Consider the following 72,089-nt stretch of genomic DNA (forward strand, 5'->3'; position numbering starts at 1 on the left):
GAAGTTCCTAACGTGTGTTTGAGTTACACCCGTTTGTAGGTATACTTGAAACCTCGTTCACAGGAATATAGGATGCGTATCGTTTTGACACAATTTTCATTCTCTTCTTAACTCGATCAATCCCCTTTCATCCACTAAGAACAGAAAAAACAGAAATTATATTAAAAAAACGATGTTCGCAAGCCCGCATTGCCAGGCTTGTGGGAAAGATGATTTCTACTTAGGGGGTTCACTATATGTAAATCCTCCATATAACATGCGTTCAAGGCCTAATTTATAAACCCACCTGTCATGTGTTAAATACAACGTATGAATAAAACACACCTTTTTCTAGTTCAATCTGTGTTTGTCCCCTTTGATTGGTACCCTGCTGTGTATGTTAAAAATGTACGAAAAACAATCCTTTCAATGGACTCACATGCATACATATTTGTGAGTGACCCCCTCCAGGATTTCTATTTGCTGCTGGACCAAAAGGTCGGACGTTCAAAACAAACCAATTTGTCTCTGCATAGATCATGGTTGTCCACCTATCGATATACAATGTCACCCTTCATACAAAACGAAAAAGATCCTAGACTCATAAACTGGCCATTAATACAATACAATATGCAAGTATTCGGTAATTTGTCTCAGCTGGACGGAGACCATATATATACACAAGACTCTGAGCCCAAGCTACCACAGTCTCTGCTGGTTGACATAATAAAGAAAATGCCAAAAATACAATACACAAAACGTACTGCCTGATGGGCGATGATTTTTCTTAGCATTTGCCATTCAAAATGAAGCAAATAGCACTCTCACGATCATCATCGTGCAGCAAGAAAAGGACTCTTTGAGTTAACTCAGAGAGTGCTTTCCTTGTTAACTCAGAGGTCCTTTCCTTGTGATAACAAAGAAAAGGACTCTCTTTGTTGCTGGGTGGAATGATTTAGCTGTTAATTCCATTGCTTTGCTCAGAGGCAGTCACAAAACTTTCAGACAAAACTGTCTGGGAAGCCACAATTTCAGTGTCACTACCCCTCAAAAAGTCATTGTTTTGTATAGCTTGAGAATCGCCAGCTCGAGGAGTCGTGGCAAGAGGCGTGTTACCACCTACGGCACTTTCCCCTAGTTGGCGCGATCCATTGAGGGACTGGCAATGAGGGCAGTAGTACGCAATGTATTGAAAGTCTTCTTTCCTTGCAAGACCTGAAAATGCAACATAAACACTATAAATGATGGTGATGCCGAGAGTACAGATTATACAGACAGACTATTTACACAGAGTATATAGGACTTGCAGCTCTATGTCTAACATCCAAGCTCATTTTGACTATGAAATGCCATATTCTTGACTGTTAGGCCAAGGCTTCTCTTTTACAATGTGGCAACTTGACTGTATAGCAGAGTGCTCTTACCATGGCACCTTATTGTGACGTAAAACCTTGGGGGGGTGCACCTTAGGAAATTTCTAGTGTAAAACATGTGTTCAAAAGGAGGGATATTTTAATTCATAGAAATTATTTACTTTTTAATAATTTTTCTTTACAGAAGGGGTTTTTAATCGAAGATTAGGAAAAAAAATCTGTAAGTCAAACACGAAAAAGGGGTCATTTTATTGCCTCAAAAGTACAGGGGTTTTTTTAATATCATTTGAATGCACGTGATATAGATGGTTTCTGATAAGTGCACCCCATGAGCGTAAACAAGCACCTATCCATTATAAGCAAGATAAAGGTTAGATAAATTTGTTTACCATTATGCATGTGGCAGGTTTTGCAAATCAAGGCGTAACATTGAGTAGGATCCTCTCCAACAAGCATGGCAGCAAGGCGAGCTAGCCAGCCTCCACCACCCCCACTACCATTCATCCTGCCTGTAGTTTGCTCCAACTCCATAATTTGTTCACCAGAATCGCCTCTTCTTAACCCACTCTCGTTAACTGCTGAGCCTGGAGGTAAAAAGGATTGCCCAGTGCTTGGTGAGGGCTGATGCTTAGTGCGTCGTCTCAACCCAGTTGCATCAAGGGGATCTGCACTTTGTCTGCGTCCCTCAAAGGAACCACGTCTACTCTCTTCAATGATGTTCGATTGCTCCAATGCTAAAGCCAGGCCTGCATCAGCTCCCAGCTTTGATGCCAGCACCCGGGCTGCTGCTTCTTTGGCTGCTGGATCCGAATCATATTTCTAGTTTTATTGAGCATACAAAAAGACTTTATCAAACTTCTAGACGTACTGAATGTTATTTTAGAAACATTGATCATCGATTAGGTCCTCACAATTTCAAAAAGTGAGAAACCTTCCAAAACATCTAAAATGTGAAAGTGAAGGTAACAGAGTAGGAAATGAAAAGTCTGAAGACAATGGAAAGTCAAAAGACTTTTTGCTCTATATATATGAAGAAGGGGCCTCCCTTGCATGCAATGTGTGTGTACACTTTCTTCCCTTTCCTTTCCCTAGCACTTTCTTCTTCTTAAGAGTTTCCATTATCTTTACTTTTCCCTTGAACTTTCCTTATCCTTAAGGGTCTCCTTCAGCATTGAGTATGAAAAAAAATCAAATTGGAATCCATTTAGGAGTAGTATTTTTCCTAAGCAGACTGCCACAGACCTTAATACAACCTTTGTCACTGAACACTAATACGGTACGATATTATAGCTCAAGATACACAGCCCAAGACACCATGTACTGTTGTATTACTACGATATGGTTTCATGTATGCTCTCGGGAAACTATTATGCTTAAGCATGAGAGAAATTCTTAATAAATTAAACAAAAGAGTGCCTTACATGAATCAGCTGTTGAGTAAGATAATAATTTGTTCTCTCCTTCAGCTCATCTATTTTGGCTTTCCTTTCATTACGAAGCCTGTCAAGTAATTTTTGATCCTTTCGCTCACCTGCATGAGCAAATCATTATTTTCTCACAAACAAGCAGGTTTTTGATAGCCCAATCTAGGAAATGCCTACTAAACACTGCAGTTCTGATGTCAAAAATTCTTTGTCAGGAAAGAACGCAGCTCTTTCAGGAACAACTTTACACTTGATATTGAAGAAAGGAGAAGATGGGAAGGGGAAAGTAAAGATGGAAGAATCTTGTCTTTTACTGGAAAGAGAAGCAGGAGAGGTAAATCCAAGAGATAGCAGTCAATCTCGAATCATATAGTTCAAATGTTACATTAGGATCATTGCATGTTGATCATTATTGCTCACTATGGATATAGCAGTGAAGATCAGAATACGTACGCATCCTGTAGTAGCTTGAGCAACTGGAGTACACTAAAGAAGCAAGAGCTGGAAAAGCAAAAACTGGTAAAACTCTAAGTGCCCTTGTTTGCCATGACAATTCAGGTGCTCTGGTCATAATCACTGCAATCCCCAACAGCAAAAGCTGCACAAGGCAAATAATTATAAAACACTGCATACACTTCAAAAGGTCAAACAATGACACACTCCGCTATCCAGTCCGTAACGTTAATTGACACAAACGGCTGAAAACTCAAAGCTCAAAGTGAATGCAAAGGAATAATTTAGTATATGATGCTCAGCAGCATTAGTGCCCTCTATTAACCAAGCTCCTGGACTTTGGCGGCGTTCAAAACAGGTAGAATTCAGGATCGGGGCAAGCGTCAGGTGGAACATGCTGCCTAGGAACGCTTCAAACAATTTTCCTGCAAGATTAGGCTGTTGTAATATTTCCCAGGTTACTGCAAAGGACACCTGAGCTCTCCCATAAAAGCAGCAAACCAAATCCTCTTGTGCCACAACCACCCTAACATTTGGACTAATGCATCATGGGACACAAACCCTCCACAAGCTGGGGGATTAACCCAAAAGCCCCGTGACATATATATATATATATATATATATATATATATATATATATATATATATATATATATATATACATATACATATAAATTTGTGGAACTTCTCAATATACCCCACATAAAAAAAGATCCCAATTTACCCTTGTATCATTTTGGGAAGGATATGCCCCAACTTTTGCATAGTCTAATCTTTATGACAATGGAGATCTATCTTTAAGTGTCTCAAACAAAACTACTCACCAATGACCTCACAAATAGAAATGATTAAAAATCTTTCAGCAAAAAGGGACTGTTGTCTTCTGCAAATATCTCCATCAAATCAAATTGTTGCCATTACTTACCTCAAGAACAACTGAATAAATGATAAGTCCCCTGGCAAGCCTTCGCCAAGTTTGAGATCGGCGCTTGAGGCGAGTGTGAGCTGCTGCCTCCTCTTTCGAAAGATGTTGAAGCCGCTTCTCAAAATCTTCATTGCTGCTGGTGTGAAAAAGAAATCCCAAGATGGAAAAACCGCTCCAAAATTTTCCAAGCAAGCTCCTCTTTGCCTCCTGCTGACTCTGTCTAGATGTTCCTACTGAATCAGGTTTTCCACTTTTGCTTGTCTCGTCTTCAGTACTGCTTGCAGCAGGTCCTGCAGCAGAACTCTTGCTGGACTCGTCTTCTGAACTACTTGAGGCCATACTTGGGTACTCCTGCTTGAAGGGATTACAAAACCTTGAAACCCTTCTCTCTCTCTCTCTCTCTCTTTTGTTAGCCTCTCTCTCTCTCTCTCTCTCTCTCTCATCACGCCATCTCTCTCTCTCTTTACCATGCTTTCGTTTAGGGTTTGTTGCTGTATTTTAGGGTTCGCGACTGTTTTTTTTTTTGTTTTTTTTTTTTTTTTTTTTTTGTTTTTTTTTTTTTTGGGGTTGTTGGACAGATCTGCGTTTTAGGGTTTGCTGCATTTTCTGCACTTTAGAAACATCAATCCTCTCTTCTCTCTCTCTCTCTCTCTCTCTCTCTCTCTCATGTCATCCCCAACCTCACCTATGGCAACAAGCAAACTCAAATATATGCTTCACTCCAAACGAATTTCCATCATTGAATTGGAAATGAAAGCATGGAGAAAAGAGATGGAAGATTGGAGGAACGCGAAGACCGTTTTCCTCCGAGAAAATGAAGAAAAGGAGAAGAGGTGGAAGGACGAGAAGGATCATCTTCTCAACAAGATCGCCACGTTGGAGAATAGCATTTTGGACCTCCACAAAGAAGTGTTGGAAACACGGTCAAAAAATGGGCTTGAAGAGGGGGAATTTCAGCCCTCTTTGAGGGAAGAAATTGACAACATCAATGAGGAGAAGAAGTCATGGGCCGCGGTCATATCCGAAACGCAAAAGAAAGTAGAGGAGGCCGAAAAATGGATTGAGGTTGCCAAGAAAGGGAAAGGTAAGGAAGCTCCTTGTACACCCACTCTTATCAACATGACCCTCGAAGAGGAACAAAGAAGGAGGGTGCGGGCTCTACATGTGAGGGTAACCGGCCTCAAGGACATAAACAATGTGGAAAAAGAGGTCACAAGCCTCACATCAATGATGGGGGTGGAGAAGCCTTCACACACAAAGGCATGGAGAGTGGGCAAGAAGAGTGAGGGCCCCGGAGAATCTTCAAAGGAAAGAGCTCTCATACTACGCTTCCCTTCATTGGAAGAGAAGAAGGAATTCTTGAGGAAGAGACCTACTCTCAAGAAGACAGGTATTTTCTTAGGCGATGACCTCACTCTCTCACAACTTGCGCATATGAGAGAAGTAATGCCCGAGATTCAAGCGGCAAGGGAGAAGGGGAAGATGGCCTTTTACAGAGATGGTCGGGTGGTGATTGTAGAGCGGCGCTCTACATGACGGTGCGAGACCTATGGGACCACATTGAGGATGGCGACTTGGAATTGTAATGGGTCTATGAGGTTGGATGTTGGTGCCTTTGAGGACAGTTTCAGAGACAAGGACATTGTTTTCTTTTCAGAGACTCACCAGGCCCCTGGCCAACTGTTGCCACCTGTGGTGGGATACAAATGGGAGACAGCCCACAGAACAGTCACGAGATCTGAGCATGGGAGTAGAGGTTCAGGAGGAGTAGCGGTGTTGTTTAGGGAGGAGCTACAGCCACTACTACATATTGTACGAAGAGATGATCAGGCTAGATACATGTGGGTGAGGCTGAGAGCTGACACAGGTCGATTTCTATATATTGCTATATGTTACTTCCCCCCCAGTACGTCAGTATATGCTGTATCCAGAGGGCAGTCGCCTTTCTCAATTCTAGATGATGATATATGGGAGTTTTCTAGGGATGGTGATATCATCCTCCTAGGAGACTTCAATGCTCGAACGGGCAACTGTCAGACAGTCTTCTACGACACCTCAGATGAGATGCTTAGAGAGTTGGATGTGGGTGAGCTGGGGTTTGACAGATGCTCACATGACAGAGAGCAGACTGAGTATGGGAGATACCTCACGGAGATGACGACTACACATGGGCTAGCCATACTTAATGGCTTACAGCGGTTTCCTGGAGCAGCAGGCTTCACATGCTTTCCACACACACATGGGGCCAGTACAGTGGACTATGTTATGACACAGCCGAGCTTTATTCCTTGTATTCAGGATTTCACGGTGGGAGCCAGACCAGTGGGCGTAGCAGTGGATCATGCTCTCTTGACACTGTCCGTATCTTTTCAGTTTAGTACAGCCCAGAAATCAGGAGGCAGGTCACACACCCGTTATACATTTACACCAGAGACTGACTCGGTTTATACAGAGGCGATCTGGGATCGTCTATGCACAGTTGCTCCAGGCCTCTCAGTAGAGGAGTGCACTACTTTATTGACTGAGACACTACATGATGCAGCATCAGAGGCATACCCACACACTCAACCGGATCGGAGGCGACATTCTGGGAGCATGCCCCAGAATAGTTGGTATGATGAGGAGTGCAGAGAGATGAGAGCCCAGCTTCAGAGGGATCTTCATTTAGGAGTCATCACCTACAGACAGTCGCGGATTGCTTTCCGGCGTCTTGTGCGAAAGAAGAAACGAGCTTACCTGGCCCAGATGGAGCGAGACTTGTATCAGTTGTTCTTGAGTAGAGACTCAGGCGAGGCATGGCGACTCTTCCATGAGCACTCCCCTCCCCCAGTGATTACTTCTCCTGATGTGTGGGGCCAGTATGCGACATCGTTATATACGGTTCCTGGGCAGGATCCCCTTCCAGATCCTACAGAGCCATGTCCACCTACGAGCACCTTCTTTACCACTGAGATGGTAAAGAGAGCCATTGACAGGATGAGGACCAGGAGGGCTTACGATCATGACGGTCTAGTAGCGGAGCACTTTATACATGCTAGGGATATGCTGATGGAGGTTCTTGCAGTGTTGTTCAATCGTGCCATGTGTGAGGGATTACCTGAGACTTGGAGGTTGTCTACTATTGTGCCTATATTCAAGGCAGGTGATCCTACAGAGCCTGGAAATTACCGCACTATTATGGTTGGACACACACTGGCACGATTGTATGCATCCATTATTGAGCAGCAGTTGAGTAACTGGGCAGAGGGTGAGGGTGTACGGGCAAAGGGACAGGCAGGTTTCAGGAGGGGTTTCTCCACTCTTGACCATATTCTGACACTCAGAGCTATCATTGAGGAGGGCAGGTCACATGGGAGACGGATTTATTGTAGCTTTGTGGATTTCCGCAAAGCATTTGACATGGTACCAAGAGCTCGACTGATGCGCAGACTGCAGGAGATGGGGGTGCCCACAGTGTTGATTTGGGGGATTATGGCTTTATACAGATCAGTGATGGGACATGTACGCACCCCAGAGGGGATATCTGACTTAGTTCACTCCACTATCGGGGTGAAACAGGGTTGCCCATTGTCTCCTACTCTATTTGGTATGTATGTTGATGAGGTGTCTGATTACATTGACAGAGAGGGTGATAGAGGTGCCCAGCTGGCAGGGACGTGGATCCCATTGTTGTTATATGCTGATGATATTGTCTTGATCTCTGACTCACCAGAGGGTATGCAGCGACAGTTGGATGCATTACACAGTTTTGCAGAGGATAGTGGATTGTCTGTAAACCTTGGTAAAACCAAGGTCATGGTGTTTAACACCACACCGCAGTGGATCAGGAGATCGGCACCGACCTTCACGTATGGTCAAGAGATTGTGGAGTATACAGATGCATACACTTACCTTGGGATAGTCTTCACTGGGCCGAGGTTTTCTTTGGGGAGAGCAGCAAAGACTAGACTGACCAGAGCTTATGCGGCCTTGGGAGGCTTGGAGAGGATGTGTTCGCAGGTTCAGTTCCAGGAACCTCGGACAAAGTTATGGCTCTTTGATACTTTAGTAGCCTCAGCTATGATGTATGGGGTACAGGTATGGGGACCTTCTGTAGGCCAGGATGGTTGGAGAGGTATGGAGAGGCCCTTGGTATCTATGATCTCCCGATTGATTAGAGCCAAGGCCTCCGTACCTCACGCGATCATTCGAGCAGAGCTAGCTGCCCCCCCCATGGAGATTGAGGCGCTTACCAGATCAGTGTCCTTTGTGCACAGCCTATGGGATACTACTAGAGACAGATATGCTAGATTGGCCCTTGAGTCTTCCAGACAGTTAGCTCTACAGGGGGACACTTCATGCTGGTATGCACAGATGACTTCATGGTTTCAGACGCATGGCTTCACCATGGACAGGTTGCCCCCTTTCCAGTATTCTCTTCAGGCACCCTCGCTGTCTCTTACACGGGTGGAGATCACTAGACTCATTCGTCAGGACCTGATCCAGCTCGACACCAGGAGGACATGGATAGAGCCGCCTCAGGAGTTGAGCACAAAGATGGCTTTCTATAGAGAGCATCTTCTCCACCTCACAGGAGATGGGTTTGTGATTCGACCCAGCTACATGGACACACATATGTCTCATGGTTTGCGTTGTGCCATTGGTCAGATACGCACATCCTCACATCAGCTCGAGATTGAGACTGGTAGATTCAGAGGGATACCAGCAGACAGCAGGATATGCCGATTATGCCAGAGAGAGCCAGAGACAGAGTTGCACTACATATGTCATTGCACAGTGTTCTATGAGATACGGGGGCGTTTCCACTGCTTATTCAGAGAGGGTTTTGGTCCTCTATCTAGGGTCATGAGTTATGAGGATCAGAGATGTCTTGGACTATATCTACTTGAGTTACACAGGTATAGAGACACTTTACTGGGGAGAGCTAGAGAGAGGCAGTCCCAGAGACACATTACAGATTTCTTTTCACTAGATATGGGACAGCCAGAGGAGCAGCCACCACTGCAGAGCTCGTCCCACACTCATTCGACCACTACTGGCACTCTCATCGACCGAGCATTGGAGCTACAGAGATACAGACGACCGCGACTGAGGAGAGGAGCTACACAGCATCGACGGAGACTACAACAGAAGATTCGAGCCATACTCTCTCGACATCCAGAGTGCAGATGAGGATGGATCCTCACCATTTCTTCCATCTTTGTTTCACACACTGTTACATCCAGTTTACCGGGTACCTATTGTATAAGCTGCTACACCCACGTAGTTTTAGATTGTAGTAGTAGTAGTAGTATTTTGTTCCACTTCTAGTTCTTTTCTAGTTCTTTTGTACCCAGACATGGTATTAGATTCACTATTTTGTAACTGATTGGTCTCATAGGTCATTTTGGCCTTTTGAAGACGTTAATATAACATTTCATTTCATTTCATTTCTCTCTCTCTCTCTCTCTCTCTCTCTCTCTCTCTCTCTCTCTCTCTCTCTCTCTCTCTCTCTCTCTCTCTCTCTCTCTCTCTCTCTCTCTCTCTCTCTCTCTCTATCTAAATACACACACACAAACACACACACACAAGAAACATGGGAAGATATACAATGAGATCATGGGGGGAAAATCTCAGATCAAACCAAAGCATACATACAAGGATAAAGATACTCTAATCAGGTGGTGAAATGATGTAGCTATCTGGATTGCGATCAAGTCTACATAAATCTGCCAACAGCTCTGTCCACCTAAGGCGATGTAGCGAAAACCACAAAGATCAGTGTTGTGTATCTCACTGATATACAGCATCTGTAGTGAAAACCTCCTGTAGCATCTCAGAAAAGCGAAGGCGAAAGATCGAACAAAAACACAGAGATAACCGCAATCTACACACTTGGCAACACTTCAACAATTCAAAAACACTCAAGTAAAAGAGAGAGAAGATGGGCAGAGTTCCAAGCCAAGACGTATTGGCCCCAAAGATTGACGCCCCTTTCGGTATTTTTTTATTATTAATATCGCAAGGTACAACTCCAGAGGGTCCAACTCTCTGTGAGACTCTACGTCCAGATGCACTCTGAGAAGTGGCCCTCAAGGCACTTATAAAGCGTACAAGGAATGCGAAAAGCAGAGCCCCAAAACTCTGCGTCCAGATGCTCTCTGAGCAGTGGCCCTCTAGGCACTTATTAAGCGTACAAGGGATGCGAAAAGCAGAGCCCCAAAAGCATAAGTTCTAAAAGCATTTAAACTCAAAAGCAATTGCTCCAAAAAGCTAGCGCTAAAAACTCTCAATTTCAGCCAGCGCAATTTGCGAAAATCCGTCCAGGCTGCCACGTCATCACTAGTGGGGCAAATTGCGAAAATTCCGTACAACAATGCCATGTCAACATGTCAGCGTGATTTACAAAAATCAGCTTCAAAGTTCAAGCTTTTGACTTTAGGGTTTTAGGCCCCTCAGCCAATGCTACATAAGGTGGGAGTGCCACGTTGCGGACTTGTCACATACCCCTCTCTTATAGAAGAGTAATCATCCTCGATTACACCTGCAAAACAGCTATAGGACGAAAACCTTCTTCAGTAGATACTGACTCTATGTACTCATGTACTAGAGTCCACAAGAACATACATCAAAGATCATGCCCTCTCTTAAAGAAGAGTAATCATCCTCGATTACACCTGCAAAACAACTATAGGACGAAAACCTTCTTCAGTAGATACTGACTCTATGTACTCATGTACTAGAGTCCACAAGAACATACATTCAAAGATCATGCAGTTCACAAATCACACACTTCGTTCACATTGAAAATAGTGTTTTCAATCATTTCAATCTAGTCATCTCGTGCGTCCAATAGTTTTAATGCACCTAGATCCATGTGTAGCTATCTCATCCCTCCAGAACTTTTGATGCGCTCACCACAGTATCCAATCATCTCATTCATATGAGAATCTCATTCGATCATTCAACATTCCTCATGCATCATCATCATTCATTCAAAACAAAATTCATGATTCTTATCTTGAATCGAAAAGTTATGGCAATCATTTGTAAACCGCTATCGCTCCCAATTGCTTTCAAATGCAAATTTGTCACCTTGTCATCCTCGATTTCACCTGTAAAACAGGTAAAATTTCAAGCAACAGGTTCACCTCGTTGCAAAAGAGTGGATGTCCACCTCCATGCTTCCAAATGCTTGCAGGTGAGTGTTCCTCGCTCCTATTACCTGTTATCTGTACACACATAACAAGATCTTCCAAAAACATTGATTTCACACAGGTTGACTCCTAAAAACCCTAATTTTTCAAAAGTATCGAAATTGAAATCTGTTAACATCAATGCGTAGGCTCATGGAGAGGATCAACTTTTCCTTCTATCGCATATCCATATTCTCAACCGTTGAAGAAATTTTTTTAAGGTCTCTGCAACACTGAAAAGCAGAAAAAAGCATGGTTTTTGAGCTTTTTAGGGCAAAAGAAACTCCGTTTTCTTCTTCTCCTCCTCCTCTCGTCCTTTCTTCTTCATCCAACTCCATAGCTTCCATCTGTAGTTTGACGTAGGATCGGTTTTCTCTTGAAAAAGGGGAAAGAATAGATAATTCCTGTAGAATCTCTCTGTTCTCCGTCAATTTTGTCGGGAATCGCACGGAAACACACAGATAACCCCAATCCACACTCTTGGCAACACTAGCAATTCAAAAACACTTCAATAAAAGAGAAAGAAGACGACATGGTGCGACGCAATTCCAAGCCAAGACGTATTGGCCCCAAAGACTAGCGCCCCTTTCAGTATTTCTTTATTATTAATGTCGCAAGGTACAACTCCCAAGGGTCCAACTCTCTCCGAGACTCTACGTCTAGATGCTCTCTGAGAAGTGGCCCTCTAGGCACTTATAAAGAGTACAAGCGATGCCAAAAGCAGAGCCCCAAAAGCATTTAAACTCAAAAGCAACTGCTCCAAAAAGCTAGCGTTAAAAACTCTCAATTTCAGCCAGCGCAATTTGCAGAAATCCATACAAGCTGCCACATCATCACCAACAGCACAAATTGCAGTGCCACGTCAACAGGTTGGCATGATTTACGAAAATCAGTTCCAGAGTTCAAGCTCTTGACTTTAGGGTTTTAGGCCCCTCGGTCAATGCTCCATAAGGTGGTAGTGCCATGTTACGACTTGTCATATGAAACCCCTAGGCCGTGTCTCCAAAATCATCCGCATCCACATTTGTTGCCGTTGTATCCCAAAAAAGGATGCAAATTTATAACACAGCCATATTGTAAGAGAGGCAAGAGGACCCACTCGTCGTCCATCTCAAATGCGAATGGGAGATACCAAGATGCACATCTATTTGATCAAACCAACTTCCGTATGGTCTCTGTCATAAACAACATCCCTTGTCCAAAAGGAGTCCTCATGTGAAACCTACACTCTGAACCTGATCATAAGAGCTCTCTCTAGACCAAGGAGAATGTGACATGTTCCTCACAACTGTATGGATTTCCGCGTTTTAGGTTGAGGCCAAGGGGCGCTAGATTTTGGAGACTATTGCTTTGGGGCTCATTGCTTTTCATGTAAATGCTTTTGGACATGCCAAGGGCCTTTATAAGTGTGCCCAGGGCCTCACTCTTGGCAGATTATCTTGGGAGCATCGCCAGTGATGTTAGACTTACACCACTCTGATGCTTCACAGATCTAGGGCATGCATGTACGGCTAGTGTACCTCCTGGCTAGCCACCCTTTGCATACGCCCAATTTGTCTAGGAGCCCTCATACTTCATTTATTTCTTGTTGGGTCGTGGAGGATTTTTCCAGGCTTTGCCCTACCTCCCCTTGGGCACCTATTTGTAAGGCCAGGGAGGTACCCACTTCCACACTATCTGATCATTGTGTATTGGGTCTTCTGCTTATGGTAGTCATGGGGGGCTGATCGCCCCCTCTTCGCCATATCTTGCGTTTGTGGTCTACTGTCTCCTCTCTCTGTCCCCTCTCTCACACTTCCGCACACGTGCACTCTCACACGGTATCAATCGCCAGCGTTGAGGCGCTTGGCTCTGGTTAACTTTCGGGGTGCTTGCCCTCATGGCAAGCAGCTCCCCGCCACCTCAACAGAGGCCCTCACGTTACATTTTCAAGCCCTCCCCCCGCCACCTCAGCAAGCCTTTTTAGGCGCCCCCACTTTTCTCTCAACTGCATCGGATACCCTCGGCCTGGATTTTCAACGCCCTAGAGCCTTGGAGCCTTGCAATTAATTCCATTCGTCTTCATTATCCCCCTCTCATAGACTAATTATTCAAGGCATATCTCACACACACACATACACACACACACACATCCACACACACTAAAAGCAAGCAAACGAGGCAAGGGTTTGGAAATGAAGTTTTTTTTAAAAACTTTCATTTGTAAAACTTCTTCCTCTCTCTCTCTCTCTCTCTCTCTCTCTCTCTCTCACTCACACACACACACACACACACACACACACACCTTTGATGATGCTGCCATGTTCCTCTCTATCTCTCACACACATCCACACCTCTCCATGTATTTGTATATGAATTCCCATGCTTACATATCCTAATGAAGCTTGATATAGTTTGCTCATGCCCCATTTGATTTGGCTCGAGGAGATTGAATTAAGATCGAAATTATCTAACCACAATGCAAAATGTGCAAGTTCCATCGCCCAGTGCCTTTAATGCTAGTGTTTTGCATTGGACACTTATGCATGACGAGCGATCAAAATATAAGGTCATGCGCCAAGCAATTATCCTATGGTCACTTGTTGACGACTTTGTTCAAGGTGAGGGCAAGATCAAAGGCTATGACACGGTCTTCAACAAATACACGCACCATCGTCGCCATCCTGATAAAATCAAGAGGTTGCTCAATGATGCGTGGATTGAAACCTAAGTGTGTTATGGTTATCAAAATTTTATTGTAGTCAAGTTGTAATCAAGCTTGGGATGTTCTAAACAAGTGATCTGAGTATGCAATGCCTTGATGTGTCCATCCATCATAGAGGAATGAATTTGCAAGGGCTTGATTACAACTTGACTACAATAAACTTTTGATAACCATAACACAGTTACACTATGTTTTCAATCAACGCATCACTCTCTTGATTTTATCAGGATGGCGACGATGGTGCGTGTATTTGTTGAAGACCGTGTCATAGCCTTCGATCTTGCCCTCACCTTGAACAAAGTCGTCAACACGTGACCATGGGATAATTGCTTGGCGCATGACCTTATATTTTGATTGCTCGTCATGCATAAGCGTCCAATGCAAAATACTAGCATTAAAGGCAACGGGCGACGGAACTTGCACATTTTGCATTGTGGTTATGACATGCAAATAATGTCTCAATAGCAATCTTTCGTGCTATGTTAAGAATGTCGAGAATGGAGAGGAAATCATCTCTCGTTGTGGGATGGTGGGGATCTGATGTGATCAAAGTATGCAATGCCTTGATGTGTCCATCCATCACTTGCGAGGGAGTAAACCCTCGTCGAAGAAGATTACACACCCATAGCTTCTTCTACTTAGAGACCCAAGGAGAAGATAACACTTCGGAACATGACATACCAAATCCTCTTTATCACTGTGATGGGGATTAATGTATGATATCACACCAAGGCTATGGTCGCGATGTAGACGGCTGATGGTGAAATGGCATTGACATCCTCGTTTGGTGAGTCCTTTGTTGCGTCGTCTCCTCGTTTTTTTGCTTGTGCCGATGTTGCGGTTTCATGCTTTGCAATAGAAGGTTCCGTGTGCGATCGTTCATCGAGAGGACCATAGGCACACTATCCTCGTTTTTGATGCGCATCACAATGGCGTACCTATAGCTTGGATATTGTCATCTAGCGCTACACTAGAGGTGACGAGCTTGTGGCTTTCCAAGTTTAGAAATGGAATGTTAGATTACCACAAGTGTTGGGAGCCTGCCGCTTTCATGTTAGATGATGCAGAGACAGAAATAAGTGCTATTAGGTATGAAAGTGAGAATATTTGCAAACAATCTTTTTTTATATGATGCCAAAAAAGTTTTGGTATTACGACAGGGAGGTTTTCAATGTTCCAATCTACTTATGCTTGTGGCGTGTGCGACGATGTTGGTTCAAGCACCTTGTTAGGAAGGTACAAAGGTGGCCAACAAGGGCTTCGATGTTCCGTACCTTGGGGCTCATCATACACATGCGAGGACCCTCCAGCACGACAGAGATGGAAGCACGAGAACGTGCGCAAGAAATGGTAGATTCATTCCTCCAAGATTTCCAAAAGGAAGAGGCCTTCATCAATTACTTCAAAACATGTTGGCTTCCAAAAATTGGTACATACACAATCTTATGTACAGTAAATAGCTTTTATTTGTGTATTTATCTTACGCGCCATGTTGGTTTTGCCTGCAGACATGTGGGTGCATCTAGGACACTCCCACACTCAGGACGGGATACAAATGGGGCAATTGAGACCTATCATGGTGTATTGAAGACCAAATTTCTAGGAAGTTCAAAGAAGATGGTTGGACGTAGAATCGATTGGCTGGTTCACAAGCTGACCTCCGCTACTCTGCCTTTTTATTGGTACGTACAAATGACGAAAGACTAGGGGTTTGTGCGCAATAATGCAATTGAGAGTATTGTAGAGAATTCTTATGAAAGAGCGATGAAAATTCCTGACAGCCATGTCTCCATAATTTCTATGGAGGAGGATTCACATGTACTTCTGCAAAATGGCTCAAACCCACAAGTGGTGCATATTGTATACAATCCTAACAGTGTTTGGGCTTGTTGCACATGTGCTTGGTCAAAGGAGGGAAATATATGTAAGCATCAAATAAAAGTGATGCTTATGTTAGGTGTTTCAACTGCTACTTTGAAGGATGTGTGCTTAAAGTTATGGTGATATCCATGCAAGGCCTTCACTGCCAATTAAAGCCATGGAGAGATGTGTTTCCATAGAAGATGTACATCAAGTTGACCCAAACTTTGAGGGTGGGAGTCTTCATGAGAATGAGGAAAAGAAAGATAACAATAAAGGCTTGAAGGATCTTCATAATCTCCTTCAAGAGCTTGTGTCAACCGTCAGTGACAATAGTGAGTTGATTGGGGAAGCGTGTGCACTCGTCAAGCAAGCCATTGGAAAACTACATGCTTTGAAAGCTACAAGCGAGGATGCCTATCAACATGCTTCTACATTTGTGGCCACTAAAGATGCATTCGGCAACACTTTGAAGAGAGCAAAGCCTTTCATAGAAAAGAGATTAGGGAGGAGGAAATTGACCCAAGGCAACAACGAGAATGTAGTGAACTTATTCATACTCCCCACACGCAAAAGGAAAAGCTCAATGCAACAAAAGTTGGATAAGCATGCAGAGAAACAAGATGGGAATTCAAGTTCATCGGGTATGGATGCCTAGCTAGCTCCAATCATGTAGATTGAAACTCATGTAATGAAGATTGAAACCGGCCCGTAGGGCGGTAGACGTTAGCTTTCACCCGATTCTTTAACACTTGACTATACGACGCAAAGCAATGACTTAAAAGGAACCTGTAATTGGGAATGGGATTACACTTCAAAACAAAAGCACGGCCAGGAAGCTAGAATGCTCCCAAGCAGACAGCGACACCTGTAGGCCCCAAAGGTTGGCGCCCCTTTCGGCATTTCTTTATTCTTTAACAGAGCGAATAAAACTTGTGATTTCCTACGAGCTGTCCCGCACAATCTGGGCTGAATTCCATCTGTTCTGGCCCGATGCTTTATTCTTTACCAAAGGGAATAAAACCTGTGATTTCCTACAAGCTGTCCCACACAATCTGGGCTGAATTCCATCTGTTCTGGCCCGATTTTGGCAACATAACTGTACTAGGACGCTTCGCAATCAATATCCCCACGCAATAGATGACTTTCCCGACGCGTTCGGTCACTTTGCAAAACCTGGCGAGAATCTGCAGCATGATGAATTCTCTGTTTTCTGCCCCGAAAATGCGCCAAATCACCTCTACAGCGGTCCCTTCGCGCCCCCGAACCTCCTAGGCATATTAGAGACCGTTTAGGGCCGAAACCCTAACCTGCAAAAATACACAATAGGCTGTGATTGCCTGTTTCTGGCTCTGTTTCGCATGTTGGTCGCATCCGTAGCAAGTCCTCGAGCTCCCGCACCTGTAGGGCTACTTGCCCTTTGAATCGGACGAGATTTCGCACGTGAAACCTCTCCGAATTCACCTATACCTGTGGGGGATTAGCCACTAGCTAATCCAGTACCTGTGCAAGAGGCTCTTGCCTCAGCAATCGCACATGAACCCACACAATGTACATTGGTCAAATGAGAAGCCCACTTGAGGGGCATAACATAACTGCTCGTAGGGGAGAGAGAGAGAGCAGTTAGCTCTTGCACTTGTTGCGATCCGCCTCCCTGCTGAAAAATGCGCCGCCTTTCTCTTGTAGGCTCGCCCCGGCTCTCCCAGAGTGGCAGAAATGCTCACAGAGTGACACCTCGCCCAGTTTCCGACTTTGGCCAACTTGGCTAAAAATACCTCAACTGGTGCGTCAGTTGACTTGGCGGCAGAGCAATAAAATGTTCCCCTTGTCATTCCAGAGCTAATGACGCGAACACATTTTCAGGTCCAAAATAACAGTTCCCTAAATTTTAGGAGATGCTTCCATGACACTCACACTGGTCATCTGACCATCAATCACCACTGGAACCACATCGAAAGATGCAATGTCGGCCAGCTATCAGGTGATTTACACTCGTAGCCCCACCGTGGCTAACCTTAGTCCAATTGCCCAACTTCAGTGCTCACTGGCCGTCCGGCCTAGACTCTCACTGTCCGCCTCACACCATGCAACTCGGGCATTGGCATTTCTAGAGGGGTGCTTTAAAACAAGTCAAATAAATTCCCCCAAAAAGAAATCAACAAGTAAAGTTGCCACAGACTCGTGACATACCCCCCTCTTGAAATTGCGAACATCCTCGTTTGCATGAATATCAATCCATTGGTGTGTGCAGCACTTCATGGACACCGTGTCACGACTGTCAACCTTTTCGTGTGTACACACCTGGTCGACATGGTACGAAACATACATGCTCGTAGTTAACACTCTTGTGCAATCAACACTTGTTAACTCATGTATGGTCTACCTGTGAGACTGTTTCATTGACATAGTGGATAGCTTTCACACTGTGCCACTGGTTTTAATAGAGTCCCTAACTTTTAGTACACTTCGAATGCTTTCAAGCATAATAAACCAGCAGTGTACAAATGCGTCAACATGTACTCATTAGAAGCAATTGTTGTACTCTTGACAACTGACAAGACATACTTACTTCTATAGCACTAAACAGATTTTTGGACAAAACTTTTATTCCCCAAGGGCAATTGCCAAGCAGGGTACACTTCTATTGCACTAAATCCATAGATACATGAGAAGTGCTAGCTCCTAGATCACCCCCCTCTAGCGCAGGTCTCTTTCCTTTTGACCTTTGCTCTTCTTGAGTTGGAGAATATGTAGGTGGTAAACCAAAGGCTTTAAGGTATAGCTGCAATACATTTGGTGACTCTAACAGTTCGCTCTCTTCCATCCACTTTGCATCCAAGGTGGATAGTTCTTGAACTTCACCCAATATCACCTTATAACCTTGCCTTTGACTTTTCTTTCCTTGTGTGCCATGATCTGTTCTAGGACCAAAATTTCATCAAGCTCTTCAACTTCTAGCTGCTCTTCAACTGGCATATCCTCTCGCACATCACCAATAAATGGTCTGAGAAGACTCACCTGAAAAGCATTGTAAATCTTCCAATTCTCAGGCAATTTCAGCCTATACCTGACGTCACTGATCTTCTTTGTTACTTGAAAAGGCCCATAGTAACGCATACTAAGCTTTGTAAAGAGACTTTCTTTACCTTTTCGCTTCTTTAAGCATGCCTTTTCAAACCGCAACAGTACCCAATCACCAAGTGAAAACAGCAATTCACGACGGTGGAGATCAACAGCTTTCTTTTGCTTTGCCTGTGTCCTTTCAAGGACATGCTTTATCTTCTGGTACATTTCATCCATATTCTGTACATATTGATCTGCCTGAAAGATCTTTTCCTTGGTATGCAAAATGGGAGGAACTTTCAGATTACCTTCGACAATTTCAAAAGGTGCTTTGCCTGTTGAAGTATGCATTGTATTATTGTACGCATATTCAACCAACGGCAAATACTGCTCCCACTTCGCCTTGTGCTCTGACACATAACACTTGAGCAGATCCAAGACAGTAGAATTTGCCTCTTCTGACTGCCCATCTGTCTCTGGATGAAACGAGGATGAGAACTTAAGCGTAGTGCCCATATTCTCAAATATGCCTCTCCAAAATAGACTTGTCATCCGTGGGTCACGGTCACTAACAATCGATTGTGGCATACCATGGTACTTACAGATATTGTACATAAAGAGATGTGCCATCTGATCTGGTTTTATCTTCTTCCTAACAGGAATGAAATGAGCTTGCTTGCTGAATCTGCAAATAATGGTCCAAATTCCATCATTCCCTGTCTGTGTTCGTGGAAGATCAAAGATAAAATCCATAGCTATGCTTTCCCATGGTTTATCTGGAATCGGCAATGGCTGTAACAGTCCTGGTGCCTTTTGCCTGTCAAACCTGACCTTTTGGCAAATCACGCATGCTCGCACAAAGGCATCCACATCTCTCCTCAAGGTAGGCCAATAAAAGAATGTCTCGACCGCTTTCACTGTAGCATCTATACCACGATGCCCTGCATACGGTGGGACGTGACTCTCTACCATGACCTTATGTCGCAATGGCCTAGTGACACAGAGTCTGGCATGCATCATCATAAAACCATCTCTGAGGAGGTAGTGCTCATGAAATTGTCCTTCCTGTAACTGTTTGAAGATCCTTGCAAAATCTTCGTCACTCGCATACTGTTCCTTCATGTCATCAAGCTCATGATGATAGGAATTGACACAGCTGAAATTTGTGGATTTCTTGATAACGCATCAACCACAACATTCTTCTTATCTTCCACATGCACAATCTGGAAGTGAAACATGGAGAGAATGTTTGCCCATCGCATATGCTTTTCCAATAGCTTTGACTGTGTCAAAAAGTATCGCAAGGTTTGATGATCCGTTTGGACAACAAAATCAGCACCTAGCAGATAGTGTTTCCAACTTAAGAGGGCATGAATCACAACCAGTAACTCCTTTTCATAGACGTGCATGGTCATCTTTGGCCCTTGCAAAATCCTGCCCTCATAGGCTACTACCCTGCCATCTTGCATCGGCACTGCACCAATGCTACTGCCACAAGCATCACACTGGACCACAAATGACTTCCTGAGGTCAGGCAAAACAATGACTGGATCTGAAGTCATCTGTTTCTTTAAGAGGTTAAAGGCTGAAATCTCTTTTTGGGTCCATCTCAAAGTGACCTCTCTTCTTATGCAAAGCATGTAAAGGTCAAGCAATCTCTGCAAAATTGCGAATGAATCTTCTGTAATAAGAACGTAGCCCTAAGAAGCTAAGGACATCGTGCACAGTCCTTAAAGCTGGCCATGTCTTCATTGCTTCCACCTTTGCAGGATCCATTCGGACACCATCCTTTTGTCACAAAGTGATGATGTGGCGGACAGCAGAAACCCTAATTTTCGGAAATCGCGGAAGTTTTTTTTTTTTTTTTTTTAATTTGGAAATGATGAGCAACGCAAATTTTGCTTAAGACTCTCTAAGAGAGAGAGAGAACTGATGCTTTTTATTTTAAAAGCTTTTGGGGCTCTGCTTTTGGGCATCCCTTGTATCTTTAAATAAGTGGTGAGGGCTTGACTTCTCAGAGCATCTGGACGCAAAGTCTGAGAGTGAAACCCTAACCGCTCTCTTGTACTTTGATGATTGATTAATACAAAAAGAAATACCGAAAGGGGCGCCAGTCTTTGGGGCCAATATCTCTAGGCACGGAACTCCGCCGGGCCAGTGCAAATCTATTGTGATCTGTGAATTGTTTTGAAGTGGTTATTTGGTGTTGTCGTGGTTGATTCTTGACTTAGAGTGTCCAAGTCTGTTACAGTGGTATCAGAGCACGGCCGATTTCTCTTCTACAGGAAATCCGATCCCCGAATTTTTTTTTTCCCGCGGCACCTATGGCTTCAGGCAATGATCAGTCGACTCCCTCTGCATTCGGAGTTGCGGGCTGGGATCACAACGAAGATTCAGACAGAGAGTATGGCCCGCCTCGGCCTACTCAGGCGGAGCAAAGAGAGATGGAGCGTCGTCAATTGATTGGCGATGCAACAAAGATGATGCTCAATTTTGCCAAGGACCCAAAGATGGCAAAATATATGAACCAGACCTCTTTGGAAGAGGTACAGATGGAGTGGCAGAGAACCACAACACCACTCCCGAAACCCGCTCTCAAGAAACCTTCTGCCTCCAAGAAATATACGGAGAAGGAACTGGAGAACGTGGTTGATGCACGGATTGCTCAGCTTTTCGACGTGCAAAAGAAAGGCAAAAAGCACGGCAAAAAGCAGAAGAAAGGCACTGACTTCCCGGGATATTTGGGTTGTCGGTCGACATTTGACAAGGCAAAGAAATTGAAGAAGCGCGTCAAGTTTGAAGACCTACCCAGTTCTTCTTCTTCTTCTTCTGACAGTTCTTCTAGCTCTTCAGACTCGAGCGAAGAAGACAGGAAAAGCAAAAAGCGAAGCAAGAAACAACACTTCGGAAAGGGCAAGAAAAAGGCAAGGAAGTCTAAGTCTCGCACAGAGACTGACAGTTCTACTGAGGACTCGTCTACAAACAGCTCAGATTTCGATGACGGAAACTTTTATGCGAACAAGAAGAAATTTTTTTTACAAAGCTAACCAGTATGACTTTCTCGAAGATAAAAGCAAGAAAGTCCGAGAGTTTAAGGAAGGTGGCCACTCGATCAAGTTTGATACTTTTTCAGGATACTCAAATGCTTCGAAGGCTTTGTCTTTTATACAGCAGTTTGACATCGCTTTCGCGGGAGGACGCTATTCAGAGCACTCCAAGATTCGGAGAGCTGCCTCTTACTTTAAGGGGAATGCTCGTACTTGGTGGTCCACGCTTCTTTTAAACAAGACTGCGCCAGTTAAATGGCTGAAATTTAAGAAGCTTTTTATTTCTTCTTGGTTGACGCAAGAATATGAACGAGATGTACGAGCTACTTGGAACCATCTTCGGATGACCAAGAAAGATACAATCAATGCTTATTGTGAAAGATTCTGGAGCTCTTTTCTACCCGCCTCTTCATTCAAGAACTCGTTCAGAGAACAGATTGAGCGGTTTACCTCGGGTCTACCTACAGAGATCCGAGATCACTGCTTGGAACAGAAGTCAACTTCTACTCAAGAGTTGATGAGTCATGCGAAGCAGGGCTTTGCCATTCACTCTGGCAGTCTGACCTACCCCACAAATGAGGCCATGACACAACGAGCCGAACAGACTTCTGGGAATGAAAGTAGAAAGAAAAAGAGCAACCCAGAGAAAAATGATGCACGACCCAAGCTTACTCCTGAGGAGAGAGCTCGCTTCATCCGAGAGGGGGTGATACTCCCTTCGGGAAGGCTACTTGATGAAAAAGACCATGTTGTGCGTTACACAGCCGTTGAGGGATAAGGTTATGACTGAATGCCACTGTCCACCTTTTACGGGTCACCGTGGCATTGCTACCACCATGAAGGGGGTAGAGAGATACTTCTTTGAGCCGAGACTCAAAAAGGATGTGGAAGAGTTTGTGCGCAGTTGCTTGGTATGCCAGAAGGTCAAGTTTGACAGGCATAAGGCACAGAGATTGTTACAACCTTTTACCATACCCACCCACCCCTGGGAAAGTATTGCAATGGATTTCATTTTTTATCTCCCAAGAACACAGAATGATCACGATGATTTTCCGATTACATGGCACGTCTGAGACGATTGTCTCCGACAGAGACCCCAGATTTATGACTTTGTTTTGGAAGGCAATTTGGGAGAACATTGACACGCGGTTGTAGTTCTCGTCAGCGTTCCACTTGCAAACTGACGGGCAATCTGAGATTGCCAATTCAGTGATTTTAGATTTATTGAAGTCTTGTATCTCGGATCAGAAGACTCAATGGGAAAAGAACCTATCTTTGGTGGAATTTTCCTACAGTAACACGATACACTCTTCGACGGGGAAGACGCCATGTGAGATTGTTGAAAGTGTTGCGAAGGTTCCATCCTTCCTGAGCACGAAAGATTAGATATTGGAAGCGGATGAATATTCGCGAGATTTGGATATGGCTTTTGCCAAGGTTCGCGAGACTTTGCAAGAGTCTCAAGAACGACAGAAAAAGGCAGCGGATCGCCATCGTCGCAACTTGAAATTGAAGGAGGATGATTGGGTGCTCTTACTTTTGAGAAGGCACGCCTACGAAAGAAAAAGGGAAAGGAGAGGCTTTTTCCAAAGCTTAGTATGTGATACTACGGACCTTTCCAGATTACTGAAAAGATAAATGATGTCTCCTTCCGATTGAAACTGCCAGATACTTGGAGGATTCACAATGCATTGCATGTGAATCTCTTGAAACCTGTTAAGGGTGATGTGCCTGATGATGGGGAGCCTGATGAGCAACCCGAAGTGGAAGAAAACGAGGAGATCCTTGTTCCTGAACAGATTTTGGCACATAACGATACGAAGAAAGGTAAAGTCCGAAAGCGGTTCTTGGTTAAGTTCAAGAACTTTCCTGCATTTGATGCGAAGTGGATGGAGGAGGAGGACCTAGCAGATACTCCTCGGATTGTGAAACTTTACCTCGATGTTTTGGTTTAGCATAGTCTACTCCAAACGGAACCCAGAATTCAGCTTGGCCAGAGATCTGGTGCAGTGGGATGCACGAGTGGGAAGTCACTCCGCTCCTTTGTCAACAGATGCCTCGATTTTGATACTAAAGTCACTGATGTCTCTTTGAGCTTCAGGGATACTGAGAGCTGACAGTATTCTGCTGGATGACTTTATGAAATGGAATTCCTGATAACGATACTGATTTATTCTTGACTTCTTTTGAGTGCAGGAACTGATAGACGAAATGACTGCAGCATTTTGGTCTGATTGATCTCGAATAGACGTGGTTGCAATAGGGGTTAGTCAATCGGACATCGATGAGGTCTCGATTGGACCTAGATGTGATTGCTAGCTACATTGCCGATAAATCATGGTCTAAGATCCGAATGAATGTTGAATGTCATGTGATATCCTGTGATGTCGTGTGATGTGACTGTCGATTTTGTACATGTGCTAGATGTGTGTTCCTAGTACGTAGGTACTAACAGTCGGTGTCTGCTAAGACGGTTTATGGCTTTTGTCGGTTTTGCAGGCGTAATCGCGGTCGATTACAATGCTTTCAAGAGGGGGGTATGTCACAAAGTGATGACGTGGCGGACAACAGAAACCCTAAAATTCCTGCAACCCGTAATTTCTGCCAGAAACCCTTCCGGAAATCGCGGAAGCTTTTATAAATAAATAAATTTAAAAAAATTGGAAATGATGAGCGACGCGAATTTTGCTTCTTTTTATTAAAAAAAGAGAAAAGACTCTTTAAGAGAGAGAGAACTGATGCTTTTTATTTTAAAAGCTTTTGGGGCTCTGCTTTTGGGCATCCCTTGTATCTTTGAATAAGTGGTGAGGGCTTGACTTCTCAGAGCATCTGGACGCAGAGTCTGAGAGTGAAACCCTAACCGCTCTCTTGTACTTTGATGATTGATTAATACAAAAAGAAATACCGAAAGGGGCGCCAGTCTTTGGGGCCAATATCTCTAGGCACGGAACTCCACCGGGCCAGTGCAAATCTATTGTGATCTGTGAATTGTTTTGAAGTGGTTATTTGGTGCTGTCGTGGTTGATTCTTGACTTGGAGTGTCCAAGTCTGTTACACCTTTGACACAATGTATCCAAGGAAGTGGATCTCTTCCAAGAAGAACTCGCTTTTCTTGCCATTGATGAGCAATCTATTCCTGCGCAACTCTTCGAACACAATGGTCAAGTGATGCATATGCTCCTCGTCATTCTTCGAGTAGACTATATTTGTCATCAAGGAATGTGCCAACAAAGTTCTGATATGGACGGAAGATCCTATCCATCATCCTATTGAACGTAGCAGGGGCATTCGTAAGACCAAATGGCATCACTAAGAACTCATAGAGACCAAATGTCGTTCTAAACGCAGTCTTGTGCACATCCTCAGGCCTGATTTTAAAGTACCCACTCTTAAGGTCGATCCTGCTGAAAATCGCCGCACCCTCTAGGCAGTCAAGAATATCATCAATCCTTGGAATAGTAAACCTATTCTTGATGGTATTCTTATTCAACGCACGGTAGTCAATACACATGCGCCACGAGCCATCCTTTTTCTGTACTAAGAGCATTGGAGAGCGATAGGGTGACAAGCTAAGCTGAATCAGCCCTTTCTCTAAGAGCTCGTCCACTTCTAAGAGCTCCTCCACTTGGCTCATAATCTCTTTCCACTGCGCCTCACTAACCCAATACGGTGGCCTATTTGGTGGGCTACAACCTGGCACCAAATCAATCGCATGATCCTCGGGCCTCTCCGGTGGTAGTTGAGACGGTAATGAATCAAAAAAACAGCCATTAAACTTTTGCAAAAATGCTAACCTATCTTTATCTAACACAAATAAATTTGATTGGCAACTATCTGAAACATCACGTGCAAAAACCAAGTACGCAGAAAGATGATTCTTTATTACAGAAGTGATAGCAGAAGCAGATACAATAGGGATTGACTCTCCTTTTAGCTTTACATCCAAGATGTGAGTTTTGCCCCTATGCTGTCAAGTGATCTTTTTGTTGCAGGCATCCAAGACTCCATGCACTCGGAACATCCACGGGATCCCCAACAAGACATCACATCCTTCCAGTGGCATGATGTAGAACTCTTCTGTGTCCACATACGACTGAATATGCAGACGCAGTTTTCCATTGATGGGAGTGATGCATTCTGAGTGGCCAGGACATGCCAATCCTGCCTCTGCGGTGTACCCCATCTCTTCAGCTCTAATACCCAGCTTCATAGCTAATTCTGGCGTGATAAAGTTCGCTTTGGCACCTGGATCAAAGAAGATGAGTACCATCTGGTCTCTAACTTTACCCCACGCTCTGCATAACTCACTGGCATCTGTACTAGGCCTGTCGCCCAACATGTCTGGCACTAAACCTGCCGAGGGCATAGGCTTCTTTCCTTTCCTATCCTCTTTGTCATCTAAGTCAGCTAGCCTTTTCTTTGTGGACAGTTGGTTGCAAAATGACCAGTTTGCTCGCATATAAAGCACTTGTTTTTAGCCATCAAGACCTTCTTTTCCTCGGGCGTCTTACGCATAAGAGGCTTCCTTTTCTGCTTCTTTGCCTGCGCTCTAGAAGTCTCGCATGAACCTTTGCCTTTATTGAACCTCGCTGGCCCCTTGGACGCTGCAAGAGCCGCTTTCGTTAAGGGCTGCTTTGCTGAATTTTTCTCTTGCTGCCCTCCTTTCTCGTTGCTCGGAAACCCGCTGTCTTCTCCTTTCAACAAGAACTTCCATAAGCTGAGTCACGGTAGCCACTCTGTTCTTCGTACAGTAATCGCGAAGCCCTTTAGGCAGCTCACAACAATACTTCTCTATTTGCTCTGTCAATGGCACAAATCTGTAGGAGGTTACCGAGAGTAACGCTTTACAAGACCTATTGTACTCCAACAAGCTCTTGCATGTAGCTGAAGTAAGCTGGTGCCGATCTGTCATGACGTCGCCTTCAAATTCATCTGACAGCCAAGCAGATGCAAACATTTGCTTGAAGTAAACCCAAGTGGCGGGTGCCTGTCCTTGCATTAACAATGTCGTCCACCATGTAAGCCCATTTTCCTTTAGGAAAGTGGCATCTTTTCTTACTTTAGAGGCCTCCGTAAAATTCCCTCCTGCATAAGTTGTATCAAATTGTTGGAGGAAAGTAAGAGCCTTTGCTTTATCCTCGAAGCCACTAAAGGTGTTGAACTTCATAGCTGCACCTCCTTTGTATGGTTTTGGCTTCTCTATTGGCCCCAAATTGTCATAGGGAAGTGTCTGCAGCATGGGCACTGTAGTAGGGACCATCTGTGCCCCTTGGTCATTGAGATTCTGCATCAAAGGTGCCATATCTGGCTGCTGTCTAGAAAAACCAGCCATGCCAAAATTGACCTGTGGCACCCCAAATTGGCCCTGATTACTCTGAAAGCCTTGCTGCATGCCAATGTTACCATACATGGGGTTTGGCGTCATGCCATGCATACCCCCAAACATTGTTCCAGGCATGTACTGCTGGTTTCCAAGCGCATAACCAGCCATACTTTGGAACACGGATCCACCCCCGAAATACCCAGGATGTACCGTGGGTGGTGGAAAAAACCTGATGCATTGCTTGGAGACTGGTTCCCTGTCCATTAAATGCAACATTTTGACCCTGAAAGGTGGCGGGGAACTGGCAAAACCTGTGGAGTAGGGATCGGAGATCCTCGCCACCTGTTCATGGACAGGAGGGACCTGTCTAGGAGCCTGACGTGACTCCGCAACATGTGAATGCTCCCTATCCTGCTCAGTCGCATGGGGGATCTGGGCTTGAGCCTCAATGGGCTCCGTACGCTGAGGGTATTCCCTTGCCTGCTGTGACTTTAATGGTGCTTGCAGATAATCCATAAACCTGGGATTCTGCACCAACTGAGTGAAGACATTCATAGCAGCACTAATTGTGTCCTGAACGCATCCTCTTCAAAGTGCCCAGTCATGAACCCTTGAACCTGTTCTCGCTGTGCATTCACACGAACAATAGGCGTAGACAGTGGCGGTCGTGAACTCTCGCCAACTTCATGCTGTAAAGGAATAGCCTGTCTACCCTGGGAAGAGGAACCCTCTTCTCTAGCATCGTCTGTCCTGTCAACCATAGTGTAATTCCAAGTTCATGCGCTTTGTGTCTTCGCCGCAAACCAACCAAGGCTCACTTCTTGAGGAAAAAGTGATCTTGTCCCGGCGATGGAACCATGAAACTGGCCCGTAGGGCGGTAGATGTTAGCTTTCTCCCGATTCTTTAACCCTTGACTATACGACACAAAGCAATGACTTAAAAGGAACCTGTAAAACTGGGAATGGGATTACACTTCAAAACAAAAGCACGGCCAGGAAGCTAGAATGCTCCCAAGCAGACGGCGATACCTGTAGGCCCCAAAGGTTGGCGCCCCTTTCCGTATTTCTTTATTCTTTAACAGAGGGAATAAAACCTGTGATTTCCTACAAGCTGTCCCGCACAATCTGGGCTGAATTCCATCTATTCTTGCCCGATTTCGACAACATAACTGTACTAGGATGCTTCACAGTCAGTATCCCCACGCAATAGATGACTTTCCCGACGCATACGGTCACTTTGCAAAACCTGGCGAGAATCTGCAGCACGCTGAATTCTCTGTTTTCTGCCCCGAAAATGCGCCAGATCACCTCTACGGCGGTCCCTTCGCGTCCCTGAACCTCCTGGGGGTATTAGAGACCGTTTAGGGCCGAAACCCTAAACCTGCAAAAATACACAACAAGCTGTAATTCCCTGTTTCGGGCTCCATTTCGCATGCCGGTAGCATCCGTAGCAAGTCCTCGAGCTCCCGCACTACTTGCCCTTTGAATCGGACGAGATTTCGCACATGAAACATCTCCAAATTCACCTGTACCTGCAAGGGATTAGCCACTAGCTAATCCAGTACCTGTGCAAGAGGCTCTTGCCTCGACAATCACGCATGAACCCACACAACTGTACATTGGTCAAATGAGAAGCCCACTTAAAGGGGCATAACATAACTGCTCGTAGGGGAGAGAGAGAGAGCAGTGCGTAGCGTGCAGAGCATCACTCCTGGCACCGCACTGTACACAAGAGGGAAAGGAAGCACTCCATAGCTCTTGCACCTGTTGCAATCTGCCTCCCTGCTGAAAAATGCGCCCCCTTTCTCTTGTAGGCTCACCCCAGCTCTCCCAAAGTGGCAGAAACGCTCTCAGAGTGACACCTCGCCCAATTTCCGACTTTGGCCAACTTGGCTAAAAATATCTCAATTGGTGCGTCTGTTGACTTGGCAACAGAGCAATAAAATGTTCCCCTTGTCATTCCATAGCTAATGACGGGAACACATTTTCAGGTCCAAAATAGCAGTTCCCTAAATTTTAGGAGATGCTTCTTCCATGGCACTCACACTAGTCGTTTGACCATCAATCACCACTGGAACGACATTGAAAGATGCAATGTCGGCCAGCTATCAGGTGATTTACACTCGTAGCCCCACCATGGCTAACCTTAGTCCAATTTCCCAACTCAGTGTAACCAAAGGTTTCTCGACGTGTACCTTACGGTGTCCTCCTCTACTCAAGAACAACTGATACAAGTCTCGCTCCATCTGGGCCAAGTAAGCTCGTTTCTTCCGTCGCACAAGGCGTCGGGAAGCAATTCGAGATTGTTTGTAAGTGATGACTCTCAAAAGAAGATCCCTCTGAAGCTGGGCTCTCATCTCTCTGCACTCCTCATCATACCAACTATCTTGGGGCATGCTCCCAAATTATCGCCTCTGACTCGACTGAGTGTGTGGGTATGCCTCTGATGTTGCACCATGCAATGTCTCAGTCAGTAAAGTGGTGCACTCCTACACTGAGAGGCCAGGACCAGTTGTGCATAGACGGCTATAGATCTCCTCTGTATATACTGAGTCAGTCTCTGTTCCAGGAAATCGTTGTAAGCCATTAAGTATGGCTAACCCATGTGCAGTCGTCATCTCCGTGAGATATCTCCCATACTCCGTTTGCTCTCTGTCATGTGAGCATCTGTCAAGCCCCAACTCACCCACATCCAGCTCTCTAAGCATTTCATCTGAAGTGTCGTAGAAGACTCTCTGAGAGTTGCCCGTTCCGGCATTGAAGTCCCCTAGGAGGATGATATCACCATCCCTAGAAAACTCCCATATATCATCATCTAGTATAGAGAAAGGCGATTGTCCTCTGGATGCAGCATATACTGACGTACTGGGGGGGGAAGTAACATATGGCAATGTATAGAAATCGGCCTGTGTCAGCTCTTAGCCTCACCCACATGTATCTGGCATGATCATCTCTCCGTACAATATGTAGTAGAGGTTGTAACTCCTCCCTAAATAGCATTGCTACTCCTCCTGAACCTCTACTCCCATGCTCAGATCTTGCGACTGTCCTGTGGGCTGTCTCCCATCTGTATCCCACCACATGTGGCATAAGCTGTCCAGGGGCCTGATGCGTCTCTGAGAAGAAAACAATGTCCCTATCTCTGAAACTGTCCTCAAAGGCACCAACATTCAACCTCATAGATCCATTACAATTCCAAGTAGCCATCTTCAATGTGGTCCCATAGGTCTCACACCGTCATGTAGAGCGCCGCTCTACAATCACCACCCGACCATCTCTGTAAAAGGCCATCTTTTCCCTTCTCCCTTGCCGTCGTAATCTCTGGCATTGCCTCTCTCATATGCGCAAGCTGTGAGAGAGTGAGATCATCACCGAGAAAAATATTTGTCTTCTTGAGAGTAGGCCTCTTTCTCAAGAATTCCTCCTCCTCTTCCAAGGAGGGGAAGCGTAGTATGAGAGCTCTCCCTTTTGAAGATTCTCCCGGGCCATCACTCTTCTTGCCCACTCTCCATGCTTTTGTGTGTGAAAGGCTTGTCCACCCCCATCATGGATGTGAGGCTTGTGACCTCTTTTTCCACATTGTTTATGTCCTTGAGGCTGGTTACCCTCACATGTAGAGCCCGCATCCTCCTTTGTTCCTCTTCGAGGTTCATGTTAATAAGAGTGGGTGTACGAGGAGCTTCCTTACCTTTCCCTTTCTTGGCAACCTCGATCCATTTTTCGGCCTCCTCTACTTTCTTTTGTGTTGCGGAGATGACCGCAGCCCATGACTTCTTCTCCTCACCGTCCTTGATAACCCGTATTTCTTCTCTCATGATATTCAATTCTTCCATCATGGATGGCTGAATTTCGCCTTCTTCGAGCTGCCCACTTTTTGCTTGTAGATTTCGGATGATGGAATCTTGGATGACCACTTTCTCCTCGAGCGAAGCGATCGCCGATCCTCCTACACATGCCATCTCTTTCTTCGGTCCATCTTTGAAGAATAGTGCTCCTCTCCTTCCTCCACTCTTCAACTTCGTTCCTCCATTCTCTCATTTCCTTTTGTATTGTCGACATCCTTTTCCCTGTCCGCATGGAAGAGGCTTTGTGGGCGGCCGGCGAGGGATGCGTCTTCTTACACGTGGGGGAAGTCGTTGGCACTTCTTCGACGCTTCCCATGATTGAGTGTGAGAGAGAGAGAGAGTCTAAAACAGCAAGAAACGTTTGTGAAACCTTAAAAAACAGCAAAACACAGATTTGAAACCCTAAAAACCAGCAAAAAACAGTGACGAAATGTAACAAACTGCTGACGTGTCAAAGCCCTGAAGAAGGGAGGCAACTTGAAGATGCTTGCCGAGGCCTAAACCCTAAGAAGAACAAGTAACAGAAGAAGAAGTCCTACCAACTTATGGGGACCCCGTTCAATGGGGCCCCAAGTGACATAAAGAATTAAATAAGGCAGGATCCGGACACACGCCAAAACTGATGACGTGGCAGATTTCCGAAAATTGCGCTGGTATGATGACGTGGCAGGCTGTACGGATTTCCACGTTTTGCGTTGGCTGATGACGTGGTAGGCTATTCGGATTTTTGTAAATTACGTTGGTAGCTTTTGGCATTGCTTTTTGGACCAGAAGCTTTTGAGTTTTAAAGGCTTTTTACTGTAAATTGCTTTTGGGGCCTAGGGCCTTTAAACATGAGGTTGGGGCTCATTCTCTGAATCTCTGGCATGCGGCCTGGAGAAGGTGCAGAGTCTGGAGTACCGGCTTGTACTGTGTTGATGCAATATAAAGAAATACCGAAAGGGGCGCCAAGGTTTGGGGCCAATACTCTCTGGGGTGGAATTCCGCCACTCCGTGTCGCGTGTCGTCTCTCTTTCAGTTCAGTTGTTATTGAAGTGTTAAGAGTTTGTTCAGTCTGTTCTTTTCTATTGGCACGTGGTGCCCGTCTTGTGACAAGAGACCCTAAAAAACAACAAGACACGATGACAAAACCCTAAAAAACAGCAAAAAAACAGTTTCGAAACCCTAAAACAACAGAAAAACAATGACAAAACCCTAAAAACAGTCAAAAGGCAATTTCGAAACCCTAAAACAGCAAAGAAGAGTGGCAAAACCCTATAAACAGTGAGACCCATGAGAGAGAGAGAGAGACAAAGAGAAGGGGGGGGGGGGGGGGGGGGGGGGAGCACGAGTTGAAGCTGGTGAAGGATGAGAAACCACCCATGAGGGAGAAGATGAGCGTGGCAGGTGAGCATGCCTTCAGGTGCGGAAGAGGTGGAGACCAAGGGTAGGCTATCGGGAGAGCTTCGGAAGCTGCCATGTGCCCATGATAGACAATCTTTATAAACACAACTGTGTAATTTTTTTTGTTTTGATGGAATTTTATTCTATATACCTTTAAGGGCGGCCAAGCTACGACAGAGCTTAACACTGGAGGCCCATTTTGGCGCTCATGAGGTGGCTCGGTGGCAGCAACGTCTTTGACCCTTTCAACTTAGATGAACCTACTGGGCTGTTGAGGCAGGTTGTGGCATATTGGATCAGCGTCAAGCACAACCCTAAGCGTACTACAACTCTCTCTCTAAGACATTGTATCAGATTCACCGCGTTGTAACTTTTTGGTCTCATAGGTCATTCTGGCCTTTAGAAGACGTTAATGTAACATTTCATTTCATTTCATATCTCTCTCTCTCTCTCTCTCTCTCTCTCTCTCTCTCTCTCTCTCTCTCTCTCTCTCTCTCTCTCTCTCTCTCTCTCTCATTGTTGCTATATGCTGACGATATTGTGCTGATATCTGACTCACCAGAAGGTATGCAACGACATTTGGATGCACTACGCAGTTTTGCAGAGGATAGTGGATTGTGTGTAAACCTAGGTAAAACCAAGGTTATGGTGTTTAACACCACACCGCAATGGGTCAGGAGATCAGTACCTACTTTCGAATGTGGTCAGGAGATTGTGGAGTATACAGATGCATACACTTACCTGGGGGTAGTCTTTACTGGGCCGAGATTTTCTTTGAGGAGCAGCAAAGACTAGACTAACTAGAGTTGGTGCGGCTCTGGGAGGAATGGAGAGGATGTGTTCGCAGGTTCAGTTCCAGGAACCTAGGACAAAATTATGGCTCTTTGATACTTTGGTTGCTTCTACTATGTTATATGGGGTGCAGGTTTGGGGACCTTCTGTAGGCCAGGATGGTTGGAGGCGTATGGAGAAGCCCCTAGTATCTATGATCTCTCGGTTGATTAGAGCCAAAGCTTCCGTACCGCATGATATCATTCGAGCGGAATTAGCTGCCCCCCTATGGAGACTGAGGCGCTTACCAGATCAGTCTCCTTTGTACACAGCCTGTGGGATACTAACAGAGACAAATATGACAGGGTGGCTCTAGAGTCCTCTAGACAATTAGCTCTTAATGGGGATACATCATGCTGGTATGCACAAATGACATCATGGTTTCAGACACATGGTTTCACCATGGACAGGTTGCTTCCTTTTCAATACTCTCTACAGGCACCCTTGAGGTCTCTGACGCGGGTAGAGATTAATAGACTCATTCGTCAATATCTGATCCAGCTGGAATGGCCGTTTTCAGGTCTCCGTTCCCCGTTCCCCGTTCCAAGTTCCCATTCCGAATCCCCGTTCCGTGTTTCAAACGTGAGTACCCGTAACAGGGAATGGCATTTTGTTCCGCGTTCCCGTTCCAGTTTCCCGTTCCTGGTAACTATGATGGATAGAGCCGATACAGGAGTTAGGCACAAAGATGGCTTTCTATAGAGAGCATCTTCTCCACCTCACGGGGGATGGGTTTGTGATTCGACCTACATATATGGACACGCCTCTTTCTCATGGTTTGCATTGTGCCATTGGCCAGATACGCACGTCCTCACATCAGCTCGAGATTGAGACTGGCAGATTCAGAGGGACACGAGCAGATAGCAAGGTATGCCGCTTATGCCATCTAGAGCCAGAGACAGATGTACATTACATATGTCATTGCACAATGTACTATGAGATACGAGGCCGCTTTCATTGTCTATTCAGAGAAGGTTTTGGGCCTCTATCTAGGGTCATGAGTTATGAGGATTAGAGATGCCTTGGGCTATATCTACTTGAGTTACACAGGCATAGAGAAAGTTTACTGAGGAGAGCTGAAGAGAGACAACCCCAGCGACAGATCATAGATTTCTTTACACTGGATAATGTACACCCAAAAGAACAGATAGAGGAGCAGCCAACAATGGAGAGGTCTGCCTGCACTACAGGCATTCTCATAGACCGAGCATTGGAGCTAGGGAGATCTAGACGACCCCGATGGAGAAGAGGAGCTAAACGGTTTCGAAGGAGGCTATAGCAAAGGATTTGAGCCATACTTTTTCGTCGTCCAGAGTGCAAATAAAGATGGATCTCTACTTCCCTCCCATATTGTCTACACATTGTACTGCTTAGTTCACACATTTCACGCCTTTCACCTTTCACACCTATCAGTGTAGTTTAGGATTCCGCAGTATTTATATTTTGTTATCCTAGTTTAATTTATTTTGTCAATCTGACTTTGTATCAGATACACCGCATTGTAACTTTCAGGCCTCATAGGTCACTTTGGCCTTTTTTTAAGACGTTAATATAACATTTCATTTCATATCTCTCTCTCTCTCTCTCTCTCTCTCTCTCTCTCTCTCTCTCTCTCTCTCTCTCTCTCTCTCTCTCTCATAGGTCACTTTGGCCTTTTGTAAACGTTAATATATCATTTCATTTATTTCTCTCTCAAAACCAAACCAAAGTAGGGGTTTGAGAGTGTCCGAGTGGCTCGATAAGCATGCATGGGCAGGTATAAGATGTCGGGAGGACTACCTACGAGAATGCACCAGAGCTAAAGAGCCTTTGGGGGGGGGGGGGGGGGGGGGGGGAGCTGAGAGGAGGTGAAGAGGAATCATCGGGGGGGAGAGAGAGAGAGAGAGACACAGAGAGAGAGAGAGAGAGAGGAATCTCGATAAGACGAAGAGGGACGTGTGCTCGACTTGTGGCAAAAAACAGCAGGTCTGTCAAGTCTTGATTGAAGGGTCATCGAGCACTCCCTCTCCACCTGTGTCTCTCACAACTTTCCCTCTCTCTATGATCATGCGAATGGGCCGCTATTTCTTCAACTTCCCCACTGTTTTCTCTACTTGCATATATTTTCTATGATCGTATCTAGATAGAGTTGTGATGGCTCTCAACGCCCTACTCACATCCAATATAGGCAATCCTTTGTGACACATCCAACCCTATGTGTCCGTGGACAAGCTACAGCACGACCAGGGTTCAGGTCAGTCAAGTCAGTCTAGAATAGGAAGTGTTCTGGCACTTTGTAGTCTATTCGCAGACCGTGCATGCCCATGCACTTAGATTAGATGCATATCCTCCGGTTGGACACAGCATGATCATCAGCATTACCATCAGAATCCATCAGGGGAATTTTCCAGTGCATTAAACCTATTTTCCCTATTTTTGACATTTTTCACTTATTTATTAAGTGACTGTTGTTGGGAGCTGGTAGGGCAATTTGCATAAGATAATATATAAGGAAACCAGAGCTAGCACTTTCTGGCAGCAGAGGCAGCGGAACTCAGTTCAACAAGCACCTTCTCAGCAGGACCCCCCAGCAGGCCTAGCGTTTTTGCATCCACAAACCAGCCTTGGGGTTTTTGCACTTGCAGATTCCCGGCGACATTAGAACAGCAAATCAGCCTAGCGTTTTGCATTGCAAGACAACCGGCAGCAGCAGAAGATTTTCAGCCCTAGCGTTTTTGCATCTGCAAGACACCTCAACGTTTTTGCAGATCTTCGCGACGGAATCAGCCCTAGACTCAGCGTTTTCAGTTTTCAGCAGTCAGTACCCACAATAGAACCCCCGAACCTCGCACATCTCACCTTCCGGCAGCAGATCCTCACCGCACGGTGAGATTCATCAAGGTTTACAATTTCAGCCCAGAAAACGCAGATTTCAGCAACTGCGTTTTCAGCGCGTCCTCATCGACATCGTCGGCAAGTCCAAGCATTGTAGAGATTTGTGCAATCATAAGTAGACCGCTCTCGCCATAGAGAGTGGGGCCTTCGGAGGAGGGTTTGACAACATTCTGGTGTCATATTCTCTTCTCTCTCTATCTCTCAGTCTCAGCACCTTCATTCACATTGTTTATCCACTTTGTTTGTGTCCATTGCACTCTCTCACTAAAGGAACGGAAGGTTCTCCCTTCCGTAAGTAAAAGGAACCTTGAGCACAGTTCGGAGCACTCATCTTGAGCAAAGTTCAACATTCACTTCCGCTGCACCTTACATTGGTATCAGAGCCTTGGCAATGTTCTGTATCACTCAAGGAAAGAACCACAAGAACCACAAGATTTTTTTTTCCTTGTTGCGGTCGCACGTAACCCAAGTCCACTTGGGCGTGTCGATTCCTAATCGTGTTTTTGAAGAGTGACAGGAAACCCAAGAAAGAAAGGCTTGTCCAGCCTCCCCTTGTGCCTCTTTTCACTCATTGAGAGCGGACCGTGCACTTAGCGGCCGGCCAATCGACGTGAGGCGGGAAAAAGCAACCTTGGTGTGAGCGCAAGGCCGCCAAGGGGTGCGCCCGCGGAAAAGAGCAGAACTCGGGTGAAGAGAAGATCCTTCTCTAACACAAATTGCAAGCGAAAGAAGAACCTCAAGAACCTCAAGACCCTCAAGAACCCAAGAACCCAAGACCCACAAGAACCCAAGTTCCTTGTGAAGTTAAGAACCCAAGACTTCAGTGGATGGTCATCACCCGAAGCGGAATGGATACTTCGCATGGAGGTGGTGAGCATGAAAGTGGCGAAGAAGAATTTTCCCCACCAGGAGGTTTTTCTGACCCTCTCCCTTCGATTGCACTAACTCCTATGGAGGCTTTTGACATGAAGTTAGAACGTGAAGCAAGACAAGCAGAAAGAAAGGCCGACTTTGAGCGTGAGCATGAGCGTGAGCAAGCGCACTTGGCGGCCAAACAGAGAGCCCAACAAATGCAACAGTTGTTCTGACTCTTTTCTAGTGTGCAGGCACAGATTGCAAAGGATCAGGAGAAGGAGACTCTCTCGGTCTCTTCTTTTCCTAAGCATGACACACAAGATTTGCATGATGATAAGCATGATGAATTGCGTGATGATGATTTGCATGATGATCAAGATGTGATTTCTTACAAGCATGATGATTTGCATGATGATCAAGTTGTGATTTCTCACAAGCATGATGATTTGCATGAAGATGATGTGATTGTTCGCAAGGATGATGGTTTAGTTGATACTTTTTCTAGTGAAGCTAACCTCATTGCAGATTCGATCAATCACGAAGAACCGATCTTGGCTCCCGAGTCGAGGTCCGCAGAACCCCCGCAGGAAGATTCGATCAATCACGAAGAACCGATCTTGGCTCTTGAGCCTAGGTCCAAAGAAACCCCACAGGAAGTATTATGTGTTCGAATGATTAGTCAGCACGCATTGTTCGAGTGTTTCATTGGTGATGCTTTCCTGTATTTTAGTCAGCGTCTTTATGTGATCCCTTTTCCTAGGCATGACATATTGTACGTTGAGCACGATTCACTCATGAATGAGCACGAATGTATGCGGATGATTCATGACAAGCCGAAATGTTTGCATTCAAGGAATTCACATTCCATGTCTCTTCCTTGGCACAACACAGTCGTAGAAAGAGCACAAGAAGAATTGAGCATCAAGCATCGGCATGTCCATTGTGATTTGCCATAGTTGATTGATTTAGATCAGAAAGACGAGTTTGGATTCCATGTTTTGCATGTGTTTGATGAACGGTTTGGCACTCCGTCTCTTGTTTCATCTACATTGCATGCACAGTCTTTTAGGAAGATCAGATTTTTTCCAGTCACTTTACATGGAATGGGTATGTTCATGTTTTTGTGTTGGAAGTGGTTTCAAGAATTTTCAGCCATGGAGATTCTTGAAGAAAGAAGAAGCACGACTCTAGACGAAGTTGAAGCATTGAAGGAGCCACAGCAGCCTTTGTGTCGCTTTCAACGCGGCCCAAAGAAGCAAGCGTTGCAGACCTTTATGAAGTTCAAGTATCACACGACCCACACCTCAGAGTGGGCCGGCAAAGAGTCCTTTCAAGGATTCCGACAGTTGTTGGCGATCTCCCTCGATGCCATACAATTTGGTACCAGTACCTAGGGAATGTCACGTGACACATCCAACCCTATGTGTCCGTGGACAAGCTAGAGCACAACCAGGGTTCACTTTAGTCAAGTCAGTCTAGAATAGGAAGTATTCTGGCACTTTGTGAGTCTTTTCGCAGACCGTGCATGCCCAGGTACTTAGATTAGATGCATATCCTCCGGTTGCACACAGCATGATCATCAGCATTACCATCAGAATCCTTCGGGGGAATTTTCCAGTGCATTAAACCTATTTTTCCTATTTTTGACATTTTTCACTTATTTATTAAGTGACTTTTGTTGGGAACTAGGTAGGGCAATTTGCATAAGATAATGTATATACCAGAGCTAGCACTTTCTGGCAGAAGAGGCAGCACGAACACGGTTCAACAGGCACCTTCTCAACAGGACCCTCAGCAGGCCTAGCGTTTTCTGCATCAGCAAGAGACCCTAGCGTTTTTGCATCCACAAACCAGCCTTGGCGTTTTTGCACTTGCAGATTCCCGGCGACATTAGAACAACAGATCAGCCTAGCGTTTTGCATTGCAAGACAACCGGCAGCAACAGAAGATTTTCAACCCTAGAGTTTTTGCATCTGCAAGACACCTCAGCGTTTTTGCAGATCTTCGCAACGGAATCAGCCCTAGACTCAGCGTTTTCAATTTTCAGCAGTCAGTACCCGCAGTAGAACCCCCGAACCTCGCAGATCTCACCTTCCGCAATAGATCCTCGCCGCACGGTGAGATTCATCAAGGTTTACAGTTTCAGCCCAGAAAACGCAGATTTCAGCATCTGCATTTTCAGCGCGTCGTCGTCGACATCGTCGGCAAGTCCAAGCATTGAAGAGATTTGTGCAATCATAAGTAGACCGCTCTCGCCATAGAGAGTGGGGCCTTTGGAGGAGGGTTTGACAACATTCTGGTGTCATATTCTCTTCTCTCTCTATCTCTCAATCTCAGCACCTTCATTCACAGTGTTTATCCACTTTGTTTGTGTCCATTGCACTCTCTCACTAAAGGAACAGAAGGCTCTCCCTTCAGTAAGTAAAAGGAACCTTGAGCACAGTTCAGAGCACTCATCTTGAGCAAAGTTCAACATTCACTTCCGCTGCACCTTACACCCTCAATGTAGGTCTCTCCTCTAGGAGAGTGCATATGCGAGCTCATAATGAAGGTCGTCATCTTTGAGGATGGAGAACCAGTGAGGGTGTGTGTGTGTTTTACCCATGTCTATATGTGTCGGCCCCTCTCCTCAACCATATGTCAACAGCAGCTTGATCCGACCAGTGTCCCTTGCAGCCCGATGACACATGCAGACAGGGGGTACGCCCGATAGAGAGAGAGAGAGAGAGAGAGAGACCGCCGAAGGCGGCTGACCATACTAGTAAGTTCTTTAAGTTGGTAGGGGTTAGGTTTTTAATTCCTGGCCCCCTTTAGGCCTCTCCCCTAAATCTTCAGGGTTCACAACTTCTTCTGTTCTTCTGGTTCAGTTTCTCATGTCCTCTCTGCCATTTCTTTTCCGCCACGTCCTCAATTTGTGACATCCCCCACCACCATTGCCACCTGGGGTACAATGGATGCAACTCGTATGGATATCCTTACTATCCATATCCGAGGTATGAGCCTAGCCAACCAAAGGATTTCAAGGATGGCGGCACGACCGTCAAATTTTTCACTTTTTCTAGAGTGAAAGATTGAAAGAAAGCCTTGCAGTTCTTAAAACAATTAGACATCATATATGCTTAGAGAAATTATACAGAAGCAACAAAGATTTCTCAAGTTGCGAGATTTCTTAAAGATAATGTTATGCAGAGGTGGAGTTCAATCGCGACACAACCGCATGCTCCAAGGACTTGGCAAGCTTTCGAGACTATTTTTACACGAAGATATATTACCTCCCTATTTGAAGTCCAAATTTTGTCGAAATGGAGACACGGAGTGCCAAAGTTCCACGCCCAAACTACAATGGCACTAAACGATGGCGCCCCTTTCGGTATTTCTTTAGATTGCTTCAACAAGGTACAACTTCTGTGGCTCCGCTCTAGATGTACTCTTGGTAGACCGCCACAGAGAGCCCACAGCACGTATTGAAAGGCCTTAGGCCCATCCAAAAGAAATTACATGAAAAGCAGTAAGTTCTAAAAGCATCTGGTCCAAAAGCTAGCGCCCATGGGGTTGTCCGTAGAGTGTTGCCACGTCAACAACCTTTGTGCAATCTTTTGCGTGTGTGTGAATGCTGCTTTATTTTAAGGGTTTAGGCCCCTCGGCCGGTTTGTGTAGTTGTCGAGGGATAGGATTTTTGATCCTTACCCAATTATTGTTTGAGCTTCTGTGCTTCTCCTTCTTCCGCTAGGGTTAAGGCCCCTCGGTTGGGATCTGCAGGTTGGCCAAGGTTAGGATCAGGGAGTCCTAACCCTCTGGTTCTTCAGTGGCTTAACACGTCAACCTCTGGTTCTTCACTGGCTTAGCACTTCAAACCACTGAGCAACAAGAAAGAATCCACATCACACGGAGTGGCAAAGTTCCACTCCCAGACTGCAATGGCCCCTTTCGATGTTTCTTTATATTGCTTCAACAAGGTACAACTTATGTGGCTCTACTCTACACCTCCTCTTGGTAGACTGCTAGAGAAAGAGCCCATAGCACATATTTAAAGGCCCTAGGCCCATCCAAAAAGCAGTTATACGAAAAGCGGTAAGTTCTAAAAGCATCTGGTTCAAAAGCTAGCGCCCATAGGAATGTCCGTACAAATTGCCACGTCAGCAGCCTTTGTGCAATCTTTTGGTAGAGTGCATCTCCTATCTCCTCTTGGTAGACTGCCAGATAAAGAGCCCATAGCCCGTATTTGAAGGCCCTAGGCCCATCCAAAAGCATTTATACAAAAAGCAGTAAGTTCTAAAGGCATCTGGTTCAAAAGCTAGCGCCCATACAGCTGTCTGTACGGTGTTGCCACGTCAGCAGTCTTTGTGAAAACTTTTGTTGCCACGTCAGCAATCCCTCGGCCTGTTCTTGTAAATTGTCGAGGGTTAGGGATTTTAATCCTAACCCATTTATTATTTGGGCCACTCGGCAAAGATCTGTAAGTTCGTAAACCTTCTATGCTTCTCCTTCTTCTGCTAGGGTTTAGGCCCCTCCGCCAAGATCTACAAGTTGGTAGTGTTAGAATCAAGGAGTCCTAACCCTCTGGGTCTTCAATGGCTTGATAAGTCGGCAATTTGTGACATTAGACGTGCACGTGACGTTTGGGTAGAACGCTACAGAATCCTTCCATTTGTTTGGAACAAGCTACCGGTAGGAAAGTATTCCAGAATCTTTGGTGATAAGTGGACAGAGTGTCTTCGCCTTTCATCCTAAGACAATTCCATGCCATAAAGACATCGGCTTGATATTTGGGAGTCAACCAGATAGATAACAACCTTGTGAAATACGAGGCACTTTTTCGTGCAATAAAAGTGTCAGACCAGCGCGTTTGTGCACTCCTTTGGGATGGGATGCCACTTTGTGAACCTTGGAAGCTACTGTAAAGTTGCCGCCTGAAAAGGCAATGTCAATAAAGGATACAGCTCGATGGGTATGCTTGATGGGTATCCTTGTGGCCCAAAAAAGTATCAAACTTGATGCTCTAGCCACCATCTTTAAATTCCGTTGCCCTTTCAAGGCTCCAAGTTATCACATTTTGCCTTTCAGTTTTCGTTCTTCTGAATGTGGATCCAACGGATCTATCTTCAGAATCTAAACTCTTAGAAGTCATAGAATCATCCTCCTCAGAGTATTTTCGAGGTTTGCTTTTCGAATACTTTCATTTCTTCGATCTCCGTTTGTCACCTTTACTTGAAGAACTGGGACTAAAGTCATTCTCAAAGGGAACACGTCGACAATTTTTCCTCTTAGATCATACTCTGCAAGCTCTGAGAAACTGGGTTGTCAACCCAAGTATCGAGGAAAAGACTTGGACTTCTTGCACCCACCTTGGCATCTTGCAAGATCAAACATCGGTAACTCGATGGTGGCCTCCTCACTTCCATTACGTAGTTCCTTAATCTCTGACTTGTCACCAGATTTTATGGGAAAATATTGTAATTTGTCTGGTCAAATGCTTGAAATTTCTCTTCAGCTAACCAATCTCAAGTTAACAAGGCTATATGTGGCCACTATCTAGGATACACTATATGGCCATGTTGGGCCGCGATTGTCTGAAACTTGTTATCCATTGTTGTGTAGACTTTCTTGATTCTCTAGTTAGAGCTTGTATTGTTCATTGCGGTTAGTGATTAGTTCGTTCTCTCTCTCTCTCTCTCTCTCTCTCTCTCTCTCTCTCTCTCTCTCTCTCTCTCTCTCTCTCTCTCTCTCTCTCTCTCTCTCTCTCTCTCTCTCTCTCTCTCCCCCAAAAAACAAAGGGATAAGCAAGTTGGCTAATAATGCCCATCAAAATGCAGACACAGAGTAGAAGCCGGACTGGCAGATCTATGAAAAGGAGCATTTACGAGGCGTCTCTCTCTCTCTCTCTCTCTCTCTCTCTCTCTCTCTCTCTCTCTCAAATATACCCACGTGCAAGCTCACCTTCAAATAGTCTGCGAACGCATTGTTCGAACCAGTCGCAGTCGCAGCCGCAGTCGCATATATACAGAGACCACGATCATTGATTGCAAAAGTTCAAACGTAAAATGCCTCTTTGGTGACACACGTCCAACTTTGACAAATATAGCAACGAACCAACAATTGGCATATACTTGGCTTTCTGCATCCCAACTCTCGTCAAAGTGAATATTTACCGTGATTTTTTAAGAGGGTTTTGGCTAATATTGAAACGATAGAGATGCTGGCACCCAACTCCAAATTTTGCAATCAATGAGCTACAAAATATTGGCGAAACATGCAACGGACGGGCACACAGTTTGATTGCATCGAGCTTAAAGAGGATGCTATAAAAAAGAGTGTGTATATAATAGGGGATCTGGTAATGTACTTAGCTAAAAGCAAATGTTACCTAGTATCAAAATTAAAAGATATACAATCTGAAGAGGAGGTAGGAGAGAACAATAGTAAGCAGCAATGAGAGAACATAAAGGTAATAAAACTATGCAAAGTAATGATGAGTTTATGATGGTGACGATAATAAATGTAATGGGACATTAAAACCAATCTAAATATAATGTGAATAGTTGTTGCCCAAGTTATATCATACGACACATCAATGAGAGAACATTAATTTGCACGGCATGAAAGGCAAAAGACATGTCGAAGAGTGTGCGTTAATTAACAATACATGAAATAAGAAGAAGACATTGCAAGGGGTGCAAAGAATTCAGATTATCCTTGTTTCTTTTAGGTATGTGTATTTCTTACAATGTGGGGGGTTTAGCTCGCAAGATCCAACAGAGCTTGTGGTATTGTACATACTAATGAATGATTTTTCTAGTCTCCATGCTACATGTAAAGTTCTACAAGTGGAGAGTTGTTCAAAGAATAAGTTTTCAGCGAGCGACAGGCTTGAAGCATAGCACATTGCTATGCATCTTGGAAGGTGTGTTCCGATTGTACTTTATTTTCTTCTGTTGTAGTTGTTAGTGATGCCTATATACCTACATCCATTTCTGTGGCATGTGATGGAGTAAACTGTGTATTCGATGTCCGTTGTCTCTTGTTGCTTGCATTGTCCTATTGGAGTAGCAGTACATAGCTCTTGTTGTCCTGTTCTACACAATAAGAATTATGGCAGTCATGTGACTTTTTGTGTTGTGATAGATGGCGTATTTTCTCTACAATCCTTGAAGTTGGCTAAAATCTCGCTTTGTGTCACTGTTTGTCATGTCTGTGAGTTCTAAGAGCTCAATGTTATAGGCATCGTGGAGCATTTCTGGAATGTATGGCTTGACACTCGTCTCTATCCATAGTATACGATTTGCATCCTATGTAGCCATGTGCTCCTCGAAGACGTCAATTTCAATTCCCAGCTTTTCGATGATCTCTTTTGTAGAACCTACGTCATTCGATTGTGTTAGTGCATTGCTTTACACTCATATAAAAGTCAGCAAGTTATTGGGTAGATGAAACTAACCTGTTGCTCTTTTGATCCCCATAGATTTATTCTTTACACATTTTTCTGCATACTTGTCCGTGAATGCTCGCAATTCTAGATAGTTTGAGAATCCCTTCGAGTATGTTCCAGGACGACAGTTTGCAGGGTTAAGCAAGCCAATTTGAATGTCACCAACATTGGCTCACTCCTCTATTCTAAGTTGTTTCTTTGTTGCCATGTTCTTTTTAAAAAGGTCAAAACATTTCTACAAAGGAATGGGGACTCGTAAGTATATGCGGTGGCATACATGCAAAGCATATTAGTTTTAGTAGTTTGTTTTATATACGTTCAAGAGCGCTACCAGGGTCGCTTGGCCACACTCGAACCCATGACCCATGTCACAACCGTCATGGGTTCGATATTGAGCGAGAAATCAATATTAAGAGTGAATGAGATGAGTGCAATGTGATTTTATTCTTGGAATCTAGAAAAGATGCTTTGCTAGTGGCTGGAACTGCTTTGGTCGGTGCCTTGATCTTTTCCATGCACTTATTGGCTCTTTGCTGACACCATAGAGCATTTGATGCAAAAATTCAATATTCTCTTTGCAGAGTTTGGGGAGATTTAAGCTTCCCATTCTCCACCAAATCCTTCCACACTCTGATTCCAGCCTTGAAGCACTTATGAGCTTTCCTACTGACTCCTACCTTAGCCTCACCTGCAAAGAAACCAAACCAAAAGTGATCTAGTAGAAAAGACAGATAATAGGAGATCTCTTAGCTGTGAATTAGTCCATGCTTTATAGCTTTGAAGCTTGAACTTTTGTATATCTCTTTTCAAGAGTAGGGCCCAATAATCATTTGAATTTGAAGCTCTCCATATCCATTTTGCTGCTATTTTGGCTAACGGGTGTTCAAGATTGAGGATACCAAGAAACCTTAGAAATCTTAGGGGGATCAATGTCACCTCCCCATAAAAAGGATCTGGCAAGGGAGGTCACTTGCTTCAACTGATATTTAGTTGGACACCAGCAAGACAAAAAGTAAATTAGAGAAGAAAGCAAATAGTGATTAAGCAAAAATGCTCTTGATGAAATAGATGTTTGGTGGTGTTGCCAAAACTAATATCATACGGAGATTGAAAGATGAAGTCCATTCCGTCTTGTCAAAGTCAATCTTAAAAAAGATGAACTCTTGCTCACTGTTCTAAAAAAAATCTATGGCCTCCCATATAGTGATTATGGCATCAAGAATAAACCTTCCCTTTATGAACCCTTATGCTCTAGTAAAATTATATGATGCATAAAGGGACTCAATCTTCTAGCTAGAGACAATGAGAAAACTTTATAAATAGAAGTCAGACAGGAGATTGGCCTCCAATTCCCTAGGTCCTCTTTGTTAGCCCTTCTGTGGATGAGTCTAATAACACCAGTATTCATAGAGGTGAGCTCCTACTCTAATGGCCTCGTCCCATATGGACAAGAGATGTGGGACCAGAAATTAACCTTTGTACAATTTGAAAAATTCATTTAGAAGACCATCACACGCAGGAGATTTACCATCTTTGAGAGCTAGAATAGAATCTTCTAGAGGGGCTGATCCATCAAATGAGCTACATGCATAAGCACGCTTTTCTTTCTAATTTTGGCAATTGTAGCTCTTGCAGAAGTATGGTCAGCCCCCCTTCGGGTAGGGGAAGAAAAGATGTCAAAAAAGAAAGATTCGGCAACCTTCAAATTTTGAGGATGAAAACTCACAATTTGACCTTCTTTATTTTTAAGAAAGGAATAAAGTCCTTATCCTTTTTCTTCTTCCGAAGATTAAACATATGTTTATCTAGTCTATCAATTTTACCATCCCAAAAATCTCTTTGTCCAATGGATTGAGACCTAAGCACAGAAAAGCTCTTCTTCTCTAAGCTTGACTTTTAGCTCGACTAATTAATAATTCGAAGGGCTCCCAGAGACTAGGCCATTTTCTAGATCATCTATTTGGCTCCTTATCATCATTCTTCTGATGTTCCTAATGTCTCTAGCTTTAACTTTGTACTCAATTAATAGATTTTGAGTTTTTTTAATAACTTGATCCCATGCTTTAAAGGCAGAGGTGTCACCATTAAAGGAATCATCAAAAATTTCTTTGACTTTCTCTTTGACAACTCCTAGGAATAGAAGGGTTTGATACAGGTGAGGCCACCCTGCTTTATACATAGAGATTCCTTTTGAAGATCAAACACAACAACAGCATGATCAGACAACATGAGAGATTTGTCCTTATTGCAACTTACCTGCCAATAGTCATGGAGCAGGCCAAAACTCATGTAAACTCTATCTAATCTTGCTGCCCTATAACATCTACCATGCTACTTGTTGGACCAGGTCATACCAATTTCTTCAAAGATGTCCACCAGGTTCTGTTTGGATACTGCATTTTCCCAGTTAGTCTTCTCCTTTTCACTAATGGATTGTCCAAGTTGGTTCCAACTATCTTGAACATATTCAACCATATTAAAGTCCCATGCACATATACAAGGAATGGGAAGACTAGAGAGCTCCTCCCATATGGCAACTCTCTCTACTGTGGAATTAGAAGCATATATGGAAACCATAGTGTAGTGAAAAGGTTTGTCTAATTTTACTGCAACCCAATTCCCTTTTGCAGAGGAGTGAGCCTGAACCACCAGGTTGCTATACTTTTCTAATATGCCCAAGGCTGCACCCCCTCTTCCAAGAGTGTGATTGGTAGTAAACCACTTGTATCTTTCACCAAGTCTTTGCAAATTGGAGGACAATAGTTGTCCAAAGACTTTAATTTCTTGCAGACATATAAAATCAGGTTTCACATTAGAATCCAGGACCTGGCTCTTGATGGCTTGTGCCCTGATGGGTCTGTCAATCCTCTACAATTAAAAGAAAAGGCTTTGATATTAGGGCACTTCATTTCTTGTTGTTCTTAAAGAGTTTAGCTAGAGACATAGATGCTCTTGTAGGATCTTTGGAGGCTTGTTTTTTCCTTTTGGTTGAGAAGGCAGATGTGAGTGGCAACCTTTCCTCTTCATCTTGTGTCATGAGGATGTACATTGATTTCTCTGGATCTACACTGAGTTGAAGTTTGACTAGAATTTCTTGAGCTTCAAGCTGGGATTCAAATAGATTGTCCTCCAAATTTTCTTTGCTCTTATCTTGAGTGTTAGGGATAGAGAAGTCTTCTGAGTCAAAGGATGAAGAGGAAGATGATCCCCTTGTTTGATTCATTGGACTATCTGGAGGGGAGGGGAGATTTTTTATCCTTTTCATCTCCTTCTTCACAAAATTTTTTCTAAGCTTTGGCATTCTCTTCTAGTTCTCGAAGATCATAGCTGAAGGGGTCAAAGACATCTTCCAAGAGGGGGCTAAAACTATTTTGTTTCTAGAGAAGGATTGTCTAGGGTTTTTGTTATTTCTTGAGTTACTCCTCTTTGGGATAGGTTGGAAGTCCTTCTTTTCTTGAGGGGGTTGCTCTTCCTGTACAAGCTATGGTTTAAGATCTGGACAACCCTTGATGTAATGACCTTGCTTTAAACAGTGAAAGCAAGCATTTGGGAGATTCTTGTATAGTCTGAAAAATGTAGGAGATTGCCAGCTGAATCCTTGATTGGGACTATAGTCTTTCAAATTTTAAATCAACTTCCATGAGCAACTATGGATCCCACTTAGGGTTAATGCCTCCTAGATCTTTGACCTAAAACCCTACCAATGCACTACCCAATATTTTTAAGCCATGGATAATATTCCAAAGGGAGATCAGGAAAATCAATCCATATTGGTGCCTTGGTAGGTTTAGGCCCTCTAGGGTTAAACCCTAGAAACCAATTAAACACAGATAGGGTTGAATTTATGAGCCATTGTCCTTGACGGACAATTTGTAAAGCAACATAATTTACATCATCACAGTAATTAATTGGAAGATATTGGACATGGGTTACCTTGATGTTTTTATTTCCTAGTTCAGAGCCATCTAAGCCTTTAACGCTTCTATAGAGGGTCTTACTCCATGCAACAAACCTATAATCACTTTGTCTTGATGTTGGGAGTGCCACAACTCAAGCTCCTTGATTGGGATGGTGACCCCTACTTCTTCTGGTGCAGATTCCTCCTCTTCTTCAAGGTTGCTATTGTCCTCTGAAGCATTATCATGTGCTTGAGTCTCCTAGTTGACAGGGTATTGAAAATGCACAGCACCACCATCTTCAGCATGGGCTCGACTGTTTGTTGAAATCCCAAGCCTCCAACAAACTGTTTTGAGAATGTATTGATATCATGGCTTATGTCTACCGAAGCTATTCCACGTCGAGAGTAATCTGAAACCTGAGATTGTTCATTTGGTCTTGCATCATTTGGTCGTTAATGGCGGACGAAGATGCTATATAACAGAGAAGCCCCCTGTGTTAGGGTTTCTAGGAGGCAAGCTTTCCATAGAAGCATAATAAGGAAGCTGAGATTGAAGTGAAGCTCCCTTGGGACTCTAATTTCCTTCCCCTATTCAGAGAAATACAGGGGCAAGAGCAAGAGCAGGTGCAAGGTTCACAACGGGAGAAACACCTTGGAACAAAGGGTTAATGGCTATGGTCGAGGGTGAAATGTGTGAGAAGGTTGATGTCCCTGGATTTCCATGCACTGAGTGTGCACAAACCATTGCGCAGTGCATCTTGAAGTTCCATTGATCTTTCCCCACACCCCTAAGGAGAGGGGAGAGAGAAGGGAAAATAGTAGCACGCGCAGCGCTTCCAGTAAAACAGTGAGGGGATAGAGTTTGTTGGGAGTGAAAGACCATGCAAGAGTACAGAGAATTCACGCTCCATACTCTTCTACGCTCTCAAGCACGCCTCCTCTCTTGAGCCTTCTCTCCTCCCAGTTGAAGTTGAAGATCCCTTGCGAGCACAATGTAACATTTAATGGTCTAGTAACTTGTGTGTAGCGGAAAATAACATAGACATAGTGAGCATTTCATTAACAATAGATTCCTAATGAGCATAGCAAGAGTGCTTGGATGGAGAGAGAAACAAAAGCATAACACCTAGTTAGATAGGCATGAACAATACTTTAAAAAGAGAGAGAAATTAAGCTATTGACAACAGTTGAGGACCGGATTTACATGAAGCGGTCCCCCCTCCAAAAGGATTTATATAGGTTTCCCGCATCAAGGGAGACATTTTACAATACAATACTTTGTGTTCCTTCAATAACTTGATGGTGCAATGAAGATGGAAGCTTCAAGCACCAAGCATACACTTGAAAACACAACATCAATTCCCTCACAGTCTCAGACCCAAGACCTCACACGCCTTCAAAGATGGTGAGAGCTAGCAAGGTATGAGAGTAGATCAAGAGGAAGAAGAAGTATGCTTACAAGAAAGAAGTATTTCTCCTCAAGTAATCACTCTTAATAGCTTAGCATAGCTCAGTAATTAGCATGGTAGAGGAGATGAGCATACATTGGAGCTTGGCTCTTGGTTGGATTTGCATCACAAAGCCAAGACATGTTGGTGTAGGCCTCCCTTCTCACAAGCTTGGAGTAGATGATGAGCTTTCCATTAAAGCTTGAGAAGGAGATAGCTCTTATTTACTTCACACGTGAGTTTGTGTGAGTGTGTGTGTGTGTGTGTGTGTGATAATGCCTTGCAAAAATCATTCCCCCCCCCTCTCTCTCTTGGTCGACCCCTCTTGCTATTTCCTCTTGTTGGCCCCTCATTGGCTCGTGCTAGGCTTAGCCAATAGGAAATTAGAAGCATAATTGCTAGCCTTGTGACATGTGCCCCCCTTTCCCCTTTTGAGAGAGCTTTAGGTATTTAAATAATTCAATTAAATTCTCATTGGACCTCTTAATCTTTTGGCCAATAGGAATCAAGCAAGCCATTGGGCTGTTGAATGCTCATTAGACCCCTTGGGAGACTGTCCAATAGTCTTCTAGAGAGCTTAATTTCTATTGGTTCTTTTATCAAGTGTTTTTAAATGAATTAAACTAAATTTACTCTAGCCTAATTCTCATTGGTCCACCTTTATGGCCATCCATTAGGATTTGAATTCACCTTGGGGGCAACTGGGCTAGGAAGTTGACCTGTGTCCACTATGCCCTTTGTATAAAGGGAGCTTGGAAGAGTGTGTGTGTGTGTGTTTCTCTCTCATCCCTTACAAAAATGGCTCGCCCCCTCCTTGATAGGGATGTGGGAAGACTTTTGAGTCTTCCCACAAGCATCAAAATTATCCTAAGATTTGACCATTGAGTATTTTATTTAATTTTGGAACCTAAGCTTTTTGGAAGTCTTAATGGGCTGAACCTTAAGGTCTTTGAAGCCCATTGATGCACATTGCTCTTTTGTAGATGGTCCCTCTTTAGATCCCTATTTTCCCTCCTTTGGATCCCTATTGAGACCGGTCTACCAGCCTTACCAATATTCTAGCTTTTTCTCCCTTCCCATATTAAATGATCAATTTAACATGATAAAATCATTTAAGAGAATTAGATATTAGTTATTATGACATTACCTCTCTCTTGAAATCATAGTCGTCCTCAACTATGAAGTAGAGACGATAAAGCCTAGTCATTAGTCCGTTTGCTAGCGGGTAGAAAACCCCTATTTTACCCTACGACATTGTCCCAGAATGGATGACTAGTCCATTTGGTGCTTGAGAGCGTTAGCTGCCGCAAGCATGTCTACACATTAGTTCATATCAATCTTCCATAGTAGAGTGACAAGCTCTGCTTGGTTTTTGAAAGACGTCGTCTCAATAAACATGATCCTAAGCATGCATACTCATTAACATGTGTGCACTATAAAAAAAAAGAGAGTCTTATAAGACAAAAAGTGTTCATTTAAACATTTTTACATTTGCTTGCTCTAGGGAATCATTGTAAGCATTGACAAGGTTTTGGTTATCCTTTAATTGTATGCCTTGCATCCATCTAGCATCTTCAAAAGGATAGTTCTTAAACGTAATAAGATACCGTTGGATAATCTTACCGCCTCTCAATACCTTGTCTTCATGTTGGAGAATTGACTCAGGCTGCAACACCTCTTCTTGGTCCTCGATCGCTGGTGGGTCTTTAATAGTTGGTTCTTGAGGGGGCTCTTCTTTGTAAGGCTTTAGCATTGATTGGTCTAAGAATGTGGAAGGGACCATAGTACCTTTTTGCTAACTCAGCATAGTACTTTTGGTGTCCCGTAGGATTCTTGCCCGTTGTGTGCCTTAATCGAGCCTTAGGAAATTTAAGCAAGACCCAATCATTTTGTTTAAAGTCTTGAGCTCTTCTGTGCTTATTAGCAGCAGCCTTTTGCCTTTGCTGTGAGATAGAGATAGCATCCTTAATCTTTTGGAAAGATTCTTGTAGGTCTCGGCTATACTCATCTACAACTAAGATCTTCCCGTGTTACCTTAAGTAGCAGGGGACTTTTGGATCTTCCCTCTATCACCTCAAAAGGTGCTTTTCCCGTAGAAGTATGTACAATGTTATTGTAAGCATACTCCACTAAGGGTAAGTACTTCTCCCATTGGGACCTTTGATGTATATACTTCCATTACATAGTCTTTTAGTACATCAAGAATTGTTAGGTTAGCTATTTCACTTTGGCCATCCATTTGCGGTTCATAGGCCAAAGAGAAGTTTAGCCTTGTCCCTAAATTCTCAAAGAGACCCTTCGAAAAATTACTGGTCATTCTAGGATCTCTATCCAACACTATGGACATTGCCAAGCCATGGTACTTGAAGATTTTTGATATAAAGAGGGTTGCCATTGATAGAATTTGATAGTCTTTTTGACAGGTCTGAAATGTGCTTGTTTGCTAAACCTGTCTATTATCGTCCATATTCCTGTATTCCCATGGATAAACTTGGCGAATCCAAAGACAAAGTCCATGGATATGCTCTCCCATGGTGAATTAGGGATTGGCAAAGGTTGAAGCAATCCAGGTTTCTTCCCTCTATCAAACTTCGTCTTTTGGCATACCACACATTTTGAAACATACTCTTCCTAGGTACTCTCTCTTCTTGGTGGGGAGTTTGGAGAATCCCATGAGTACGTAGCTACTGTTGCACTTCACCTTGGAGGGATGGATTGCTCATGGCTTGTTGAAGCCTAGTAACAAGGTAATTGACAAGCATAGGGACATCATTAGTAGCCTATTCATTAGCAAAATCAAAGCTATCAATATTAATTTCACTCTCTTTACTATTGTCAGTCATTCTAACAAATTTTAAGTGTAAAATTTTTAAGTGTACTTTGGCACTTCAAGCCCTAGTTGCTACTTTTCTTAACACTTTAGAAAAGCACTCAAGCTCCTATACCCATGGCTCGCATATCATTAATTTCAAGGAATAGAAGAGAGGGTCTTTCACCACCAAAACAACACTGGCTCTTATCAAGTTTCTAATAGCTCAATAGTGGTTAAGCCATAGGAAACAAGCCCTGTAGAACTCCACTATTAAGACCATAGCTCTCGACGGTGATGCCCCATTATCTGCATGAGGAGGTAGGCACACTGCAAGGCTTAAAAATCCCTATTCTACTTACTCAATTGCAATTAATAATACCAACCATTTATAGCTAGCTTGAGGACCTCTCTTCTTGAGCAAGAAAACAGAAACCTTGTGCTCTGATACCAATGTAACGTATAATGGTCTAGTAACTTGTGTGTAGTGGAAAATAACATAGACATAGTGAGCATTTCATTAACAATAGATTCCTAATGAGCATAGCAAGAGTGCTTGGATGGAGAGAGAAACAAAATCATAACACCTAGTTAGATAGGCATGAACAATACTTCAAAAAGAGAGAGAAATTAAGCTATTGACAACAGTTGAGGACGGGATTTACATGGAGCAAAAGGCTTTGTATTATAGGTTTCCCCCATCAAGGGAGACATTTTTCAATACAATACTTTGTGTTCCTTCAATAACTTACTGGTGCAATGAAGATGGAAGCTTCAAGCACCAAGCTTACACTTGAAAACACAACATCAATTCCCTCACAGTCTTAGACCCAAGACCTCACACACCTTCGAAGATGGTGAGAGCTAGCGGGGTATGAGAGTAGATCGAGAGGAAGAAGAAGTATTCTTACGAGAAATAAGTATTTCTCCTCACATAATCACTCTTAATAGCTTAGCATAGCTTAGTAATTAGCATGGTAGAGGAGATGAGCATGCATTGCAGCTTGGCTCTTGGTTGGATTTGTATCACAAAGCCAAGAATTGTTGGTGTAGGCCTCCCTTCTCACAAGCTTGGAGTAGATGAAGAGCTTTCCATTAAAGCTTGAAAAGGAGATAGTCTTCTTTACTTCACACATGAGTTTGTGCGAGTGTGTGTGTGATAATGCCTTGCAAAAATCAATCCCCCTCTCTCTCTTGGCCGACCCCTCTTGCTATTTTTTCTTGTTGGCCCCTCATTGGCTCATGCCAGGCTTAGCCAATAGGAAATTAGAAGCATAATTGATAGCCTTGTGACATGTATCCCCCTTTCCCATTTTGTGAGAGCTTTAGATATTTAAATAATTCAATTAAACTCTCATTGGACCTCTTAATCTTCTGGCCAATAGGAATCAGGCAAGCCATTGGGCTGTTGAATGCTCATTGGACCCCTTGGGAGACTGTCCAATAGTCTTCTAGAGAGCTTAATTTCTATTGGTTCTTTTATAAAGTGTTTTTAAATGAATTAAACTAAATTTACTCTAGCCTAATTATCATTAGTCCACCTCTATGGCCATCCCATAGGATTTGAATGCACCTTGGGGGCAACTGGGCTAGGAACCTGACATGTGTCCACTATGCCCTTTGTGTAAAGGGACCTTGGAAGAGTGTGTGTGTGTGTGTGTGTGTGTGTGTGTGTGTGTGTGTGTGTGTGTTTCTCTCTCATCCCTTACAAAAATGGCTCGCCCCCTCCTTGATAGGGATGTGGGAAGACTTTTGAGTCTTCCCACAAGCATCAAAATTATCCTAAGATTTGACCATTGAGCATTTCATTTAATTTTGGAGCCTAAGATTTTTGGAAGTCTTAATGGGCTGAACCTTAGGGTCTTTGAAGCCCATTGATGCACATTGCTCTTTTGCAGATGGTCCCTCTTTAGATCCCTATTTTCCCTCCTTTGGATCCCTATATGAGACTGGTCTGCCAGCCTTACCAATATTCTAGATTTTTCTCCTTTGGTACTTCCCCATATTAAATGATTAGTTTAACATGAGAAAATCATTTAGGAGAATTAGATATTAGTTATTATGACAACATTATGCAAGCCATTGACACTTGCAGATTTATAGAGACCACGATCATTGATTGCAAAAGTTCAAACGTAAAATTCCTCTTTGATGACACACATCCAACCAAAATATTTGATGAATATAGCGATGAACCAGCGCTTGGCATACGAATACAATACTTGGCTTTCTCCATCCCAACTCTTGTCAAAGTGAATATTTATCGTGATTACTTAAGAGGGTTGGCTAATATTGAAATGATGGAGATGCTACCAACTGTTGGAAAAAGGGAAAGGGGAACACATCCAGTACACACCAAAAAAAATGCCTTTCCATAGCCTAGGGCTTCCACAGTGCCCCAATCCATTAGAAAACACTCTCAATACACCATCAATTCCATAGGCAAACCACCGTTTGCACACAACTCGATGCACACACTCATTGCAACACCACAAACAAACGCACTCACTTTCCACAGCTCAATTCACAGATTTCCACACGCATAGAACCTCTCTGTATCTCTCTTTGCACAACACGACCTCTAGGTGCACACCTACCAACACATGCATGGAAATACACGTACACAAGCAGAGAAGAGAAGAGAGAAGGGGGAATCGACACAAAAAAATGGCAATGATGGTTTCACTTCATTCAAAACAATCATTCACTACATTGCTTCGTCAACACACTCATTGAAGAGCTCAATCACACCTCTTATAGGAGATCGCCACCCAAAAAAGAATAAAATTGTCACCCTACTTGTGCAACTCCACTTGAGCTCATTTTGGCATTTTTTATACATCGCACACACTTGGCACTTCATGTTTAGCATATATTGCATGTTGGGGACACCTCAACCACTTTCTCACTCAACTACATGGGAGTCACCTCTTGCCCCCCACCATGGTTGTCACGGCGGCGTGACAACCCCTATGCTTCTCCTCACTAAAAATATTGGGTGCCTGAGGGCACCGTCGGAACACCCCCATCTCACCTCGTCGACCACTTCCTGAATGCCAGTGTCACCAGGACGACCATCAACCATGCCTACGCATGGCCATGCCACCATCTACCATGTGCGCGTCTGTCGCACGTGTCAATGCAAGGGACTTATTGATACACTGCGTGTGAGCCACAAATGGCTCCAAGCACACAACTAATCTAATCTAGCAAGCTCAAGAGAGAAAGGGTATGTCACTCACCGCCCTATGCTCGCCTTCGTGGAGGATTCCTCGCCGCGAAGAAGAAGGAGCCGCCGCTACGTCGCGCTCAACCACTTTACCGCCGCCGTGGTGTCGTCGCAATGCTCGATCACACACACTCTCTCTCTCTCACGCATACACACACACAAGGAGATGAAGAACAAGAAGATGGATATGGAACAAGAGCACTCTTCGATCGCACAAATGAAAGAATGAATGAATTTTAGGCTTAGGTGACTTTTATATGAGCTCGCACCCATACTTAGCCAACTAACCCTTGAATGTTCCTGTTAAAGTGCGCCTCTCATCAGCGATCACTCTTACCCTTTTCCTATTGAACCGACAAGCCCGGTTCCTGACTCTACCAAATAAATAATACGGTGTCTGTCGTAGGTGACAGGAATGTGCATGAGGGTTAACATGCCCCCCTTCTTAATGTAGATTCCATCCTTGGAATCTATTGAGTTGAAGCTCGTTCATCGTGGTGGAAGAGCCTTTGAGATGAGTGTCCTTAGCCTTCTTCAATCACTGCAAAATCAAACAAAATTGGCACAGTAATTGCATTCTTATATATAACTAAAAAGCATATGCAGATGCAGACAATTTGATTGGTAACAGAATTTTAAACCATTTGTTAGCAATAAACATTAAGTTGTAATATAATCAAACGCATAAACAATTGTAAAGGTAAAAAAGTAAACAAGTTCGGGGTCGCTAATTTAACGGTCAAAAGGCACTAAAGATCGACTATTAATGCCATGGGTAAGCTTCTCAATTTGCTCTGGTCAATTAAGTTGTTTAATCGCGAGAGCCAAGTATTTCATGTCCGAGGGCTGACTAGGGGCTATACCTAGAAGACCTTGTAGTTAAGCTACGATAAAAGGAATTGCTCATGAAATCATTGCCTGAATTATATCCTTTTCTTTGACTCCCCAAAGTCTTTTCACAGTGATTCCATTTTGGTGTGTGTGCTTATTTTGTATGCCTTGGGTTTTTTGCTTTTCAAGGAAAAGCACCCACACTAGGAACCTCTAGGGCTCTAGTACCATAGGTGATACATGTGAGTGAAGTACCAAATCAAGATGAGATTTCTCTTTCCTCTTTAGATTTTACATTGTGGCACTTTGATTATTTATTGTTTGTTCGTTTTCAACATTTTAATTTTGTCACTTTGGGGGGTCATATAACACTGTTATCCTCCCCAGGCTCATCACACTAGTAAACTCCCTTTATAATACTTAAGCTAAAGGTCAATACGGACTAAGCCCACTAGAAAGCCCTAGTACATTGTGTAGACATGTAGTAGTGTTAGTGTGTATACGCGCTTCACCAGGGGCACTTTTCTCCCATTGGGTTTTTCCCCCTGGACATCTGGTGTGAAAGGACACCTTATCTCTTAGGGTCTCATATAAGCTTTGGAGCTCTGAGTTAGTATATACACTATTATTCTAATACAGAGAGATAGACTACAGAGATCTCGTACACAAGCTCTGTGTCTTCTCCTTCTCCATCTTCTTCCTACTCTGAGTTGCTATCTTCCTTCTATTTCCTGTTTCATAGTCTTCAACAATTGGTATCAGAGCAAGGTGATTTCCAGAGCCTCTACTTGCGTTTTCGCGTCCGCGCGCGCAATCGCAGTTTTCAGGCAGTTTTCGGAAAATTTGCTCGTGGGAGCATCCTCGACGTTCCGGGAGTATTCTGAGCAGGTGACCTGCGGTTTTACCCCCCTTTTGAAGCCGTTTGAGCCCTCAGAATTTTTTTCTGAGCAGCGTAGCAGAAGTTACTTTTCGGAGGCGTTTAGATCAAGAGGGTGTGCTTTTTGACAGATTTTCTTCAGGTAAACAGTTCTTTTGGGAAGTAGCTTGTCTTAGCTTTGTGCTAAGATTTTGTGTAGAGTTTTGCTTGGATTGGAGAGGAGATTTTTGAAACTCTTGGAGGTTCTTTTGCTCTCTTGTGTGCATCCACAGTATGGCTCAATCTTTGGAGAAAGAGATTTTTGGTGTGTTTACATCCGAAGACAAATTGGATGGTACCAACTATTCTCTTTGGTCTTTTATGGCCAAAAATGTTTTGGTTGGTAAAGGATTGTGGAATTATGTATCTGGAGATGAAGTTCGTCCAAGTATCATTGCACCTGCCACGCTTGGTCGTGGTGCAGCTATTGTTGCAAGACCCTCACAAGTCACTCCAGAGCAAAAGAAATGGGGTACTAAAGATGCACAAGCTATGGCTGTGATTGCCTTAACCATAAAGAGGACAATCACACCACATATCAGATCTTGCAGAACTTCTGAGGATGCTTGGAACACTCTGTAAACTATGTTTGGAGGAAGAAACGCTGCCAGAATAGAGTTTTTGAAGAAACAACTTGACAAAATACAGATGGATGAAGGTGACGATATCGTCGAGCATCTTACAAAAATCAGGGATCTTAAAGAGCAATTGCTTAGCATTGATGAAGTGATTCCAGAGAAGGACTTGGTTTCCAAAACACTCAATTCACTACCACCATCTTATTTGACTTTTCAGACTTCTTTGACTCTGTCTTTGCGAGCTAATCCTGAGCCTCTTCGTTTTGAAGAGTTAGTGGCTTTGCTATTGCAGGAGGATCAATCGCGTAAGAACAAGTCTTTACAGGTGGATGGTATGGATCATGCTCTTGTTGTACATAACAAAAACAAGGGTAAAGAGAGTGCTCATCACTCCAAGTCTGGTGCAGGATAGTCTTCAGAGAAGTCTAAAGGTGATTCGGACAAGTCCAAGAAGAAAGGTAAATGTCACTACTGCAAGAAACCTGGTCACTACATTAGTGAGTGTAAAAAGCGAATTGCTAAAGAAAAGAAGAAAGAGTCAAGTTTGGTTGTTTCAGCTTCTGGTGATTCTTCTACAGCTAAAGAAGAGTCTGCAAACTTTGTGCAGGATTCTTATGCTTTCTTAGTATATTCAGATTTTTATGCTTACAGTGTTGACGAGACACAAATGATTTGGTACTTTGATAGTGGTGCATCCAGGCATATTACTTCAAGGAAGGATTTGTTTTGTTCATTGGATGCAGCTCCAGCAGGAAAGAAGGTTACATGTGCAAATAATGCTTCTTATCCAATCAAAGGCGTTGGTAAGATTTTGATTACCATTTCAGATGGTTCAGATTTATGCTTGCCAGATGTCTTATATGTTCCAAGGATCAAGAAGAATTTGTTGTCTGTATCCTCTCTTGCAAAAAATGGTCTTTGGGTCATTTTGAGGATGACAGATGTGTTGTACGAGATCGAGAGAATGGTTATTCTCTTATCACTACAGGTATGCTGGAAAATGGACTATTTGTGCTAGATCGTTATGAAAAGCAGAATCAGGTATGTATTGCAGAAACAAAGACTCAGGCCATGCAGGATGCTGAGTTGTGGCATGCTGGATTTGGGCATGTTGGTTATGGCAGTTTGATGACTTTACAACGTCATAATATGGTGCATGATTTGTCTTTATTGGAGATGCCACCAAGACATGTATGTGAAGGTTGCGTTCTTGGAAAGATGCACAGATTTGCATTTTCACAGGATGGTTCAGTTAGAGGGACACGAAAGTTGCAGCTTGTACACAGTGATGTATGTGGTCCTATGAGGACGCCATCTATAGGAAACAGCCTTTATTTTGTGACCTTCATTGATGACTTTTCCAGGTTTTGTTGGGTGTATCCACTCAAAGCAAAGTCAAATGTGTTTGCAATTTTTCAACATTATGTCGCCATGGTTGAAAATGAAACAGGTTGCAAAGTACAGACTCTTCGTACCGATCGAGGATGTGAATACATGTCAGGTGCATTTGAGGATTTTTTGGGAAAGAAAGGCATTAAACACCAATGCACTATGCCATACACACCACAACAGAATGGTGTTGCAGAAAGGAAGAATAGGTCTTTAATGGAGACGGCTAGATGTATGCTCAAGGCTAAGAGTTTGCCTCATAAGCTATGGATGGAGGCAGTTGCTTATGCAGCACATGTTTTGAATAGGTGTCCTACTCGTGCCTTGAAGACCATTACTCCATATGAAGCTTGGTATGACAGAAAACCTTCAGTCAGCTATCTTTGTGTTTTTGGTTGTCTTGCTTATGCTCATATCCCTCAGCAGTTACATGGGAAGCTTGATGATAAGGCAATCAAATGTATATTTGTGGGGTACAGTAGTGGAAGTAAAGGTTATAGACTTTACAATCCTGCTACAAACAAGATTTTTGAAAGTCGTGATGTAATTTTTGCAGAAACTACTGCTCAACCTATGGTTGCTTTTGATGTACCTCATATGCAGACACATGATGTATTTGAAGGTTTGCTTCCTTCTTTTGTGGAGAATCAAGAATCACAACAGGTTGATAATCTTGATCAATCTTTTGATCAGCATGTGACACCTCATGATGTAGAGGAAATTGTGCGTGAAGAGCAAGAAGTTCTCAGGGAAGAAAGAACCTTGCCTAAATGGGTTTAGAATTGCAGGATAGCAAGTTGGATGCACCGTTGCCACGAAAAACACGTGCTGGTACTACTTTTGGCAGAGAGCAAGTAGATTTAGCTTGCTTTAGCACTCTTTGTGATGCAGATGAGCCTGATTCATTTGAACAAGCTTTAGAGTGTGTTTAGTGGAAAGATGCTATGCAGCAAGAAATTGATTCTATTCATAAGAATCATACATGGGATCTAGTGGACTTGCCTACAGGTAAAAAGCCTATTGGTACAAAGTGGGTTTTTAAGGTAAAAAGGAAACAAGATGGTACTGTTGACAGGTACAAAGCAAGGCTTGTGGCAAAAGGCTATGCGCAACAGAAAGGCATAGATTATGATGAAACCTTTGCTCCTACTTCTCGTGCGTCCACAATTAGATCACTAGTTGCAATTGCTGCTCATCATGGTTGGAAAGTGCATCAGTTGGATATCAAAACTGCTTTTTTGAATGGTGATTTGCAGGAAGAAGTTTATGTAAGTCAACCAAGTGGTTTTGTTGTAAAAGGTCAAGAGCAAAAGGTATGTAGATTGCGTAAAGCTTTGTATGGTCTCAAACAGGCTCCAAGAGCATGGTATGAGAAGATACATACTTATTTGATCGGCCAGGGATTTCAGAATAGTCCAATAGAAAGTACTTTGTATGTCAAAAAGAGAGATGGAGTTCTCATTATGCTAACACTTTATGTGGATGATATGCTTCTTACAGGCAATACTGCAGATGAAATTGAAGCGTTTAAAGATGCTTTGAGAAAAACCTTTGAGATGTCTGATCTTGGTTTGCTACATTATTACTTGGGTATTCAGTTTGTGCAATCAAAGGATGGCATATACATGTTGCAGGCAAAATATTTGCATAAAATTTTGGACAAGTTTGGTATGCAAAATTGTAAACCAATCTCTACACCCGTAGAAACTGGATCAAAGTTGAGCATGCACGATGCTGGAAAACCTTTTGATGTACATACTTATGCAGCAGTGGTTGGTTGCTTGATATATTTGGCAGGCAACACTCGTCCAGACATTCAATTTGGGGTTTCACAAGCAAGCAGATTTATGCACAGCCCATGTATGCATCATTGGCAGGCTGTGAAGCGCATACTTCGTTACCTTTCAGGTACCCCTAATCTTTCCATGTTCTTTCCAAGGGGGGATATGTATGGAAAGCACAGTTCTATGTAGCTTCTTGGTTACAACGATTCAGATTGGGCTAGTGATTTTGACACACGACATTCCACAAGTGGGAATTGTTTTTTCTTGGGAAATGCATGTATATCTTGGCTAAGCAAGAAGCAACCCACAATGGCTACATCAACTTGTGAAGCTGAGTACAGGGCAGCTTTCACGGCAACAATTGATTGTGTATGGATACGCAGGTTATTGGCAGATCTTTGTGAGTGTCAACAGGCACCCACTACCATTTTCACTGACAGTCAGAGTGCTATGGCAGTTGCAAGGAATCCAGTATTTCATGCAAGAACAAAGCACATAGAGGTTCACTACCACTATGTCAGGGAAAGGCTACATGTAGGGGAGATCACACTAACTTACTGTCCTACACAGGATAACATTGCAGATCTATTTACGAAGGCGTTATCACGAGAAAAGTTTGAAGCTTTCCGAAAAGCTTTGGGCTTACTCTCATACACATGATGATCTGCTACCTTGTACGGATTCACACTATCACTACAGGGGGGATTTGTAGACATGTAGTAGTGTTAGTGTGTATACGCACTTCACCAGGGGCACTTTTCTCCCACTGGGTTTTTCCCCTTGGACATCTGGTGTGAAAGGACACCTTATCTCTTAGGGTCTCATATAAGCTTTGGAGCTCTGAGTTAGTATATACACTATTATTCTAATACAGAGAGATAGACTACAGAGATCTCGTACACAAGCTCTGTGTCTTCTCCTTCTCCATCTTCTTCCTACTCTGAGTTGTTATCTTCCTTCTGTTTCTTGTTTCATCATCTTCAACACATTGCACATAATGCTGCCTAAATCTGATTCAGAACCTAAGTAACCATAGATTATTAGGAAGGCATTTCCCATGGTATTAAGAGAAGATCTCTAACGCCTAACTTGGTCAAACTAGCTTAGTCGGACTGCTTGATTTTTAAACCTAGACAAGTGCTTATGACAAAAAATTACATTGAATTTAATGTTTGATACTAAGCAAATGCGTTGAATATTATGCTACCAATTACAATTAAAGCAGACAAACATGGATGCAAAAAAGATAAGGGGCAATGCTAATGGGCAAGAAACACCTGTTTGTGTTGATGATCGCGCTTGATTTGAAGAGTGAACGAGAGAAAGATCCCATGAAGGTCCAAATCCTAACAACAGCAACACGTTCATGTACAGATGAGGAAACACAAAGAATACCTCTAGGAGGCACATCAGTGGGAAGAAAGAACTTTGCTAATCACTAAACTCTAAAACAGAAACACTCCTATCGTACTAATCCTACCTACCCTCCATCACTTGAGTGATGAGGATCAAAGGTGTTTGATGAGATAGGTTTCTGTTTCATTGTACCGGATGTGAATGTGTAGGTTTGGGTCAATGTTTTGACTTTTATTGTGCATATTGGTTTGCTAATTTCTCTTGCTCTTTACTTTTTTTCTTTTTTGTGAGTATAAGGCTTTATATATACATTCCCTAGGATTGGTGATTGAGAGGTCAGGGAAAGAAGGGAAAGAGGGAAATAATTCAATAGGCTAACGTGAATGAAGACTTCCCCCCTTCCTTGGGTAGGTCATACTGTTTGAAATGTGCTTGTCACCCTTTGAAACCAATTGTTCCAGTTGGTAATAGCTGAGGATTTTTGCCATTAGTTTTCTATTACCTTAGGTGCCTCCTCAAGTTGCAAGGGTGGTAAGGTACTCTCCTAGGATCGAACTTGAAGTGGTTCATCAGGTGATGCTTGAACACTGGGAGGTGTAGATTCCTTTGTAGATTTATGGAGGTCCACTATTGTAGGTGGAGGCTGTGGAGAAGCTTTTACCTCTATGGATGCATTACATGATGAGCTAGAAGCTTCATGGGACTCCCCCCTTCCTGAGCTAGATGGAACATATCGTTCTTTCTTTAGTACCCAAACTAGCTCTGAAGCGGGTGTGTAGCATTTTGTGATTTTTTCTTTCCGTGATTGTTGATTCGTTTTGGAGCTACGGGATTGGGCTCACATGGGTCAGATGACAAGTAAGAACACAATCTACGTTTTGGCACCCAGATTTGATCATTTCCTTGATAGTAGCCTTGGGCTTCCAATAGTCGTTTAGGAATCCACCACCACGTTTCCTTACATTTCTTCGAGTGAGTGGGATGTTTCTTACAAGGCTTCTGTTTTTTAGCACTAGTTATGGTCGATAAAGAAGCTTTGGGGACCCACTTGTATGTTTTCTTCGTTATATTAGGACGAGTCTTGTCAGAAGCTATATGCATTACTTGTAGCATATTTAAGGGTACGGGAATTTCATCCCCCTTAGGTGTTACGTAGGTCGTCTCCCTGTTTTCCCAAGTGTCTATGGTTGCTGCTAGGTGGACCCAATCCACATTGTCCGACTCAGTCATCCCAGGTAGTACATCCATATAAGGAGAATCTTCCCCAACATTAGTGTCCGCTTTACACGTGTAACAATACTGCAATGGGGCTGAGTGAACTATGGTGTCACATCTATGATCAATCATAAACCTGTTTCCTAGAGGATGTGCTCGACCAGTTACAAGATCTACTCAAATGACAGAATCTTGGAACTGCACGTAGACATGGTTTTTAGACCAGTCATGTAATATTTTCGCTTCCCTCATGAAAGGACGTCCTAAGATCATCTCAGATTCCATAGTATGCTTGGAGAAATCCATAACAATGAAGGTAATTCTTATTTTATGTCCAAAGACCTTGATCTTGAGATCTTCTAGCATCCCAATAGGTTTAACAATAGACCCATTGGCCATCTTCACTACTATGGTTGTGGTCGCAAGGTGAGGTGTTCCCATAGTTTCCCATCAATTTTTAGTCACAATGCTATTCCTAGCGCCACCATCAAGGATTCCCTTCATAGTTAATCCCTTAGTAGTGATTGGTATGATCGCATTGGATTCATCACCCTCAAAGTATCGTCCCAACTTGTTACATGTATTTCTACCACAAGGTTCTCATCTAGGTTGGGTTGTGGATCTAAGTGTTCCTCCTCTATTGGCATCCATCTGTGCAAATTGTGGTAGCCCAAACTTCAGTTCTCCATTGAGGAAGGCTCGAAGAGCTCAGACTAGCTTAGGGTCTTTATATAGTTTGGACATGATGGTGGTTCTAACTTCTGAATACATGAAATCCATCAATTTGGCAATGTTTAACACACCTTTTGGGCTTCAGTCCCTTGACGTGGGGAAGATGGGATCTCCATTTCTTTGATATGATCAGGTAGTCCCTCTGTAAACATTCTTTCCATCAAGAAGTGAGTACGCCCACTTTCCCATGACTTTAAGTCACTTTCTTCTTGGATGATACTAGGTAAGGCTAAGGGTTTATGGACTTGGTGAGGTTATTGTTGCGTAGGGAACACAATGTCTTAATCTGGATCTACTTAGGTGCTGGTTCTAAATCCCTTTGGGTATCTTCTACCAAACTCCTTAATTGCTTGACTCGCTCGATCTCCTCTGTAGGGTTTGGATAAGTTCCTATCTTCTTCTTGGATCCTGGCCATTGTGGCTCATGAAGATCTTCCTTGTTGGTTTCTATCTTAGTGGTCATTTTGGTCTCCATGGTTTCACCTGAATCAAAATCCTCTTCAACGTCGTTCATATATACGGGGTCGTCACCAGTCCCTATGTTGGTCTTTGAACTGGGATTTGACTTCACTGCTTCCTTCATGTTTTCTTCTTTTTCTGAGATTGGGCAATTGATGCCGTGTCTCTTTCCTCAAGAATACAATTTTGTTTTTGGAGCATTGATCGTGTGAGTACGTTTACTGGTACCACATGTGTACTTTGTGATGGCTCCTCCATAACCTCAATCAAGTTTAATGGTGTGATCTTCGGTGCATTTGGATTATTTGGACATTGGCCAATCAAATTATCTATGCCACATTGATTACACATGAGTATCGGCATTGTAGATATGCTTGCTTGATTAGTTTGCATTAGTGTGGCATTATTTTGTAGCCTAATAGGACACTCTGCCACACGATGTGGACCTCCACACTCATAGCATTGAAGAGGCGGTCTCTTAGCAGTGTAATTGATATTTTGGCCTCTTGCAGCAAGAGCAACTACTTGATAGACAGGTTTGACTTGTTCCCAATAGTCCTCCATGTAGTATTGTGGACTTTCTTCAAGCGCATCCATCCCATAGGCAATATTAGGGTCTATATCTTCCTCACAGCCTTCCAAACAAGCAATGGATGACTCACAAACCAATTGATTCACATAAGTGATTCTTGGATGTGGTGGTTGTGGTCCTAGCACTGGAGGTGGTAAGGGTATTGTTTGAACAACATTTTGGGCCCTAGGGACCATGTGTTGTGATGTTTGTTCAAGAGGTGGGGCCGGCATCAATGCAGGCACTCGAGGTGTGTTTGTCCATGCTAAGGTTGGTCTATTGGCCATCGCGTGCTTAAATACTATGCAATCCTTAGCTTGATGACCATACCTCCCACAGGCATTGCAGTTCCCATTGAATTTTACTCTAAAAGTAGGGCATTCACTGGTACTATGCGGTCCATAGCATACTGAGCACTATTGTTGCTCCCTTCTTGGATACATATGATTGTTTTGCGGAGCACGATTATCTCTAAGACTCTCTTGAATGGCCTTGGTGAGCTCTGTTAAAGTCATCTCAGATGTCTTTGCCTCCTTAGCAATAGGCTTCAGGGTCATTGGCTGATGCCATGATGCTTGCGAGCTAATAGATTTAGGCTTAACAGACACTCTTTCTCCTTGAATCATTAAATTATCCTCCAATTGGATCACATTAGTGGTGACTGCTTCCCAAGTGGTGATACCTCTAATGACTAGGCCATTGTAGATATCCTCATGTCCTAATCCCCTAATGAATCTATCAAGCAATTGATTATTATTGAAGCGCTCATTTGGATTACAACGAGAATTCAAATGCTTCAAGCGACTAATAAAGTCTCTCACCGACTCTCCTTCCTCTCGTTGGGCTTTCTGGAGTTGAGAGGCTACACCCCAAAGCACTCCCTCTTGTATGTATTTTTTCAAGAACAGTCTCCTAAGAGTAGGGTAAATCGTTTTTTCTTCTACCCTTAGGGTTCTATACCAATCCGCAGCCTTTCCACTTAAGGTTAGGCTTAAAGCATTACTCTTATGCAGGTCATTGTATTCTCCTAGAGAATTGCATATTTGTTCAAACACTTCGATATGCTTTCTCACATCCCCGTCTCCACTAAATTTTTGTGTGACTATTTGTACTTCTTTACTTTTAGGTTCTCTATCAGGCATGTTACGCATATTCTCAGCAATAGATCGATTGATAGCTTGAGCAAATGTTGCCAAGTCACCTAAGTGAGCAGTAACCGTGGGTGAAGGTGCTCTAGAGACTACATGTGGAGTAGGTATTGGCATTGGGCTTGGCGCATAGGAAGCCCTTGGGTTCCACGTTTGGTACGGTGTTGTGCCATGTGGCGGCCCAAAGTTCATATGTGTGGCCCTAGGCATAGCAGACGTCGGATGTGACATGCTAATGCTAGCCGGTATGGTCCCATGGAAATAAGAGCTTGGGTGTTGTGGTTGTGGAGCATAGGTATTTGAAACAATGGGAGGGGTAGGGACTACATGAGTACAAGGACCCATGGGTGTATACGATTGGTACACACCTGTAGGTACTATTGCAGGCATTGAGCTACCATGTAGCGGTGCTCTACTAACAAATGAGGTCCATGGTGTGTTTCTTGGCATGCCCATCATTGGGGGTAGGCATGGTAGCCGTGGTCTCATCAAGGGAAAGATGAGCTAGACTTGGAAAGGTAAAGCTATCACTTGTGGGCTCAGATTGCACTGAGACCCCTGGCGAAACAACATATGGGGATCCATCAGACTTACTGAGGGAGTCTCCATTTGTTTAGCCTTCCCTGTATCCAAGAATCTCATGAGACCCGTTGAAGGCATGTGGATCTCCTTGTTCTATCTCTCTAGCTCAATAACCCTATGGATGACCTCACAAACTCTTTGTTGTTGATCCTCCACACTAGTAGCACCCATTGTGGATTGTAGGACATCTAACCAACCCAAGTGATAGGTGTGACCTATATATAAGTCAGTTAGAGTTTCCGTTTGTAGTTCGTACTCCCAGTTCTCATTTAAGAACGCTCTATCTAAGCTTGAGGTGCTAGGGGTGTCCTTTGAACTAGATGCAATGTGGCTCTCTATGGGTTGACCCTTACTGGTCGCTAATTCAGGAGCACTCGATTGCTCTCCTAGCAAAGATATTGACATAGGGGCTTTCTCTTTTAACTCTCTTCGTTGCTCCGCCTTACGTAAGCTCTCAATTTCCTTTTCCCTAGCCCGATGATATATCGCTCAACCTCTTGCACTTCAGCAAGGCTTCTACCATGAGGTATATAACCTCAGAGGGAAATAGCTCTGAAGAGTCAGGGGGTGCAGTGAATAGAGTATTCACGTGCACACTCTCTAAGAGCATGGGGTCTACATTGGTCATGAATGGCGAATTTACTTCCCCACCCCCCTCATTTACATCATTAGCTCCATGTTTGGAGCGAGTGGCTCTACTAAAGGTTTCCTTCAAGCGGCTAAGCATGCTCGACCCGGACCGTGCGCCCATGGCATGCACGTCTTGGCTTCAGCTTCAGGATTAAGCATTGGGAAACCCTCCATGACGTCATAGTTATTAGAGGAAGAGTCATTAGCCGCTATGTTCGGGTCTTGGTTTGTACTACCTTGGGTCCCCGCCGAGGGCCCGGAACCAAAGGTAGGTGGATATTGAGAACTCGTGTAAGTCAAAATGCTCGCTAGTTGCTCAATCTCTAGCGCACGACCAGAGCGTAGATGCATGTGCCTTTGGCACCCTACAAGCGTTGTGAATAACCTCGAAGGTTAATCGCTTACTTTTTTAGGCATCCGTTTTCTCTCGTTTTTTAATGTTTTTTAATGATCGATTTTTGGATTAGAGCGTGTGATAGCTCGAAATGAGCATATTGCTCAGGGGGTGTGGTGTGCTTTACAGCACAGCGTTCGATTACTTGAAGCTCTATTGGTCCTCAAAAAGGTCGATTTTTACCTACGCGTGAGGCTAAAATACGTAATTTTAAAGGGGTACTGAGGCCTGAACCTGAGTGTGGGCTTGGGCTTGGGTCTGGGGGATATTCTCGATCCCGGTTCTACCTTTAAATATATATTTTTTGGTGGTTTTTGGGATAAGGTCGCCGCGGCCGCGCTGTGCGTGCGAGCACACACACACCTAACCTACCTACTTACAACTAATACAGCTACTGTTACACATTAACACACTACTACAACAACTCATTAGCTAACAGACCTACTTATTGTACTTTACATAGAACTTGGCATTATGGATCTACTACGGTAATCCTAACACTTTATGAACAGAAAAAACATAGTACCTTTCAATACCTTATTAGCAAAACAATACACATCAGCAAAACAAACTCCTTCTCAACATACACACCTTCCTTCTCTACCTTTCCTACAATTCAAAATGCACCACAACGTAGCACAGAGTGGTACTCAAGCTTAATGCAAGGCATTCCTCGGCAGCGGCGCCAAAAATGCGCGTCTATCGCATGTGTCAATGCAAGGGACTTGCCGATACACTGTGTGTAAGCCACAAATGGCTCCAAGCACACAACTAGACTAATCTAGCAAACTCAAGAGAGCAAGGGTGTGTCACTCACCGCCCTATGCTCGGCTTCGTGGAGGATTCCTCGCCGCGAAGAAGAAGGAACCGCCGCTGCGCCGCGCTCAATTGCTTTACCGCCGCCGTGCCATTGTCTTAATGCTCGATCACACTCTCTCTCTCTCTCTCTCTCTCTCTCTCGCTCTCACCATATACATACACACACAAGGAGATGAAGAAGAAGAAGATGGAGATGGAGCAATAGCACTTTTCAATTGCACAAATGAAAGAATGAATGAATTTTAGGTTTAGGTGACTTTTATATGAGCTTGCCCCATTCACACTTGGGTGCCCATACTTAGCCAACTAACACTTGGATGTTCCTGTTAGAGTGCGCCGCTCATCGGCGATCACTCTTACCCTTTTTCTATTGGATCGACAAGCCCGATCCTTGACTCTACCAATACGGCGTCTGTCGTAGGTGACATGAATGTGCGTGAGGGTTAGCATACCCCAACAAGCGCCGCCAAGGTAGCGCCCGCAAGGGCTCCTCCATAGCCAAATCTCACAAGCTCTCTCTCCATGCCTTGATGACCAAAGTGATGCACCAATGCACTATAAATACCCCAAAGCAATCGCAAAAAGCTTTGCATATGGGTTATAGGCCTTGCGACATGGCACCATTGGGTGACTGTCCCTCCAAGCGGCTCCAAGGTTTTTGATTACAAAAACTTCACAAAAAAAATTTCCCCACTTCAAATAGCTGCCATCTCTTGCCTGATGGTCGGATTCTTGAGTTGTTAGAACCATCTAAAAATTCACCCCGTTGGCTCTGAGCAATGCAAAACCCACTGCCTTTGAAACTTGCTGGGCCCTCCAACCAAACCGACCAAAACTGGAAAAAAATAGCTAGCACCACATCGTTGTCAATTGCACAAGACTTTGGCAAGCCGTATCTACAAGCTGTCACTTTTTCTCAACTCCATACATCACACACTAACCCTACAACCCTGGCAAGATTCAAAAACGACATGATGTCACATTTCCCAATGCAATCAAACTGGCTCAGAACCGCCCCCCCCCTGAAACTTAAAGCCCTGTTTCTTTTGGCAACCAGGGCTCCGATTGTCCATCTGAAAATAACGACATGCTCCACTCTTCAAGAACTTTTTCCATACACTTCAAGATCTCCCTTGCCAAACTAGCACTTCATACCTGTTTCATTGCCCATGCCTGCACCTGCTACTCAACTACAAGGAAGTCACCTCTTGCCCCCCATCATGGTTGTCACGGCGGCATGACAACCCCTATGGGACACTTCTCCTCACTAAAAATAATGGGCGCCTAAGAGCACCGTGGGAACACCCCCACCTCAACCAGCCACATTATCATTATCGACCAAGGCTGTCGACTACCGCCTGAACACAAGTGTCGCTAGGACGGCCACCGACCACGCCCGCACGTTGTCACGTCACTATCTACCCCAACAAGCGTTGCCAAGGAAGCACCTGCAAGGGCTGCTCCATAGCCGGCGCTCACAAGCTCTCTCCATGCCTTGATGCCCAAATTGATACCCCAATGCACTGTAAATACCCCAAAGCGGCCGTCAGAAGCTTTGCATATGGGTTATAGGCCGTGCAACGTGGCACCATTGGGTGACTGCCCCTCCAAGGCTCCACACAAACACTTCACATTATTTTTTTCCACTTCAAACACCTACCATTTGCTACCCGATGGTCGAATTTTTGAGTCATAAGAACCATCTAAAAATTCATTGATTAGCTACAAGTTTACCTATAAAGTGTGAGAAATAGCCAGTCATCTTGGTGTCAAGAGGACTAATTGCTTGCTAACTCCAACCTACAAAGTTAAAACAAGCTACAGGCTAGTAGTTGTAACTAAAAGAGTGGTATAAAAGCCATAGATCTGGAAAAAGGTAGAAAAGAGCATGTAACAAAATATGGCTATAACATTGATTGTAGCGGAATTAAAGTAACAACAATGAGCATTTCCTTAAGAGAATTATTAAATAGCATAAGGAGAGCACTTGATTAAAGGTAGCAAAATGAACATTATACCTAATTAGCTTGGCATGAACAATACTTGTAAAAGAGAGAGAAAGTAAGAGAAATTGACAACAGCTGAGGACCGGATTTACTTGGAGCCGGTCCCCTCTCCAAAAGGCTTTTGTAGTATAGATTCTCCCATGAAGAGAGACTTGGTACAATACATGCTTTGCATTCCTTGAGACTTTGTTGATGCAATGAAGATAGTAGACTTCATGCACCAAAGTTATGCACGCAACTACCTTGCAAAAACATTAACTTGTCCCGGGCCTCATTCCCAAGACCTCAAACACCTTCAAAGGTGGAGAGAGCTAGCAGGGAGTAAGGGAAGGGAATAGGAAGAAGAAGTAGCATACAAAAAAGAAGTAGTTTCCTCTCATATCGTTTCTCATAGAGCATAGCATACCATAGTAATGAAGATGAAGAAGATAGAAAGCAATGCTTTGAAGCATGACTTTTGGTTGGATTTGCATTCCATAGCCAAGAGAGGTCGGTGTAGGCTCTCTACTTCTCAAGCTTGAAGAATAAGATGACTTGTGTGCACACACAATGGGGGAGTGTGTGTGTGGCTTGTGGAGTATATGAGAGAGAGAGAGAGAGAGAGAGAGAGAGAGAGAGTTCGATTTTGCTACACTACTCTTGCTTCAAGCCTATTGGCTCAAGCCTTGGGCTTGCCAATGAATGGGCAAGGGGTGTAGCATTTGGACAAGTGTTCTCCTTTCCCCATTTGAGAGAAAGATCTTAATTATTTTAAT

At 43.7% G+C, this 72,089-nt stretch overlaps 1 protein-coding gene across 1 annotated transcript; it reads right to left on the minus strand.

The window, feature by feature from the left end:
- Positions 1 to 577: 577 nt before the first annotated feature.
- LOC147446209 (uncharacterized protein At2g24330-like) lies at positions 578 to 43,206 on the minus strand. The gene is made up of 6 exons (XM_086525471.1): positions 43,052 to 43,206; positions 4,155 to 4,505; positions 3,230 to 3,374; positions 2,774 to 2,883; positions 1,742 to 2,171; positions 578 to 1,194 (listed from the first exon to the last, which is right to left on the minus strand). The coding sequence occupies exons 2-6, from the start codon at positions 4,491 to 4,493 to the stop codon at positions 935 to 937; spliced, it is 1,284 nt and encodes a 427-aa protein (XP_086381597.1). The 5' UTR covers positions 4,494 to 4,505; positions 43,052 to 43,206; the 3' UTR covers positions 578 to 934.
- Between the last annotated feature and the right edge of the window lie 28,883 nt (positions 43,207 to 72,089).

The sequence above is a fragment of the Adiantum capillus-veneris genome, chromosome 12 (assembly GCF_014529385.1).
Source record: "Adiantum capillus-veneris isolate H3 chromosome 12, ASM1452938v2, whole genome shotgun sequence".
In the NCBI taxonomy this organism is placed as follows: domain Eukaryota; kingdom Viridiplantae; phylum Streptophyta; class Polypodiopsida; order Polypodiales; family Pteridaceae; genus Adiantum; species Adiantum capillus-veneris.

Coding starts and splice junctions, on each gene's coding strand:
- LOC147446209 (XM_086525471.1), bottom strand. CDS start 4,493: ATGGCCTCAAGTAGTTCAGAAGACGAGTCCAGCAAGAGTTCTGCTGCA. Junction 2,172..2,773: donor TTACTCAACAGCTGATTCAT/GTAAGGCACTCT, acceptor CAATAAAACTAG/AAATATGATTCGGATCCAGC. Junction 1,195..1,741: donor AACCTGCCACATGCATAATG/GTAAACAAATTT, acceptor TTGCATTTTCAG/GTCTTGCAAGGAAAGAAGAC.